Source organism: Mytilus galloprovincialis, chromosome 13 (assembly GCF_965363235.1).
Source record: "Mytilus galloprovincialis chromosome 13, xbMytGall1.hap1.1, whole genome shotgun sequence".
Classification (NCBI taxonomy): domain Eukaryota; kingdom Metazoa; phylum Mollusca; class Bivalvia; order Mytilida; family Mytilidae; genus Mytilus; species Mytilus galloprovincialis.
Window position 1 is genome coordinate 19,326,645 of NC_134850.1, and position 72,089 is coordinate 19,398,733.

The 72,089-nt window shown below is 31.9% G+C and overlaps 2 protein-coding genes and 2 long non-coding RNA genes across 4 annotated transcripts; 1 reads left to right on the forward strand and 3 right to left on the reverse strand.

The window, feature by feature from the left end:
* Positions 1-1,020: 1,020 nt before the first annotated feature.
* On the reverse strand, positions 1,021-19,179 carry LOC143056707 (uncharacterized). The gene is made up of 9 exons (XM_076229851.1): positions 19,072-19,179; positions 18,353-18,493; positions 9,001-9,042; positions 8,533-8,609; positions 6,928-7,005; positions 4,862-5,006; positions 4,123-4,202; positions 3,021-3,132; positions 1,021-1,302 (listed from the first exon to the last, which is right to left on the reverse strand). The coding sequence occupies exons 1-9, from the start codon at positions 19,091-19,093 to the stop codon at positions 1,070-1,072; spliced, it is 930 nt and encodes a 309-aa protein (XP_076085966.1). The 5' UTR covers positions 19,094-19,179; the 3' UTR covers positions 1,021-1,069.
* Positions 19,180-21,891: 2,712 nt separating this feature from the next.
* Positions 21,892-39,583, reverse strand: LOC143056709 (uncharacterized). The gene is made up of 9 exons (XM_076229852.1): positions 39,487-39,583; positions 38,758-38,898; positions 29,844-29,885; positions 29,364-29,440; positions 27,514-27,594; positions 25,519-25,651; positions 24,955-25,034; positions 23,906-24,017; positions 21,892-22,173 (listed from the first exon to the last, which is right to left on the reverse strand). The coding sequence occupies exons 1-9, from the start codon at positions 39,506-39,508 to the stop codon at positions 21,941-21,943; spliced, it is 921 nt and encodes a 306-aa protein (XP_076085967.1). The 5' UTR covers positions 39,509-39,583; the 3' UTR covers positions 21,892-21,940.
* A 7,955-nt stretch (positions 39,584-47,538) lies between these two features.
* Positions 47,539-49,745, forward strand: LOC143057043 (uncharacterized). Its single transcript, XR_012972612.1, has 3 exons — positions 47,539-47,651; positions 48,448-48,645; positions 49,705-49,745. It is a non-coding gene; the product is annotated as an uncharacterized LOC143057043 (long non-coding RNA).
* Positions 49,746-52,898: 3,153 nt separating this feature from the next.
* LOC143056420 (uncharacterized) lies at positions 52,899-55,134 on the reverse strand. Its single transcript, XR_012972329.1, has 2 exons — positions 53,773-55,134; positions 52,899-53,349 (listed from the first exon to the last, which is right to left on the reverse strand). It is a non-coding gene; the product is annotated as an uncharacterized LOC143056420 (long non-coding RNA).
* Positions 55,135-72,089: the final 16,955 nt, after the last annotated feature.

Here is a 72,089-nt window from a genome sequence, read left to right on the forward strand (position 1 = left end):
CACAAAAAGAAACAGCGCATGTGTATCTCAAAGTCACATGCACGAACAAAAAAAAAAGATAAAGTTTGTTCATGTCATTAATATTGTGGTTTGATCGACGATTTCACATTAACACATATTCAAAGATTGTTTTCGTTTTATTTTGCATTTTCTTTATAGAATACTACAGAGATCATCACTGAAATGTATTGTATTCTATGAGTAAACTCCTAGGTTTGGAATGCTTTAGGTATCCTCGTTTTGATTATGTTACTAAATATAAGAATAAAGAAGATGTGGTATGATTGCCAATGAGTCAACTCTTCACAAAAGACCGAATAAAACAGAAATTATCAAACAACTATAAGTCACCGTACGGTTTTCAACAATGAGCAAAGCCCATACCGCATGGTAAGCTATAAAAGGCCCAAAAAATGACAATGTAAAACAATTCAAACTAACGGCATAATTTATACATGTTATATACAAAACATTAACGAACAACAAATATGCGACACATAAACAAACGACAAACAATGAATTACAGGCTCCTGATTTGGGACAGGCACATACATTCAGAATGTGGCGGGGTAAACATATTAGCGGGATCCCAACCCTCCCCTAATCTGGGACAGTGGTTTAACAGTAAAACATAAGAACGAACTATAAAAATCAGTTACAAAAGGCTTATATAGATACGAATGCAAATACTACACAGAGTGGACGTCGCCGGGTACTTGTATATCCCAACAACAAAAAAGACACTTGGTACAGATCTGAGAGTACTCGCAGTTACTGACAGCCAGTTCAAAGCAACTAATAAAAAGGTCATGCATGTAAGACAAATATTTGGTCGAACTTAGACAAAAATCGTATTGCATGACATACAGCGGTAGAATCTGTTTCTCTAAATTTTTGATTTTTTTTTGTTAGCAAAATGTATCCAATTTGTTTTGTCATCCTTTTTGTTGTGTGACGTCATTAAGCCTGATCAACTTATTTGTCAAAGAACGAAGAACTAAGGAAAAAAGAAGAGAAAAATCTTTCTTGATATCCTCGCAATTATCATTACGACGATTATTTAATGTTATTACAAGGGATTAACTTCACATAAAGGAATGTAACTTAGACTGCAATCAACATCGACTTCAAATATAAATGCAGTAATACCCGCAACATAGGTAGCAAATGCACACTTTGAAGTTTTACCACTACTATGTGCTAATTGGGTAAAAGAACGATAATCAATTAAGGCAGAACTGTGCGACCAAATCCAGTGGTGTTGGCTGTCAGAATATACAGCATCTATCCAACAATGCGGATCTGAAGTTAGAAAAAAAAAACCTAAAAATCTGAAAAAATAAACTGAAACATAGTTTTTTAAGCTTTGTGTGTTTAATTTGTTTGATATCGAGAGCACTTTCTTGTTGGCGTCTTTCGTTTGTGTCCTTGCTACATTCATTGATATGTTTGTTTGAATTATTTAGTCAGTTGTGATAAATGTATGTTTACACAGTTTTTTAACACGAAAGCCAAATACCATGAGGCTAACTCTTTAAAGCGGAAACAAAACTTTGAAATACTTTTAAAGGATTTAGTGAAGGATTGAATTAGTCAATGTACAAAACGTGAAATGAACTGTAGATACTGTAGATACTAATTCAGAATAAGGTATGAATATTTTGTTGTTAATATAGAGTATAATAGGACAATGTAGCGGGATCATATCAACATTCATGCTACATATATATTGGGACTTTCCTAAATGCACATTCATGTATCTCATGTATCTCATCGATCTTGAAGTCAAAGGTACCACATACTTCTTTAATATAGGACTCCTACTCCATGTTTATATGCATTTGTCAGTAGGCAATGCTTCAATAATGGTACGGGTTATATCATACCTGTCTGAAATTATTAGTTACATACTTCGCCTTAGATGGGATTGATTTTTGCCCTATCTTTTATGTGCCTTTTGGTTGTATAGCTCCTAACATATTAAGTTCGTATGCATCATGTGTTTTCCTTTTTAGTTGGGATTTGAACGTTCCTGATGACAAGCGGAAACTTTCGCGCAGCTAAAGTAATAACGGGGGTAAGACAATTTCCCTTTTAATGTAGCAAAATGTCAACAAAACATAAAAAAATTACATATCTCCCAGTTGATACAATATTTTATAGAATGCATTTCTTATCATGATTTTTTTTTTTACCCTCATATGAAGCACCGCTTACAGAGAACTGTTGAAATGAGATGCACTTATGTCGTTCTGTCGAAACGTGACAAACATATACTTGCAATTAGTAACTATTAAGTACATGTATTCAAGTATTGTATACCTACTCTACTGGACTATCTGAAAATACCACCAGTTGCTTTTTGGTTTGTGTTATTCAGTTGTTCTTGTTCTTTGGAGTTGTTCTTGACATCCGTTTATCTATTTTTCAATTTTCTTTCTGAACAAGGTATAATCTTTTTTGAATTCGAGTTCATTCTTTGTATTGTGTTTTGTTATCTTATGACTCTTTTATACTTAAATCTATAATTAATAAGCTTGTCGCATACTTTGGATATTTTATATCGTGGGTACCAGTTGGCATGCATAAAGACACACTTTGATGTTTTATGGCGAACTCCGAAACAGCGGTTACGTCCTCTTTACTACGCTACGTTCACTTTAATGATAGTTTAGCGAAGCAACGTCACCACTGTTTCGGAGTTTGGTTTTATGGATATCTAATTGTGTGGTTTTTGTCAAAGTCTGCATACAAGCCTATATAACATGCGTCATTCATTGAACATTTAATTTCGTGGTTCATCTGTACCCAAGAAATCGACGAAAATTGGTATCCGGCTAAAAATAATGAATCAACATTAGTCAAGGCATTTAAATTGTTGCAAGGTTATCTTAATGTTATACAGAAAAGAAAACACAAACTTAATAAATTAATGAATATAGCTATTCATTACATGCATATGACAAGACGTAGATTCGTTATAAATAAATATAAAATAGAGCAATTAGAAAAACTTATACCATGGAGTTCAAAATAAGATGACAGTGGTTTTACTGCTTTTTGTAGTACATGTCCCATCTGATTTTTTGTAGTGAAATCAGCTAAGTGTGCACCGTGACTTCGGCAAAAGTCCTTAAATCAAAAATAAAAGCGAAGAAGATACGGCATTTATTTCAATTTATCAAGTCAAATCACAGTACACTACACGAACAAAATTTTACAATATGAACTAATATTGTTACAGTTAGAGCTTTTAATTAACACCCTTATGCAAAACAAAAAATATACTATGGTGCTCCTATTTGTTCCTCGGGTGAACAATACTTTAACACAAAATAAACAGTATCAACATGGGATAACAAAGCTTTTACAAAAAATAGAAAGACAAATTTGATAATGAAATGTTAACAGTGCTTAAAGTGCTATGTTTAACATGTTTAAGCGTTTGAAATTCGTTTAAAATAAGTTGAAACTTTCGATTAATAAAAGACCAAATGTTCAGAGAAATTCGCCAAAATCCAGAACTTCCGATTATTTAAGTTGAAATAATTTCTGATTTCTGGTCCTTTTAAACCTAAATTGATGGTATTGGATTACCTAATTAGCAGTATTTGCCACAACTTTTTGAAATTGTTGGTCCTCAATGCTCTTCAACTTTGTACTAGTTTGGCTTTACAACTGTTTTGATCTGAGCGTCACTGATGAGCCTTATGTAGACGAAACGCGTGTCTAGCGTATTAAATTATAATCCTGGTACCTTTGATAACTATTGGCTCTGTGCTTTGTTGAATACCGTACGGTGATACATAGTTACGTACTACTATCTCAAAAGGTTAGTGGTGGAGTCATCTTGTCTTATTCTAATGTTTATATCAAATAAAGATATAAGAGAAATGGGGGAACATGATTATTACTTACCTCGTAAAATCTAACATTATTACATTCAAAAAGGTTGATAATCCATACTCAGTGAAAAAGCACAATAATAAATGTGTAAATATCTATCATCCAACCTTTAATCAGAATTCCATTATTTATTTATGCATTTCACTGTCCTGATAATTTATCACGTAATATTGTCATTTATGTATGTTATATACTATGTACTTAAATAACATTTACCTGTGCCTTTGACCATGTCATTGTAGTTAAGTTCACCAAATAACACGACCCACCGACATATTGGAATCCACTTGGACAATCTATATTACACATTTGGAAAATAGTTGAATTAACATATAGTTACTTAACATTATATTATTTCATGAACATGCATATATAAAGGTAAACTTGTCGGAATTATTAGATTGACAAGATAAGGCAAAAATAGTTTACCAGCGTTCGAATCTCATTAATGGATTACTATGACAAATCAAGGACAAATACAATAAGAGTGGACACGATGACATGTCTAGCCTGCTTAACAAACCATTATGCTTTTATGTTCATAGTCCTTGAAATGAAGATTTACTTGTTTTGGAGGTGTCTGTTGTTATTCTGTAGTTTACATGTTTCTTTTTCTTCTTGCTTTGAAAGGTGTGCATACGCTTCGTATTATTACAAATTAAGACATCTGATAGGGTAACATAATTTGTATATATCGGAATACAAACTGTGACATGTTGATTTCACATATTACCTAATAATCTTCAACACGGATCAATAAACAATACAAAAATGTGAAAGTGACAGTAGAAATTATCAAATGAAGATAGAAGTCATTTTTCATACATCGTACTGCCTACAGTGTATAGATTATATCTTTTACTCCTAATATTTAGCGTTTTTAGAAGAAGAAAAAACTGTATCAAAATGTCTTACATAATAATTGTGTTAGAACAACTAATACACATTTACTTACATGGATTTGGCGGTATAGTAGGCATGAGTGTAGTAGGTGGCAGAGGTTGATGATCGTTACATAAATTATTTTTACAACAATACGGAGTAAGGTCAAAAAAACTTGCTGATCGACGTCCAAAGCCACTTCCTATCTTGCTACAAGACTATTTAAACAAACACGAATTATTTATTGGTACAATGAAAGCTCAAGAAATACACTCAGAAACGGGTATTTTCTTATGATCATACAATACAATACAATACAATACAATTCAATGCAATACAATACAATACAATACAATACAATACAATACAATACAATACAATACAATGCAATACAATACAATACAATACAATACAAAACAATACAATACAATAATTTTATTGTCAATCAAGGACGTCCTAAGGGGGTAGTATAATTACAAACAAATTATTACAAATATTATTATTAATTCTTAATGATATATAATGGCAAACATACATATGTTGATTAGGTGAATAAAGTTTCATACTTTACTGCTTTAATTTTGTTTTGTCATTTTATGATTTAATCGTATATTATGGGTACATGTTTTTCACATAGCATCAGATTTGATTTTTTTTTCTAATTTCCTTCCCCTTATTTCATGTATTTTTCTGTGAAAGTGGATCTATGAAAAAACGGACATAAGTTCAATTAGCAGCATACTTGTGATTAGATTTATTTTGATATTAATTATACCCTTTGGGTAGTGCTCCACAATTAATGGAGGAATATACAAGAAACTGAACTGAACAATGTAATGCTGTTGAAGTAATTGACAGTGTATAAAAAAGATGTGTAATTACTTATCCTTATCAATTACGCACAAAATCAAAACAGAGTAAACACTGTCACTAGAATCGTACAAGCTATCGATTAATAATCGATAAATTTGACAATAATCGTGACCATATCGGTTAAATCAGAACATAATGTATCACAGAGATATATGTAAGCAATCTCTTTTAAATCATTACATCGTTACAATTCATTGTGTGAAAACTTATTACAGAAATGAAATATCTCGAAAAGTATTGATAAATCAGTTTCAAGTTTTAATTCCATCAAAATATGAAACGATTAATTGAAATGTATGTTAAATGGTTAAGACGTTAGTTGCTTGTACAAGAATACTAGAAAGGATTGATAAACTGAATTGTGAAAATAGTAAGAAAACAAAATTGCCTTTTATATATCATAACACATCTTTTTTTCTATAGGGCGTATCACAGATGGATTTGCCCTAACAATACTGGTATTTCACCTATATGAGAAACGAAAATGTTTCTGAATGAACACAGATATATAAGAGATACTGATAAGTAGTGATATACTAATTTCAAATCAAATCCAAACTTAACATTAAACGACCAAACAAGATGTCATTGTTTGAATGTAGAGACGTAATTTATTTGTTTTTGTTTAATTGAGATTGTGATACGTAGATGACTGATGTACCCCTATTTGCCAATTTTACCTATTATGTCTGTTTTGTTCACGCATCGGTGTCAATATAATGGAATTTGATGCGACTGTAATACATGTGAAAGGTTGAGCGCTATAAAACCAGATTTAATCCTCCATTTTCTACATAATAAAATGCCTGTACCAAGTTAGGAATATAAAAGTTGATGTCCATTCATTTGATGTGTTTTATTCTTTTATTTTGCTATTTGATAAGACTTTCCGTTTTGGATTTTCCTCGGAGTTCAGTATTTTTGTGATTTTACTTTTTGCTTATATGCACAAAAAAGAAAAGGTTAGAATGATAATTCGATGTACTTTTTATGATTATTCAATCATGACTCATTAGAGAACATGACACTAATTTAAAATAACTTCTATAACATGTATAAGTTAAAAGAATTCAAGCAACTCACAATTAATGCTTTACAAACTGCTATATTCCCCCCAAAAATGTTTTTGTAAACATGGTAAATTTTAGGGTTCAAAATTCTTGCTACATTTTTGTCAAATTAAAAAACAATTCTAAATTTGATGAAAATTAAACGAGACAAATCAAGTTGTTTGGTCCCTCTAAGTTTTCAATGAATTTATTATACCTGTTCCAAAATACATCCCATTTCAATTAAAGGCCAAAATATATGACCACCAGATAATGTCTTCTTAATGGCACAAACCTACAAATAGAAATTATCGACAACTTCATTTGTTCAATAAAAACTATAACATCCATCTAGTAGACAAGCTGTATTGATTTGTTGAAATTTGGCTAATAACTGCTTAACAGTACCATTAAAACGTTTAATCCTGCTGCAATTGTTTTTACATGTCATATGTCAGGAATCTGATGTTCAGTAGTTGTCGTTTGTTTATGCGGTTCATAAGTGTTTCTCGTTTTTCGTGTTTTATATAGATTAGACAGTTGTTTTTCCTGTTTGAATGGTTTTACACTAGTAATTTGTTGGGGCCCTTTATAGCTTGCGTTCGATGTGATGCAAGGTTCCGTTTGAAAACCGGATCTTACCCTATAATGGTGTACTTTTATAGATTGTGACTTAGATGGAGAATTGTCTCATTTGCATTCATACCACCTCTTCCTATATCTATTGACAGTATTTTAATGTATATAAAATTGACAATGGAAATGGGGAATGCGACAAAGAGACAACAGCCCGACCAAAGAACAGAAAACAGCTGAATAGTTGGTTTCTTTTCTTTTTTCAATGTCTTTTGTCATTTTGCATGTTTGTGTGTGTGCTGGTTCTCATGTCTTTTGTCGATTCAAGTTATCAAGCCTTTCGAAATAATATTAAAAAAACGCATAGCAAACAAATGACATACAAAATAAGTATCCTATTAAGCAATAAGAACCGAAAAACAATCACATTTATTCATGAAAAGCACCCATTCCCTTTCCCTCACCAAACATTTTTTGTCATGATAATTTATAGACCTCAATGGGAACATGTGAGAAATAGCACCTCCTCTCAATTTTTTTTTCTTTATGGGTTTGATTTCTGTCTAGGAATCTTCAAACATTATGTTTTAAACATTTGTTATATATCAAAATTTGTTTTCTATTGTTATGACATTCCAATATGAAACTAACTTTCTTTTTTTTTTTTTTGCTAATAATTTGAGACCGTACCCCATGTGCATGTACCAAGTTATTTTTGCGAATGATTCATTTTCGCGACTTTGATCACAAGTAGACAAATTACGCGAAAATAAATCGTCGAAAATATCTAAAATGTGGATATTTCCTTATTAAACTACATCAAGAAAATAAGAAAGTCGCGAAATTTGATAACCGCAAAGTGGACTATTAAGGATTAGACAATAATACACACACTGACCAACCAACCCACCATAAATGAAGCACGTGATATTCAGAAAACTTTTCATCAAGCAATCAACAAGGACATATACATTGTTATATATATTAGACCATTGGTTGTTCTGTTTAAACGGGTTTACACTAGTATTTTTTTTTTGGTGCCCGTTATAGCTTGCTGTTCGGTGTGAGCTAAGGATCTATGTTGAAGACCGTACCTTCAACTATAACGGTTTACTTTTATAAATTGTGACTTGGATGGAGAGTTCTGTCATTGGCATTCATACCACATCCTTATATATCTTTGTATTACATATAAAGGCTATATGGTTATGGTTCTATTCAACTGAAAAAATAGAGATATGCTTACGTATCCAGACTGACATTGTGTAGTTTTCGTGCATAAGTCTTGAGTTGCAAGATGCCTTGAGCACTGGTAGCAGGTCACTGAGAAAGGAAATTGTTTACATTCCAACTTGATATTCAACACGATTTGAAAACTGACTTGTAATACGTAATAATAACCAAACTCGTGTGCTTGTAATACTTGTTTTCAAATACAAATATAGTATAACATGTATAAATCAAACAAATAAACTAGTCCACACAAAACTGCATATATAACCCCTCCCCATTTCATAGCATTTACCATCAATCTACAAATATTCATTAACTTTGTGAACTTGTTGAGACTCAACTGGCCATCAATACCGTAGTTAACAATCTATATATATATACTTTTATGTCAATTCAACCTATCTATATCATCAATTTTTAAGTTGTTCTTTGATCGTGTATATTTAGACATCGATTTCACTAATGAGTAAGAATAACTTACGACTCTCTTGGCTAGCTGTGCCTGGGTTTCTTTTCGCTAAAGCTATAATGAGAAAAACAAGATTGTTTACACTTTCCTCAGTACCTAATAGACAACCCAAACATCTTAATCAATAGAAACTAACAATGTCATGAAAAAAAGAAAACTAACGAAAGGACAAACACGTTTACAACGCAGTCCTTATACAAATTGAACAAGAAATCTGACCGCAACTTAATAATAAAGGAATTCAAGTCTTTTTTTTTGTCTGCAATATTTCACAAATTATTGGTACAGTAGGGAAGTCGAATACAATTTAAATCGTTTTATAACATTTTTAAAAATTAATAGATGTTAGACATTTGTTAAGAATTTGCAGGTTTTATGAGTGGTTCACAGTATATATATATAACAGTATTTCAGTTATTCTAACAAAAAGTTGTATTTCAACAGACAATAAATGTTTACTCATTTTTCGGGTATACAATTGTACTATAACTTATATGTTATTAACAAATTCATTTTATACGTTTATACCTGCCTCATGAATAAAACGAAAAAAAGTAAAAACTGAAGCTGTGTGAAATAGACAATTAGACAAATCTAAACATAAGACAAAAAATAAATATATATATATATATATATATAAGAACATGTCTCTGTGCACGTTTACATTTTAAATGACAGTACAAATTTGGACAAGGCGCTTTCAGTTTATTTTCGATCTATGAGTTTGACTGTTCCTCCGGTATCGTTCGCCCCTCTTTTAATTAACTTGCTGCTCTATGTAATAAAAAAATAAATGAATCAATTAAACTATACACATGGAAAAAAGTATTGAAACACCTTTGATTTTTTAAAACTTGAAAAATCAGCCTCTTTTTTTAATTGAAATATAATAAAATATGTGTATAATATTATTGAAACATAGTTTATGATAACATTGGCATTGAAACGAACAAAAAATGTTTGAAAAAAAAAATGATTTATATAACCACAATTTTAATAACAAAATGATGTGTTATTTGTACAAAAAAATGCATTTTACAACTTTTACTGTAGTCGAACTTTGCAATGTCAGACATTTCAAAATTAATCTTCTGATGACTGTTCACATCATGGTTGATCGTTATACGCCAAAGAATTAGTACTTTGTGCGCAGCCTCCATTCAAACGGATAACCGCATCTAAACGTCTTCTGATTGCTTCCATAAATCGACTAATTTGTTATTAAGGTAGCAGCAACCTTTTCTGATGAAGGACATTGTTTATGTCATGATGTGTTTGAACTGGGTTGTCCTTTCGCGCACTTTCCGCCAAATAGTGTCCAAAATATGCTCGATATGGTTCAAATTCGGGCTACGATCGGGCCAAGGAAGATGAACCGAATTCCATTTGAACATTGGATCTTCCTCCACGATGCTAATTTCCAACTTTGGCGAGCTCTGCACTACATTGGATACAGAAAACTGTGTGTCTGTTCGTTAGCAAAGGTCTCCGAAATGGTCTTATCGCACGATAACCAGTAGCGATGAGTCGATCTCGAACAGTTCTTGTTAAAAGCTTCCTGGATGGCCACCACTCTCTTTTTAAGATTGTCTTGTATGCAATTGGTTTCCTTCTGACCAACCTTCATTATGCTTGATTTCTCGGAAGGTCTTAACAGCGTTTATTGCCTGATTTTTATTCTCAAAACGACTTATAGTGGAATGGTGATGACCAAAAATACGTTCAGTTGTTACAACAACACCCCTGCTTCTGTTATGCTGATAATATGCCATCTTGTAGCAGTTAAAAGTTGTCAAGGACCCATTACAAGGTGTCAATCACATAACTTAAAAAACTTGGTTATTTTTAGTGTTGAAAACAATGAGGATAAAAACAGCTGTTTTTCTGTTTACGGGTACAGTAGCTGCATGTGCAGATAAAAACTCATCGAGTCGATATTTATTGATTAAACTCAGGTGATACATAAATAATGTTTAATTACTTCTATTTTACCAAATTATATCACAAAAAAATAAAGAGTGTTTTTTAAGTTCAATTTCAATTAGGTGTTGCAATACTTTTTTCCATGTGTATATTTAAGAGACATACATCAAATCAAACAGCATTTAAAAAAAAAACGTCTGGATTTATCTGAATCTGAAATGCTTACGGTTGCATAACTGTTAATATTGACAATGCAATTTTCCATAAATACTCCTTTTATGGCTAAAACTTTACCACTTTTACTATGAAGTTTTGAAAAAAATCTTATCCTAGAATTGAAAGTTCATATGCACCACTATTTTTTTTATAGGTCAAAATATAGGGCTATGCGGTATATTTTCAACGTTTATATGACCTGAACTTCTAAGAGTTTAAACTAACACTAATTTTCTTAATTACCCCTACCTCGAATGAAAGGTTATCACAGATTTCAATGTAAACAATATGCACATGTATATTTACTGTTAACATTCCCAAGTTATGTCTCTGTGAGATGGAACACAGAGAGCATAACTGGGAACAAGTATGTAAACAAAACTATTTTTCTATGAATATTCAAGATCTCCCCAAAAGAAGCGTGTTTTGAGAAACAGCTGTATTTACAAAGTGCAACCTATACAAACATTTATTCAAATAGAAAACTCTTTAAAATCAGTTTTTCTCACATTAATACTCATTTATCAGCATTATAGCCTTAAAGAAATCACTGCATATACTCTAAGTTTTTCTTTACTGTACATTTTATACCCCCTCCTCAGTTTTAAATTTTTAACGAATTTGAAAACAAGACTTTAATTATTGCCAGCTTACCTTATTTGCATATTTTCTGATAAAAAATGCCTAGAACCTGTTTAAAACTGTTTTGATAACATATATTGTATTCTATAAATGCAATGTTTAGCAGAAAATCATTACAACATTCAATATTATATAAACTATCCAATTCAGCCTCTGTCTCCAGTCCACATCTTACTGTATGCCTATTTGTCAATTAAAGTACACATTTTCTGCCTCAAATGGTCAATTTAGAATTCTTGTCACAACAGTGTCATCTGTAACCATATATCTGACACAATTTAGCTAATATATATACTAGAATAGTTCAAACAAAGCCATATTTGCAATAACTGTATGTATGCAGATACAAGTCTGAGATATAAATTCACTTAAAATTTTATAGAGATGACTGCTAACATCTTATTTTTGCAAAACTTCGAAGCATAGTTATTGTTTTCTATATCAAGATCTTTAAAATCATAAAATCATACCATTTACAATTTAAAGTATTTGTTTTATGACCCTTGGGTAGGCAATTTCTCTGTTTTTTGCCCCTGGGGCCTCCAATTTCCTAAATCATTCTGCTGTGTCTAGCAATTTGGAATATTTAGTACATATTCAGGATAGAACACACTATTGTCAGGTTTTTTTTGTTTATCTAGCTTGTATTTATTATGCCGTCGAGATAAAAAAAAAACTGATTTAGGTGTTGCGGCTTATTTTGGATTATCGAAAGGACACAAACACCCCATAAATAATATTCAGGACAGATCTATGAGTTTCAATGACTGCGAAGAGTAAATATAAGCACTTCTTAGTAATTTAGCTTACAAATATGCAAATATAATGAATTCATTTTGTGTATCCAGGACTTGAAGTAAACTATGCATACTGTAAACTGTGAATTTATGCTGAGTCATCATATTTAAGGCCCAGGATTCTTTCAATCTTCATTAAATATTTATAAAACTTCATATTTGAGAATAAAATTGTGTATGCATATATAAATCATTATGATATAACTTTACTATAAATATAGAGTAAACCTTTTCACTGAAAATAAGCCAATTTAATGCCTATTATTATCTGAAAAACACTAACATAAACCCTCACACACAAGAGACAACATTTTTATTGAGTGCTTTTGAGTGAAATATTGTTGAAATACTATTTTTTTTTTGAAGGGTGTTAATGTGTATAAATTAACAATTTGGTATACATGTACATGTATAATGTCCCATATACAGTTGAGGAAAATATATCCCAACCATTTATCATTGCAATAACATGATGTAAATTTCACTTGTATGTTTAATGATTAAGTATATTTTTTTCACCTGTTTTCCCTGCGTCTTTTGCCTTTTTATGGATATATTTTTTTCTGCGTAGGAAGGGGCTTTTCCATTAATAAGGGATCATTCGAGGACATAGCAGCCATACTGATTACAGGAGGCAAATTTGGTTAAATTATATCATAACTTACCACAATAACTTTTAATGTGTATTCCACTCTTCCATATTTTATTTCCATCAATGACATACTTAGACACATGAACTACTGCAACTTTTCAAAGGTTATTTTTGCCAGATCAACGAAAAACAGTGCAGTAATTGATTTTTTTAATACTTACGATAATTTCAAAACTAGATCAAATTTTGTAAAAGCAAAGTAAATAGTATATAAATTCAGCAGAGACATGAAAACTGCAACATTTTTATGACAAAATACAGAAATCTACAGATACCATCATATGACATATTCAAAAACCATCTCCCTAAACTTCAAAATTATGTAACAAACAGCAAATATTTTGTGCCTAATGGCAAAGCTGGTGAAAAAATGAGGTTTACTGATAACTTCTCTGTATTTAATTGGCTTAAACTTTCAGAAAATGAAAAGAAAGCCACAAATTGCAAGATTGCTCCACCTGTTTGACCACCCACGGCAGCATATCATCTCTGTATTAGACATATTCTCACGCTTCATTATTAGTACAGCCATGTAAAGACCTTTTAAACAACATCAATGAGACTATTGTGTCACCGTCTTCATCAATGGGGGGAGACAGTTCAAAATGGTATTAAAGATTTAGAACCAATTATTTAAACCCAATATAACATTAATTTTGAGAAAACGTTAGCAGAAGTTATGAACATGTCACCTAGAGAATCGGCCGTTGAAGAAAAAACAAAATTATGACATTAATTCGAGAGACAACCCAACAAATAGCGGAATCAATGACGATTTTGTGACGACCGGGCAAAAATCAAAGTTAAATCATTATTCTTTCATTTAAAAAAGAAATTAGCCGTGTATTAAATGGGTGCATTAAAGTCCTTAACTAGACGTCTTTTTCAAATATTACACTCGCCTATACACCAAATAATTTAAACTTTGTGCTAACGGCATTAAGAGATTTAAACATAATCACAATAAATCAACATTACCAGTGAAGTAAACGTATGAAAATGAAGCCAAACAATATTATAAAATCTATACAATTACTTATAACAACCAAGGACTTCTAAATATCCCTCAATTTGCTGACCAGACTCAAATCGATGCGCTGGTAACATGAATAACTATGGGTTTTGTTGGAAAATATTTTAGCACATATCTAAAATCCTTTGTTAATTGTTTTCTTAAATTAAAATTTTAACAATGTTTAAGGTCTAGAACAAAATAAATTTTAATTTCTAGTTTAAATACATCATGTATAAATGTATTTGTACCTACTTCATTTATTTCATAAATATTTTGAACAAGCACTGTTAAAGTCTATAAAATGTGGAAATTCTGCAAGTTGTATATATACTCAGTAATTTTGGAAATTGGAAAATTGTAATAATAGAATTTCTATATAACTTATGACTAGAAAATGTTTTTAATTTTTAATTTTTTTTTTTGCAGGCTCAAAGAATACCGAACAAGTATCGTATACACATACCAGAACTAAAGATATAGAGGAACTGAGGATATGAGTAATATTTGATGGAATACCATATACTTTTCAACTGAGATTTTTCAGCGGAGATGGACTAGCACGACAGTTTTAGACTGGTCAGCAGAGAGGGGGAAATTGTTCTTACTTATTCGGTGTTCATAGTTAAGAACACATTAATTTGGAATGCTGTTTTAAGCGAACACCTTCTGATTTGGAAGACCGCAGGGCAGTATTTTTGAAAGGGGAAAGTCTGGTCAAAATAAAACAAGGAAATATCAACCCATTCCAAAATTTAAGTAAAGACGAATTAATTGAAGAACTCGAATGTAGAGGTATTGATACTTTAGGCTTTAGACTAGAGCAAGACTTCAGGAAGAAATGTCAGATTTGCTGCATGCAATATCTCGCCCACCTGCCGTTCTCCTACATTATCCAGAAAAACAAATCCTTGACAGAGAGTAACGTCAGCTGTTATGAGGTACTCTCGTGTGAGCTACTACATTACATTTCAAATATAGTTCAAAACATAATACAAGAATTGTCACATGAACTAGAGTTGGAAAAATTTTGTAACAACACCATCGCAGACAAAACCAAATTAAGGGATCGGACGTACGTCTTTAGGCCATTAAACTTTCAAAGTTCATAGAAAATTTACAATTGGATGGAAAAAATATCGTCAGATATTTCACAACTTATTAATTCTATAGTAGAAATAATTAATATTGCTAACAGCTCCCAGACAAATTTTACGGTTGTATAATCAAACTTTTCTGTTCGCTGTTTTGTCTAAATCCATCATAGGAATTCCAGTAAAGATGACACAGATAAAATTTTACGGCTGTCATTTCCATAGCTTGGTTGTGCATTTGCAAACGATTTATAGTTATAATTACGAAATCTATCCTTGCCGAGCAGGAAAACGAACTTTTGAATCACTAAGACGTCTCGCGAAAGGTACAACAAACCGAAAACCTGGTTGGATCGTTGACAACACCATTTTAAGATTTAACAGCCAACAAACGGAAAACCGTATATGCTCCTTCTCTAAACAGAACAGCAACTAGACTGTATGGGAAAACAAGGAGATGATGTATGACTACAAATGAGGCAAATAAGACGATTCTGTCATGTGACTTCTATCACCACTTGGCAAAAATGTATGCATAGAAATTTTCTACACATGTTGATCAAACGGGTGAACAGGTTTTATTTTATGCTGCACAAAATATATAGGAAATTGAAATCTGAAAGGATGGTCCCCCCTTTCAGTCATACGATAATGTACTTACGGAATATTAATTAATTCTATACATGTACTACCCTACAGAATGACGATTATGAAAGTGCTAGAAACTTTTAAGAGAGCAGGGATACAGGCGCGCCTTTTGTCTGGTAAATGACGTCATAAAGGCGTGCGAAATTGACGATCTTTTCCGGTGAAAGACATGATTCCAGAAATGACCTATAATAAGAAAAACCCATCATTTCCAAGAAGACAATTTCAATACTTAATGGATGGGCGGTGCCCCAGAGATTCTATTACATCACCCTTGGAGTGGTTTATTTTAGCAGTAATGATTACTTACAGCAAGACTTTTGGCTGAGAAAAATGTCAGGGCTTTTCTTTTCATATATATACATGTACATGTACAAGTAATTGAAATTATAATGACCTTTGGTTAATGTTTATACATTTTTGATAGTTTTCCACACGTATTTAATCTGCAGGACAGTTTGCAACTAGTCCGATGCCCTAGACTATAGTAAAGTTTCATTCGGACTAGTAAATTTTGGAAAACCCGTGCTCAGACACACAACAAAATTACATGTGGGAATACTGGTCTTCTTACTCCTTACTATTCGGACAATTTTTTAGTGCACTGCTTATTCCAGGGGAACATCTAATAACCGTGTACATAGCAGACTATATGGAAATGATAGTTATTTACTGGTTAGAAAAAAGTATGCATGCATTGCTTTACAGTCAACAATATACTTGTTCAAGTCATGTGGCAATATCACATATCGTTTTCTGTCACAGGCACTTGTTTTCTGTAAATGGGGAGGGGTTTCTATCCACGTGCTCACTCGTACGAAATTTGGTGATTTTTCGTACAAGTGTGGATAGTAACCCCCCTTTGACAGAAACAAGCGCACGTTTACTAAACATCACATAACACTGGTATCATCGCCTTCGCCATCGAAGTCTGGAACTAATGCCGCAAGGGGGTCTCTCAAATACTTCACGCTTAATAATACTACTTATTCAATTAGAATTAATCATATCTAGGGGACATTTTGTCGCCGGATGATTAATCTTGCGACAGCATGGCATTTCACTCGTGGTTGCCCGTTAAAATTGACATTCTGCGATTAATTCTATGTAAATACGAGTATTTATCGCTTGAATTACAACTTACCTATTGAAAACGATCATTCTTGCTATCAACACTGACTATGCTGCCAAATAAACTACAAAAGCACATTTCACGTTTTTACACGACAATTCCTTTCTGTTGAAAAACAAGACAGGTGCTCGATTCATTCATACTGCAAGCATCTTTACGACACCGACAAAATTTTATTGGTCGTTTGATAAAAGTAAGCGCGGCCTATTCCGCGATACAGCTAAATTTTAATAAACCTTACGTAAATCTTTGAATATGAGGTTAAATATCAGTCACTACAATATACATGCATCATATTTCAATAGTTTTATTAACAGTTGGGCGTCTAAATAAGTGCTACTAACAAATGTAGCCTTGCGACGCTGAGGTTTATCTGATGACGTAATGAATAATAGTGAGGAACATAGAGTTATCAGCGCTTGGTAAAAAATCCGGGAAAGAAATAGAAAAACTGCCTAAACGTACCCGCGTGTATCTACAATAACTCACAAACCCATAAATATTCTGAACTGAACCAGCTGCATTTTAAAAATAACCTAAACATGGCTTAATTCACCTAATGTCAACTCTGCGTGTTTAAACCATGGTTTCCTAAAATTTCTTAATTCGTGAACGGAAGATTCATGACAATTTCATTACAAATTATATCAGAATCGAAACTGATACTACTGTGTTGAAGAGACCATTGAAAGAACATTTCTTTTTGTCGCCTTTTTATTTCGTCCAGATACCAATAATGATAATATAAAAAATGTAAACTGTTTTACGAATAATGGAATTGGCAGCTAAATATCATAATTACCCATTTTATTCTAACGAAATTTTCAGATAATTTTTCAGATTCAGCTGTTTCTTTTAAATAATATTAAATATGCTTTTTTATATTGTATTGTGACAATCATAGCACATATGCAATGTATCGCGTCAATACAAGGAAATAATTATATTACGAATACCAAATGGAGTATTCGTTCAAATCGATTTTACGGATTAATCTTCACTCCATACAATAAAAAAATCAACAATTGAAAGCCAAGGGTGTCAAAAGGAGGTGTGATTTGATTGCCAACTTATTCTAATATTCATAACAAACTCAAAACATTATGGCTGTAACTCTGAGTCAACCTTTTAACGTATTTCAAGGAAACATTTACATGGCTTGATATGCTATGATGATATTCCAAACCTACGACCTGATTTGTTTTACATAAACGATTAAACAAATTTGGTGATATATTGGAAACTTACGACAATTTCCACAATGCCTCTTACACTGTTTTGACATATATGGTTCACTGCACATGCCAGGTCTGATGAGTTTAACCCTTTCACAGGCTGTAGTATCTACATCTTCACATATTTCTGCCGTTGTTACACAAATTGCTAATGCTATTGAAATGAAAAATACTTTTACCAAACAAATTCTACAAGTATATCCCATTTCACAATATGAATGACAATTCTGATAAGAACTGAAGAAAAGAATTGCTCATGCCTACCAACATATGTATCATTTTTGTTTATTTTGATGTATAAATGAAAGATACACCCACCATCAGCCCGATGTTTCCGTTCTTTTCTAGTATGTGTTGAGCGACTGAAATATCTTGACAAATTATGAATTGTAATTGAAGATTATTTTTAACATACTAGTATTGAATTTATCTGAAACAATAATTAGCATTATCCTGACTGTTTAAAAGGGAATGCGTTATTATCCAGAACACGCGAGATTTGTCCCGTTTATTTCAAATATTGTTCACATTGTAAGTGGTGGGATTGGTATGTTGTATACTGTTGTTTGTCTGTCCGACTGTTTTTATGAATTATAAAAAAAATGTGAATGCTCGTTTTGTTACTAAATGCTAAGATGATCTACCGCACTTTTTTCCTCCGTGTTTTTTTTTTCTCCACATCTGTATCGATCGTACGAAAGGTATCATAATATATAACATTAAACTATTTACCAAGAAGAATAATTTTACACATAATCCACGTTCAAGTTATAATTCTTGTTCTATATAATAAACCATTTGAACCTTTCCGTGCTATATATGTTACCTTATCTAATTATGTGACACGATTTGTTTCTCCAGAGTACAGGTCTACATTTATGATGTATGTATGCTGTATAATTGTAACAAATACTTCATTTAACTAGTTCCCAGACAGCTTGACTACTATTTGTAAATATGACCATACCTGGACGTCTTCTATAAACAGCAGATTATCTTTTATAAAAGAGGAGTTTCTTTTTGTTGTAAGGTTATATTAATACACAAAATCATCAAGTGTTTTGGACGCTAATTCCAATCTCGCCAGTCATAATAACTTTAAAAGAAGAATGATTTAAATTTGCTACAAATGTCATCTAAGTCATACAAGTGAGCGGTTTAGCTAGTTATAAAACCAGGTTTAATCCACAATTTTCTGCATGAATATGCCTGTACCAAGTCAGGAATACAACAGTTGTTATCCATTAGTTCGATATGTTTGAGCTTTTGATATGACATTTAAGGAATGACTGTCATATTTTTTCTGTCTATGAAGAAATAACATTAAAAATTTGGTGCACACTGCAAAACGCGCGGAGCGGATTATTTAACAGTGTGCACCACATTTTTTATGTTATTTCGAATAGACAGAAAAAAATATGACAGTCATTTCTTATAATTAAATTCTAAATTCCATTTTAAACCGTAAAAAAACATGAAAAAACGTTGATGACGTCACGGTCACATGACAAAATTATGTCTAAGGGCCCATAACAAAATAACGTCAGCCAATCAGAAGACGCGCTACATCCAAAATTAAATTATTTGTTTAGGGACTTTTCGTTTTGAATTTCCCTAGGATTTCATCATTTTTGCAATTTTGCTTTTTGAAAGTTATTTCACCATGACAGTCGGATAACCGGTGGAAACACGTGAACTATAGCATGACATAGAGGAACAGATGAAACACTGACAACAACAACAAAAGCAAACGACAACATACATAGAAGCTGACTGTAGATTACAACCACCAAAGTCCTGACTTAATACAGGACATCTTAAGACAAAACCTGATTTAATGGCTACCCAAATATCAGCTAATATGGCAATGATATAAATCTACATTTCAACTTGATTTATATATTATTATTTCTATAGGTATACATGTTTCAAATATGCGTTGAAATGATTTAATAATGAGTAAACAATATATCTTTATATATGCAAATAGTTAAAGCTTACAGGAAGACACATATTATTTTTAATAAGCGATATTCATACCAATTTTAAAAGTTATTGATACGATTGACAATCATATGCTGATAAATACGTCCGCTTAATTTGTTACCCTTACACACATCACTATGATTTGGTTACCGACAGATGAATTATTTCTGTAAAACCTCCACTTAACAAGCTATCTGTACATTTTGTGATAACCGAGAATACCGTGAATGATCATCAAATGTAACATCATATTGTATCACACAATATAGAGAAAGAAATAGATGTTATATACTTAACAACACCATATAACAACAACATATTGAGCGATTCTGTTTGCTATTTGTATGTCTGTGAATTAATTTCAACGAATATTTTTTTCAGGTTTATTTTTACGCCATGGACACCTTTAACAACTGATTTCCATTATTGAAAATATCGCATTAAATGTCATTGAGTTGCACCAACAAAAATACGCAGAGAAAGAGTATGCCGTATCTAATCACAAAAAGAAACAGCGCATGTGTATCTCAAAGTTACATGCATGAACAAAAAACAGATAAAGTTTGTTCATGGCATTAATATTGTGGTTTGATCGACGATTTCACATAAACAAATATTCAAAGATTGTTTTCGTTTTATTTTGCATTTCCTTTATAGAATACTACAGAGATCATCATTGAAATGTATTGTATTCTATGGGTAAACTCATAGGTTTGGAATGCTTTAAGTATCCTCGTTTTGATTATGTTACTAAATATAACAAAAAAGAAGATGTGGTATGATTGCCGATGAGACAACTCTTCACAATAGACCGAATAAAACAGAAATTAACAAACAACTATAAGTCACCGTACGGTTTTCAACAATGACCAAAGCCCATACCGCATGGTAAGCTATAAAAGGCCCAAAATGACAATGTAAAACAATTCAAACTAACGGCATAATTTATACATGTTCATGATGTTATATACAAAACAATAACGAACAACAAATATGTGACACATAAACAAACGACAAAAAATTACAGGCTCCTGATTTGAGACAGGCACATAAATTCAGAATGTGGCCGGGTAAACATATTAGCGGGATTCCAACCCTCCCCTAATCTGGGACAGTGGTTTAACAGTAAAACATAAGAACGAACTATAAAAATCAGTTACAAAAGGCATTTATAGATACGAATGCAAATACTACACAGAGTGGACGTCGCCGGGTACTTGTATATCACAACAACAAAAAAGACACTTAGTACAGATCTGAGAGTACTCGCAGTTACTGACAGCCAGTTCAAAGCCACTAACAACTAACAAAAAGATCATGCATCTAAGACTAATATTTGGTCGAACTAAGACAAAAATCGTATTGCATGACATACAGCGGTAGAATCTGTTTCTCTAAATTTTTGATTTTTTTTGTTACATGTAGCAAAATGTATCCAATTTGTTTTGTCATCTTTTTTGTTGTGTGACGTCATTAAGCCTGATCAACTTATTTGTCAAAGAACGAAATGATTATGTCGAAAAAAGTATAATTTGGTCAAGAACTAAGGAAAAAAGAAGAGAAAAATCATTCTTGATATCATCGCAATTATCATTACGACGATTATTTAATGTTATTACAAGGGATTAACTTCACATAAAGGAATGTAACTTCGACTGCAATCAACATCGATTTCAAATATCAATGGAGTAATACCCGCAGCATAGGTAGCAAATGCACACTTTGAAGTTTTACCATCACTATGTGCTAATTGGGTAAAAGAACGATAATCAATTAAGGCAGAACTGTGCGACCAAATCCAGTGGTGTTGGCTGTCAGAATATACAGCATCTATCCAACAATGCGGATCTGAAGTTGGGAAAAAAAACATAAAAATCTGTAAAAATAAACTGAAACATAGTTTTTTAAGCTTTGTGTGTTTAATTTGTTTGATATCGAGAACACTTTCTTGTTGTCGTCTGTCGTTTGTGTCTTTGCTACATTCATTGATATGTTTGTTTGAATTATTTAGTCAGTTGTGATAGATGTATGTTTACACAGTTTTTTAACACGAAAGCCAAATACCATGAGGCTAACTCTTTAAAGCGGAAACAAAACTTTGAAATACTTTTGAAGGATTTAGTGAAGGATTGAATTAGTCAATGTACAAAACGTGAAATGAACTGTAGATACTGTAGATACTAATTCAGAATAAGGTATGAATATTTTGTTGTTAATATAGAGTATAATAGGACAATGTAGCGGGATCATATCAACATTCATGCTACATATATATTGGGACTTTCCTAAATGCACATTCATGTATCTCATCGATCTTGAAGTCAAGGGTATCACATACTTCTTCAATAGAGCACTCCTACTCCATGTTTATATGCATCTGTCAGTAGGCAATGCTTCAATAATGATACGGGTTATATCATACCTGTCTGAAATTATTAGTTACATACTTCGCCTTAGATGGGATTTATTTTTGCCCTATCTTTTATGTGCCTTTTGGTTGTATAGCTCCTAACATATTAAGTTCGTATGCATCATGTGTTTTCCTTTTTAGGTGGGATTTGAACGTTCCTGATGAAGTAATATCCAACTACATTGTATCTCACCATGTTTACAAGCGGAAACTTTCGCGCAGCTAAAGTAATAACGGGGGTATGAAATAATTGCATGACAATTTTCCTTCTTATCTAGCAAAATGTCAGCAATGCATACAAAAAGATTACATATCTCCAAGTTGATACAATATTTTATAGAATGCACTTCTTATCATGATTTTTTTTACCCTCATATGAAGCGCCGCTTACAAAATTGAACAAATATATACTTGCAATTAGTAACTAATAAGTACATGTATTCAAGTATTGTATACCTACTCTACTAAACTATCTGAAAATACCACCAGTTGATTTGTGGTTTGTGTTATTCAGTTGTTCTTGTTCTTTGGAGTTGTTCATGACATCTGTTTATCTATTTTTTCAGGTCTCTTTCTGATCAAAGTATAATCTTTTTTTGAATTCGAGTTCATTCTTTGTATTGTGATTTGTTATCTTATGACTCTTATATACTTAAATTTATAATTAATAAGCTTGTCGCATACTTTGAATATTTTATATCGTGGGTACCAGTTGTCATGCATAAAGACAGACTTTGATGTTTTATGGATATCTAATTGTGTGGTTTTTGTCAAAGTCTGCAGACAAGCCTATAGAACATGCGTCATTCATTGAACATTTAATTTCGTGGTTCAACTGTACCCAATAAATCGACGAAAATTGATATCCGACTAAAAATAATGAATCAACAGTAGTTAAGACATTTAAATTGTTGCAAGGTTATCTTAATGTTATACAGAAGTGGGAGGACAGGGGGTACCATTCACCTTTCTCCCACCCTTTCTCCTTTATCCTACCCCCTTTCTCCCTGTCTCCCTTACCCCTGTCCTCCCCATCTTATCTTAATGTTATACAGAAAAGAAAACACAAACTTATTAAATTAATGAATGTAGCTATTCATTACATGCATATGACAAGACGTAGATTCGTTATAAATAAATATAAAATAGAGCAATTAGAAAAACTTATACCAAAGTATTTAAAATGAGATGACAGTGGTATTACTGCTTTTTGTATTACAGGTCCCATCTGATATCTTGTAGTGAAATCAGCTAAGTGTGCACCGTGACTTCGGCAAAAGTCCTTAAATTAAAAATAAAAGCGAAGAAGGTACGGCATTTATTTCAATTTATCATTTACAATATGAACTAAAATATTGTTACAGTTAGAGCTTATAATTAACACCCTTATACAAAAAAGAAATATACTATGGTGTTCCTATTTGTTCCTCAGCTGAACAATACTTTAACACAAAATAAACAGTATCAACGTGGGATAACAAAGCTTTTACAAAAAGTAGAAAGACAAGTCTGATAATAAAATGTTAAAAGTGCTTAAAGTGCTAAATTCGTTTAAAATAAGTTGAAACTTTCGATTAATAAAAGACCAATTGTTCAGAGAAAATCGCCAAAAATCCAGAACTTCCGATTATTTAAGTTGAAATAATTTCTGATTTCTGGTCCTTTTAAACCTAAATTTGTGGTATTGGATTACCTAATTAGCAGTATTTGTCACAACTTTTTGAAATTGTTGGTCCTCAATGCTCTTCAACTTTGTACTTGTTTGGCTTTACAACTTTTTTGATCTGAGCATCACTGATGAGCCTTATGTAGACGAAACGCGTGTCTAGCATATTGAATTATAATCCTGGTACCTTTGATAACTATTGGCTCTGTGCTTTGTTGAATACCGGACGGTGATACATAGTTACTTACTACTATCTCAAAAGGTTAGTGGGGGAGTCATCTTGTCTTATTCTAATGTTTATATCAAATAAAGATATAAGAGAAATGGGGGAACATGATTATTACTTACCTCGTAAAATCTAACATTATTACATTCAAAAAGGTTGATAAACCATACTCAGTGAAAAAGCACAATAATAAATGTGTAAATATCTATCATCCAACCTTTAATCAGAATTCCATTATTTTTTTTATGCATTTCACTGTCTTGATAATTTATCACGTAATATTGTCATTTATGCATGTTATATACTATGTACTTAAGTGACATTTACCTGTGCCTTTGACCATGTCATTGCAGTTAAGTTCACCAAATAACACGACCCACTGACATATTGGAATCCACTTGGACAATCTGTATAACACATTTGGAAAATAGTTGTATTAACATAGTTACTTAACATGCCTATATAAAGGTAAACTTGTCGGAATTATTAGAGTGACAAGATAAGGCAAAAGTAGTTTACCAGCGTTCGAATCTCATTAATGGATTACGATGACAAATCTTTTTCTTCTTGCTTTGAAAGGTGTGAATACGCATTGTATTATTAAAAATTAAGACATCTGATAGGGTAACATAATTTGTATATATCGGAATACAAACTGTGACATGCTGATTTCACATAATACCTAATAATCTTCAACACGGATCAATAATGTGAAAGTGACAGTAGAAATTATCAAATGAAGATAGAAGTAATTTTTCATACATCGTACTGCCTACAGTGTATAGATTAAATCTTTTACTCCTAATACTTTGCGTTTTTAAAAGAAAAAAAACTGTATCAAAATGTCTTACATAATAATTGTGTTAGAACAACTAATAGACTTTTACTTACATGGATTCGGCGGTATAGTAGGCATGCGTGTAGTAGGTGGCAGAGGTTGATGATCGTTACATAAATTATTTTTACAACAATACGGAGTAAATGCTGATCGACGTCCAAAGCCACTTCCTATCTTGCTACAAGACTATTTAAACAAACTTGAATTATTTATTGATACAATGAAATCTCAAGAAATACACTCAGAAAGGGGTATTTTCTTATGATCATACAATGCAATACAATACAATACTATACAATACAATATAATACAATACAATAAAATAATTTTATTGTCAATCAAGGACGCCCTAAGCGGGTAGTATAATTACTAACAAATTATTACAATGATTATTATTAATTCTTAATGATATATAATGACAAACATACATAATTATGTTGATTAGGTGAATAAAGTTTCATACTTTACTGCTTTAATTTTGTTTTGTCATTTTATGATTTAATCGTATATTATGGGTACATGTTTTTAATATAACATCAGATTTGATTTTTTTCGAATTTCCTTCCCCTTATTTCATGTATTTTTCTGTGAAAGTGGATCTATGAAAAAAACGGACATAATTTCAATTAGCAGCATACATGTACTTGTGATTAGATTTATTTTGATATTAATTATTTGGGTAGTGCTCCACAATTAATGGAGGAATATACAAGAAACTGTACTGAACAATGTAATGCTATTTAAGTAATTGACAGTGTATAAAAAAATGTGTAATTACTTATCCTTATCAATTACGCACAAAAGCAAAACAGAGTAAACACTGTCACTATAATCGTACAAGCTATCGATTAATAATCGAGAAATTAGACAATAATCGTGACCATATCGGTTAAATCAGAACATAATGTATCACAGATATATATATGTAAGCAATCTCTTTATAATCATTAAATCGTTACAATTCTTTGTGTGAAAACTGATTACAGAAATGAAATATCTCGAAAAGTATTGATCAATCAATTTCAAGTTTTAATTCCATCAAAATATGAAACGATTAATTGAAATGTCATTGTTAAATGGTTAAGACGTTAGTTGCTTGTACAATCATACTAGAAAGGATTGAAGAACTGAAATGAGAAAATAGTTAGAAAACAAAATTGCCTTTTATATATCATAACACATTTTTTTTTTCTATAGCATGTATAGGGCGTATCACAGATGGATTTGCCCTAACAATACTGGTATTTCACATATTTGAAACGAAAATATTTCTGAGTGAACACAGAAATAAAACATATTGAAGTAGTGATATACTAATTTCAAATCAAATCCAAACTTAACATTAAACGACCAAACAAGATGTCATTGTTTGAATGTAGAGACGTAATTTGTTTGTTTTTGTTCTAATTGAGATTGTGACACGTTGATGACTGATGTACTCCTATTTGCCAATTTTAATTATTATGTCTGTTTTGTTCACGCATCGGTGTCAATATAATGGAATTTGATGCGACTGTAATACATGTGAGAGGTTAAGCGCTATACAACCAGATTTAATCCACCATTTTCTACATAATAAAATGCCTGTACCAAGTTAGGAATATGAAAGTTGATGTTCATTCCTTTGTTTTATTCTTTTATTTTGCTACTTGATAAGGGACTTTCCGTTTTTAATTTTCCTCGGAGTTCAGTATTTTTGTGATTTTACTTTTTGCTTATATGCGCAAAAAAGAAAAGGTTAGAATGATAATTCGATGTACTTTTTATGAGTATTCAATCATGACTCATCAGTGAACATGACACTAATTTAAAACAGAGTTAACTCAGATGAAAGTTTAAATCACCTTCTATAAGTTAAAAGAATTCAAGCAACTCAAAATTAATGCGCTACAAACTGATATATTCCCCAAAAAAATGATTTTGTAAACATGGTAAATTTAAGGGTTAAAATTTCTTGCTCTATTTTTGTCAATTCTAAATGTGATGAAAATCAAACGAGACAAATCAAGTGGTTGGGTCCCTCTAAGTTTTCAATGAATTTATTATACCTGTTCCAACATACATCCCATTTCAAATAAAGTCCAAAATATATGACCACCAGATACTGTTGTCTTCTTAATGGAACAAACCTACAAATAGAAATTATCGACAACTTCATTTGTTCAATAAAAAATGTAACATCCATCTAGTATACAAGTTGTATTGATTTGTTGAAATTTGGCTAATAACTGCTTAACAGCACCATTAAAACGTTTATTCCTGCTGCAATTGTTTGTACATGTCCTATGTTCAGTAGTTGTCGTTTGTTTATGCGGTTCATAAGTGTTTCTCGTTTCTAGTGTTTTATATAGATTAGACCGTTGTTTTTCCCGTTTGAATGGTTTTACACTAGTAATTTTCTGGGCCCTTTATAGCTTGCGGTTCGGTGTGATCCTAGGTTCCGTTTGAAGACCTGATCTTACCCTATAATGTTGTACTTTTATCGATTGTGACTTAATTGGAGAGTTGTCTCATTTGCACTCATACCACCTCTTCCTATATCTATTGACAGTATATTTATGTATATAAAATTGAGAATGGAAATGGGGAATTTGACAAAGAGACAACAGCCCGACCAAAGAACAGAAAACAGCTGAATAGTTGGTTTCTTTTCGTCTTTCAATGTCTTTTGTCATTTTGCATGTTTGTTTGTGAGCTGGTTCTCATGTCTTGTGTCGATTTAAGTTATCAAGCCTTTCGAAATAATATTAAAGTAAAACGCATAGCAAACAAATGACATACAAAATAAGTATCCTATTAAGCAATAGAAACCGAAAAACAATCACATTTATACATGAGAAGCACCCATTCTCTTTCCCTCACCAAACATGTTTTGTCATGATCATTTATAGACCTCAATGGGAACATGTAAGAAATAGCACCTCCTCTCAAAATTATTCTTTTTTTTTCTTTATGGATTTGATTTTTGTCTAGGAATCTTCAAAAATTATGTTTTAAACATTTGTGATATATCAAAATTTGTTTTCTATTTTTATGACATTCCAATATGAAACTAACTTTTCTTTTTTTTTCTTTTTTGCTAATAATTTGACACCGTACCCATGTACCAACTTATTTTCGCGAGTGATTCATTTTCGCGACTTCCGCAAGTAGACAAATTACGCGAAAATAAATCGTCGAAAATATTTGAAATGTGTATATTTCCTTATTAAACTACATCAAGGAAATAAGAAAGTCGCGAAATTTGATAACCACAATGTGGACTAGAACGGGTTAAACGCGAAATAAAGTGTCCGCAAAAATAAGTTGGTTTTCAGTATTTAATTCAGGACGTGGTCTATGACGAGTCTCTATTGTGTATGAAGGTATTAATTTTACACATTTCTCTGATTACAAAATGTTCAATAAAAACTTTTCTCTGGACATTAAGCAATTATTTAATGGTTTAATCAAACTGAAATATGCATATCTTCACGTTATGGAAACTGTCAATAAATCTATCAATAAATCATGCATTAAATCAAACAATCAATTAATCAATACACATACCGACCAACCAACCCACCATAAATGAAGCACGTGATATTCAGAAAACTTTTTATCAACCAATCAACAAGGACATATACATTGCTATATAGATTAGACCATTGGTTGTTCCGTTTAAATGGTTTTACACTAGTATTTTGTTGGTGCCCTTTATAGCTTGCTGTTCGGTGTGAGCCAAGGCTCCACGTTGAAGACCGTACCTTCATCTATAATGGTTTTCTTTTATAAATTGTGACTTGGATGGAGATTTCTCTCATTGGCACTCATATCATATCCTTCTATATTTTGTATTACATATAAAGGCTATATGAGTTATGGTTCTATTCAACTGAAAAAATAGAGATATGCTTACGTATCCAGACTGACATTGTGTAGTTTTCGTGCAGGCACCTTTATACGGAATATGCGATGGGCACTGGTAGCAGGTCACTGAGAAAGGAAAGTGTCTACATTCCAACTTGATATTCAACACGATTTGAAAACTGACTTGTAATACGTAATAATCACCAAACTCATGTGCTTGTAATAATTGTTTTCAAACACAAATGTAGTTTAAATCAAACAAATAAACTAGTCCACACAAAACTGCATATATAACCCCTCCCCATTTCAAAGCATTTACCATGAATCTACAAATATTCATTAACTTTGTGAACTTGTTGAGACTCAACTGGCCATCAATACTGTATTTAACAATCTATACATATAATAGATGTTGGCCTCTTTTTGTACTTTTGTGTCAATTCAACCTATCTTTATCATCAATTTTTAAGTTGTACTTTGATCGTGTATATCTAGACATCGATTTCACTAATTAGTAAGAATAACTTACGATTCCCTTGGCTAGCTGTGCCTGGGTTTCTTTTCGCTAAAGCTATAATGAGAAAAACAAGATTGTGTATACTTGGTTTCTTTAGACTTCGCTTATGTTTATTTGGTTGGCTATTTTATTACAACAATAAAAATAATGCATAAATCAGAACCTAATGGACAACCCAAACATCTTAATCAATAGAAACTAACAATGTCATGAAAAAAAGAAGAAAACTAACGAAAGGACAAACACGCTTACAACGCAGATTTACAAATTGAATACGCAACATTACCTAAACTTAATAATAAAGGAATTCGAGTCTTTTTTTGTCGGCAAATATTTCACAAATTATTTAGGGTAGTCGCATATAATTTAAATCATTCTCTAACATTTAAAAAAAATAATAGATGTTAGACATTTGTTAAAAATGTGCAGGTTTTGTGAATGGTACACAGTATCACTACAAACTGCTCAGAGTCTAAATTGACCAGTTTTTGTGCTCGACCTGTAATATCGAGCACACAGTTTACTCGACTAGTCTCGACATTGTCTCGACTGTAATTAACTGTACTTAAGTGTACTCGACTAGTCTCGACATTGTCTCGACTGTAATTAACTGTACTTAAATGTACTCGACTAGGTCTCGACTTTACTTAATTAGTCTGATTCAGTACTTGATGATCTTTGTGTAGTCTGAAATGGTCTTGACCAATGCTCGACCTGTCTTGACTAGTCTCGACCTGTCTCGACCCAGTCTCAACCAGTCTCGACCTGTCTCGACTAGTCTTGACCTTCAAATTTAGTTTTGACTGGTATAATTCAGCCCATCTAACTAAATTAAATATTGATCTTACAAAATTCAACCTTATAAGGTAGTTTGATTTATTGCAGTGAAATGAAAGAATTTAATTTTACAATAGGTTAAAGTAAAAATTATTATATACATTCAGATAGGCATCTTTAATTTTTTTATAATTTTTTCAAACCAACTTGGATTTTCATCAAACTATGCAGCTATCTTAGATATATATTAAGCTTACTGAATCCCATGTCATTTAATTTGTTGTTGGATTGCTGTAAAATTTAAGAATTCAAGTAATCTTGGTAAAAAAAAGCTAGGATTTGCAATTCGGACAAAATAGAGATAGTACACTTTAATATTTTAATAACTTTTTCAAATCAACTTGGATTTTCATGAAACTATGCAGCTATCTTAGATATATATTAAGCTTAATGAATCCCAGGTCATCTTGTTTTTTTGTTTTATTGCTGTCAAATTTAAGAATTAAATTAACCTAGGTAAAAAAAAGCTATAATTTGCAGTTCGAACAAAATAGAGATAATACACTTTAATTTTTTTAACTTTTTCAAATCAACTTGGATTTTCATTAAACTATGCAGCTATCTTAGATATATATCAAGCTTACTGAATCACAGGTCATTTTGTTTTTTGTTGTGTTGCTGTCAAATTTAAGAATTTGATTAACCTAGATAAAAAAAAGCTAGGATTTGCAGTTTGGACAAAATAGTGATAGTACACTTTAATTTTTTTCATAACTTTTTTCAAATCACCTTAGATTTTCATCAAACGATACAACTATCTTTGAAATATATTGATCATACTGAATCATAGGTTGTTATTTAGTTTTGCATATTTCTGTCAAATTTAAGAATTTAATTTATCTAGGTCAAAAAGCTACGATATTAGAAATATATATTTCCTCATAATTTGGGAAAAAGTATATATAAAATAGTTATATAATTCCTTTGATGTTTTATTCCTTTTTGATATATATTATATAAATATATCAAAAAGGGATGAAACATTAATTTCTATTAAAGTAGTTCTTCTGATTTGTGGTGATTTATAAAGCAATACCTTCTGCTTGGGGCAAACTTATTAACAAGATCACATCTACCAGAGAGTTTTAAATTCTAAATAACATTTATTCAAAGTTGCAACATCCTGTTAAATCTAAATCACAAGGCTTTTTTTAATTCACTAGAAAAGTAATACACGAGTTAAAGAAAAGTAGAGCTTTCTTTTTACCTGTAAAACTTAGGATTTTCAGTTTTGAAAAAATCAGATAGATACCTATAATTTAAATATTTAAATTTGACAGTAATACACTAAATTACCAAATGACCTGTTTTTTGTAAGAGTAATATATAATAAAGATATATAGCTGTAGAATTGAATGAAAATTCAAGTTGCTTTGAGATAATCTAAAGTGTTCTATCTGAATATTGTTTGAACTGCAAATTCTAGCCCTTTTTTACCTACATCAATTTAATGCTTAAATTTGACAGTAAGCTTAATATATATCTAAGATAGCTGCATAGTTTCATGAAAATCCAAGTTGATTTGAAAAAAGTTATTAGAAAAATTAAAGTGTACTATCTCTATTTTGTCCGAATTGCAAATCCTAGCTTTTTTTTACCAAGATTACGTTAATTCTTAAATTTGAAAGCAATACAACAAAAACAAAATGACCTGGGATTCAGTAAGCTTAATATATATCTAAGATAGCTGCATAGTTTGATGAAAATCCAAGTTGATTTGAAAAAGTTTAAAAAAAAATTAAAGATGCCTATCTGAATTTATATGATAATTTTTACTTTTACCTATTGTAAAATTAAGTTCTTTCATTTCACAGCAATACATCAAACTACCTAATAAGGTTGAATTTTGTAAGATCAATATTTAGTTTAGTTAGAAGGGCTGAATTACACCAGTCAAAACTAAATTTGAAGGTAAAGACTAGTCGAGACAGGTCGAGACTGGTTGAGACTGAGTCGAGACTAGTCAAGACAGGTCGAGACAGGTCGAACCTTGGTCAAGACCATTTCAGACTACACAAAGATCATCAAGTTCTGAATCAGACTAATTAAGTCGAGACATGTCGAGTACACTTAAGTACAGTTAAGTACAGTCGAGACAATGTCGAGTCTAGTCGAGTAAAATGTGTGCTCGATTTTACAGGTCGAGCACAAAAACTGGTCAATTCAAACTCTGAGCAATTTGTAGTGTATATATAACAGTATTTCAGTTATCTTAACAAAAAGTTGTATTTCAACAGACAATAAATGTTTACTAATTTTTCGGGTATACAATTGTACTATAACGTGTTATATGTATAACGTATATGTTATTAACAAATTTATTTTATACGTTAATAACTGCCTCATGAATAAAACGAAAAAAAAGTAAAAACTGAAGTAAAAATTTGGCCATGGCGTTATTAGTTTATTTTCTATCTATGAGTTTGACTGTTCCTCCGGTATCGTTCGCCCCTCTTTTAAACAACTTGCTGCTCTATGTTTTAAAAATTAATGAATCAATTAAACTATTTATGAGACATACATCTAATGAAACAGCATTAAAAAAAACGTCTTTATTTTATACGTTGATAACTGCCTCATGAATAAAACGAAAAAAAGTAAAAACTGACGCTGTGTGAAATAGACAATTAGACAAATCTAAACATAAGACAAAAAATAAATATATATATATATATATATAAGAACATGTCTCTGTGCACGTTTACATTTTAAATGACAGTACCAATTTGGCCATGGCGTTATTAGTTTATTTTCTATCTATGAGTTTGACTGTTCCTCCGGTATCGTTCGCCCCTCTTTTAAAAAACTTGCTGCTCTATGTTTTAAAAATTAATGAATCAATTAAATTATTGATGAAACATACATCTAATGAAAGAACATTAAAAAAAACGTCTGGATTTATCTGAATCTGAAATGCTTAAAGATAAAAATTTGAAAGCATTTTTTTCTCTACGAACTATTTTTTTTTAATGATGGATTTATGCTTATGTAGAAGTTCAGATTTAACGATTTGATCATTTTTCAGACATTTTTCTTTATTCGTACAGTTCCCCCTAAATTAACATTAAACGACCAGACAAGATGTCATTGTTTGAATGAAGAGACGTAATTTGTTTATACGCACAAAAAAAGGTAAGAATGATAATTTGACGTACTTTTTATGATTACTCAATCATGTCTCAAAGGAGTTTTTGCTCTCGAAGCAATTTTTTTTTTAAATGGATTTATGCTCATGTAAAAGTGCAGATTTATCAATTTGATCATTGTTCAGACATTTTTCTCAATTCCTAAAGCCCCCCCCCCCCCCACCCCTTCCAAATGAACATTAAACGACCAAAATGTCTAACATCAATTAATGCAAGTCATCAATATTATGACACTGGTAACATTTGGAAGCTATGATAAAAAAAATGAAATTATCATACAGGTTAAGGTTTCCGATCAGTTCATAAATTGATACTAATACCTTATTTATTGTGTGCATATCATAATTGCCCATTTTTAGTCCTGTCGATTTGTGCAGATTTTTGTCAAAATTGCTCAAACTGTGGTAAAAGCATGGAATTTGGCATAGTAGTAGTATATGCCATGAGCAACATTTTAAGCTACGGACCCACTCTAAAAGTCGAAATTGGCACAGGAGGCGGCCATTTTTAAAATGGAGGACGTTTGATCTCTATAAATTAATAAAAAAAAAAATACGAAAATAATATCAGAGAAGATATTGACATGAAATCTAGTAAATAGAATGACAGTGCTGATAACAATAATTATTGTCTTTTTGAACAAAATTTTTGAAAATGTTACCCATATTGAATAGCGGCCATCTTGAAAAATCTTTTTTTTTTAAGCCAAAATAGGTTAAGCTTCAAAGTCATAATTCGATGAAAATAAATATGCAATATATGTACATTGTTGAAAATATAAAAATATATTTGTATGAGCTATAGAAACAGGACGAAAAGCGATTACCCCAAGTTTCCCTTTTGTTTTGTAGAGGGTACAAATAAATGTATATTTTCCGACAATTTACATTTAGTGTTTTTATCCTGAAGTTCACACCCAACACTTGAAATTTTAGTTCATAAAATATGATTCATTGTTCGCTAAGGTTCAAAAGTAATCGACATAGTTAAAACAGAAATTATCCTAAAATGAACTATTACGCTAAAAGCAATATTCATCCTACCGCATCTTCAACATATAATCACAGGATAATTTTAGTTTACAAGTACAAATAAAGCTAACAAGTATTTGAATACCTATCATTTATCAAAGTTGACTGATTACAGGATAGTTCGTTTGTTGATATTTATCATCTGAATCAACTTTCAAAAACTGTGCAGACATAATGAGTTTCATATCATACAAAAAAAAAGATTTCAAAAAAAAATTAAATGTACAAGTTGTGTCAAGCCAAACAATAGCTGTCTCTGTATATCATATTCTATCACATTGTCCTCCACATTTACAAATAGTAGTACAACTCAATACTGCCTTTACACATTTACATGTCTTTGGTAACCGTGTTTAGCTAAGTGCTTGCTGCAGAAAGGTTCCTATATAGTCATATGATATATTCATCATAGATGACAAGGACTTGCCACTGTGGACTTCAGATATTGATGTTTTGGTAGCCACCATGAATGATGCCCAGTTTGAAAACATGGATTTTCAATATATCATTATTCGCTATTTTGATTAATTCACTGTTTGCATTTATACTTTTTTTGCTTATTTATATTGGATACTGACCAAGTGGTCAGATCACGCATGCACATGTTTACGAAATAAAGGTATCAGTATCGGAATTTCTGTTACTTACACGTTTTCCTAAGTAACTTTTTACAACAGAAATTACATATATTTAATATAATTTATGACCAAAAGTTGTTGTTGGAAAGGATAAAAATTTTAGATTTCGAAAATACTTGAGCTAAATATCAAAAGAACTTAATGGACAAATAGACTGGAAGGAATGTGTGAAACGACAAGAGAGTATGTGAGAGGGTTTGCAATGCCAAGCAGATACAAACAGAATAGACATAGACATGTTAGCTAGTAATCAGTTCTTTAAGCATACAAAGATGTTGGGTCTTGAATTGTTTTTTCTTTCGCTAAATTTGAAACAGTTGCATGAAGGCTATGGATCTCCAGAAGCACTCCAGAATCACAAGGCAAAACAAATGTTCAGATCTCAAAATATTTCATCAGTAAAAGTGAAAACATACTTCTGATGTTGAAGATAAGTTGCCAAAAAAGTTGAGAAAAAAATAAGAAACCAGACATTGTAAAGTGGCACTGGATCAACAAAATTAATTACTGCAGTGTATTTTTTCTGTGGTGATGTATCTGAAGATCTCCATGATGCATTGGCATTTTAAATCCACAAAACTTGTGAACGACTGTGCACCTGTACTAGAAGACAATGTTCTCGTAGACAAAGTAAGTGCTGGAGATGTCAAATCACTAAAATCCTGCTTAATGATTGATAAAACTGGACAGCATAGTCAATAGGCAAGATAAAAGATACAGAAAGAAAGCCAGGAATCTTTTATCCTTGGAGTTGTGTTTTCCAAAACAATAAAATACATTGACGGCACACGGTCAGGGACAGATATTGAACCAATCTCCAAGCTTGCAGATCACGCTTGAGTGAACAGTAAACGCCTTGAACAACATGAAGTTATCATGGAAGGAAGAACGGATACAACGCATTTAAAAAAAATTGAAATGTAGCTGCGATAGGATATCTGTAAGCATACACGCAAGATAAATTAGTTCTCTTGATTTTTAACGAAGGTATTCATGAAGCTCTGAGAAAGACCTCATTATAAAAGGGTAAAAATGAAGGCATCACCATAGCCATAGCTGGCAAAATATATATGATTGATAGTAACAATTGTTTTTCAGAGACACTCAATAACAGCTGTCAACACGAATCAGTTCAACAGACATAAGTTTCCTTAGGAGGAATGGTACATGATGGCCAAACATCGAGACGAAGACGAGTAATGTCGTTGAATGGCAGACAACACTTACCATTTCTCATCTTGTTCAAGTTTTCAACACGTCGTCGACAGGATACAACTGCAACTTATTAGTCCTCAGATAGAGGGTAACATGTCTCAGTATTTGTGGAACTGATTCATTTTGACAGCCTACATTGAATGTCCCCGTAAACCTTTTTATAATAGCAAGCCAGACTCAATCAAACTATTTTAGTTACTTTGCCTATGATAATGCCTTCACCATCACGACTTTAAGACATGACCCTAATTTTTCAGAAGGGTTGTATTAATAATTTCTTCCATGACAACTCATATTTATTAAAGAAGTTTCCTGTACAATTTAACGATATCAGCAATTTAAAATATTAAAACAATATCTGTTCCAGAATGTGAGCCGACACTATTTTTTACCATTTGGCGAGCCCCATTTCATGGATAACAGATTCCTAACTTTCTTTCTGTGTATTTGAATTCTGTCTTACTAGCATTGCATTGTCGTGCAGTTCTAACAAACATTTTGTATAATATCTGCTCCTGAAATATATATCTCCAGCACTGAGGTTACAAGAACAATGGTTAGTAGTTTATGTGACAGTCACGTACTCTATTGTAGATCATAACTGTGGATGCTTCATGATGATAGTTAGATACCTCATAGAAAAAACTACCTGCAATCATTGTTCTTGTTGATTCATCACAACTGTGTCTGGTTATTTAACTGGTATTTTCAATCAGTGACTCATCTTGAACTTTTTTCGTTTTACCTGACAAAATATATTTTGGTATAAAGATTTGTTTTGACAGGATTAGTACCTTTTGCCTAGGGATTCTGGAGTGTTGATCCTAATATATGGCCTTGATTAACTTGGAACAGTTGTATGCTTACAAAAAAAATGACTGATTACCAGCTCAAATGTCTGCTCTTTTTGTATTTGCTTGGCATTGAAAATCCTCACGTGGCCTCTCTTGGCATTTCAGAATTCTTTCTAGGCTATTTGATAATTAGATTTTTCAGCTTCAGTGATTTCAATACCTACATATGTTTCCTTTTCGTCATAGAGTGGTCATAACTTGTATATATGCACTATTTTGTGGTAAAAAGTAACTAAGCCTAACATGCTAAACTGCAAGTAAAAGAATTTATGTATTTCTTTAGTTACATTATTTTTTTCAACATATGCATGCCTTATTTGAGCACTTGGTGAATACCCTGTATAACTAGCAACAGTCATAAATAAATAATTCGCATGACTAGTTGTAAATGCATAAAAAAACTAATAATAAATTCAAATAACAATTTAGGATAGCGAACAATGATTTATTGGAAATTTACGTCTTCAAAATGGCCACCATTCAAGATGGACACTCATACTCCAATAGTCCTCAGTTGATAGTCTTTGTCATTAGTTATGAATATACGAAAGGTTATCAAAGTATGTAAAGTAATAGTTTTTTCATATTTTTTTTAATAATATTTATTAATTTTTGGAGGCAATTTCAAAATAGCCGCCAAAAGCCGCCATTTTAATTTTCTGAACTGGGTCCATAGCTGTAAATGTTAGTTATGACCTCAACTAACACTCTGCAAAGTTTGAAGCTTTTACCACTATTGTTTCACTAATCGACTGGACTATTTATTCTAACGAAATTTTCAGATAATTTTTCAGATTCAGCTGTTTCTTTTAAATAATATTAAATGTGCTTTTTATATTGTATTGTGACAATCACAGCACATATACAATGTATTACGTGAATAATACAAGGAAATAATCATATTACGAATACCAAATGGCGTATTCGTTCAAATCGATTTTACGGATTAAGCTTTACTCCATACAATAAAAAAAATCAACAGTTGAAAGCCAAGGGTGTCAAAGGGAGGTGTGCTGTGATTACCAACTTAGTCTAATATTCATAACAGACGCAAAACATTATGGCTGTAACTCTGAGTCAACCTTTTACTGTATTTTAAGGAAACATTTACATGGCTTGAGATGCTATAATGATATTCCAAACCAACGACCTGATTTGTTCTACATAAACGATAAAACAAATATGGTGATATATTGGAAACTTACGACAATTTCCACAATGCCTCTTACACTGTTTTGACATATATGGTTCACTGCACATGCCAGGTCGGATGAGTTTAACCCTTTCACATGCTGTAGTATCTACATCTTCACATATTTCTGCCGTTGTTACACAAATTGCTATTGCTATTGACATGAAAAATAATTTTACCAAACAAATTATACAAGTATATCTTATTTCACAATATGAATAAATGGATATTTGTGGGAAATGCCAATTCTGATAAGAACTGAAGAAAACAATTGCAACATGGGTATCATTTTTCTTTATTTTGATGTATAAATTAAAGATACACCCACCATCAGCCCGATGTTTCCGTTCTTTTCTAGTATGTGTTGAGCGACTGAAATATCTTGACAAATTATGAATTGTAATTGAAGACTATTTTAAACATACTAGTATTGAATTTATCTGAAACATTATTTACAGTTATCCTGACTGTTAAAAAGGGATTGCGTTATTATCCAGAACACGCGAGATCTGTCCCGTTTATTTCAAATATTGTTCACTTTGCAAGTGGTGGAATTGGTATGTTGTATACTGTTGTTTGTCTATTCGACTGTTTTTATAAATTATGAAAAATAATGTGAATGCTCGTATTGTTACTAAGGGTTAAGATGATATACCGCACTTTTTTCCTCCGTGTTTTTTTTTCTTCACATCTGTATCGATCGTACGAAAGGTATCATAGTATATAACATTAAACTATTTACCAAGAAGAATAATTTTACACATAATCCACGTTCAAGTTATAATTTCTCTTCTACAATGTTCTATATAATAAATCATTTGAACCTTTCCGTGCTATATATGTTACCTTATCTAATTATGTGACACGATTTGTTTCTCCAGATAACAGGTCTACATTTATGATAGACAATGTTGTATACTTTAACTAATACTTCATTTAACTAGTTCCCCGACATCTTGAATACTATTTGTAAATACATTGTATGACCATACCTAGACGTCTTCTATAAAACAGCAGATTATCTTTTATATAAGAGGGGCTTCTTTTTGTTGTAAGGTTGTATTAATACACAAAATTATCAAGTGTTTTGGACGCTAATTCCAATCTCTCCATATTTTTTAAGAATGATTTAAATTTGCTACAAATGCCATCTACGTCATACAAGTGAGCGGTTTAACTAGCTATAAAACCAGGTTTAATCAACAATTTTCTGCATGAATAGGCCTGTAACAAGTCAGGAATACGACAATTGTTATCCATTAGTTCGATGTGTTTGAGCTTTTGATATGACATTTAAATTTTACTTTTTAAAAGTTATTTCACCAGGGAACCTAAAATTTATCTAAGGAAATCCACATTTCCCTAAGGACAAATGGAATGAAATAGGTGGTTTAATCTGTTCTATAAATTGTTAAAGAGTTGGGTTTTTTTAAGTTCTAATAAGAATAAACATTAATCGGAAACTGTTGATTTGTTCAAACATTTGTGATTCAGCAAATCAAAATGGATGCCTTTCGAACGTGTGTTATAAGTCCACTTCAAGGTACGAAAGTTATAAATCATATATTTCTAGCGGGACGGCTACAGTGCAGGCGATTTGGTGTCACGATATCTCAGTAACATGGGTTCGAATCCCGGCGAGGGAAGAACAACAAATTTGCGAAAGCAAATTTACAGATCTAACAATGTTGGGTTGATGTTTAGACGAGTTATATACATAATGTACACAGTCATGTATCACCATCATTGCTGGTGATCCGATGGATAAATCTGTTGTAGAGTTGTCACTGACTCAGACGTACTTATAAACATATTTATTTTCTGTGACTGTATCTTACATTAATTTGTAGGCTCCTTTACTATAGATAATTGAGCTGATCTGTAACAATAACATCTCTATGCCTTATATATCATGTACTTTAGTACGACGCTAGATTAAAACTGGCGAGGAAAGGTAACACAGGGCCACCGAAAGCTTTATTATGTGAAGCCCAGGTGGTCGTGTGGTCTAGCGGGACGGCTACAGTGCAGGCGAATTGGTGTCACGATTTCTCAGTAGCATGGGTTCGAATCCCGGCGAGGGAAGAACAAAAAAATTGCAAAAGCAAATTTACAAATCTAACATTGTTGGGTTGGTGTTTAGACGAGTTGTATATATATATATATATAGATATAGGGAGATGTGGTATTATTGCCAATGAGACAACTCTCCATCCAAGTAACAGTTTATAAAAGTAAACCATCATAGATCAACATAAGGCCTTAACATGGAGCCTTGGCTGATACCGAAAACAGCAAGCTATAAAGGGCCCTAAAAATCACTAGTGTAAAACCATTCAAACGGGAAAAACAACGGTTTAATCTGTATAAAAACGAGACGAGAAACACGTATGAACTACATAACAAACGACAACTACTGTACATCAGATTCCTGATTTAGGCAGGTGCAATTTTGTACCATACAAAATATAGATCAGGTATCTATTTTACGCTTAACTGTTTCAGTTCATCGACATTACATTTGTCGCGAAAAAAAAGTTTATTCCAACAGATATCCATGTTCAACTTGGTATTTTGGCAATATATAACTATATATAACCTTTTATTATCATTGATGTACAAAAACGCTAATTAAGTTGACAGACTGCGTTTTTACGTTTTAAACTTACTTTCAGCACAAGGAAAAGGAACATTTGTTCAAAAAGGCATAAATAGTCATGAATGACAAACTTTCATTTGTTAATGTCTTCTAAAATTATAAAGTTAACGCAGAGTAAACGCGTTTACTGTATGTGTCCGTTTAGAAGCGTGGTCGTTTCTAGTGCAGCATGTATTAAACTCGCAGCAAGCTCCAAGCAACGTCTTGCAAATTTGAAGTTCTACTTTCCTTTGAACTTAATTACGATTATACATTTGGGGAAAACAACAATTACCGATAACATTAGTGTAAAATTAACATGTTGACATATTTGTATGCTTGTTATATGAGATACTGTGGATTCATTTATTTTCGTGGGTATAACTTTTTTTTGGATTGAGGAAAACTTGCATTTTCGTGGATATTTAATTTCATGTGTTTGCTTATCTCTGCAGAAAATGATTATAGAGAATTTGTAACTGTTTGAACATTTGAATTCACGTGTCTCCTATACCCACAAAACCTACGGACATGGGTAAATAACGAATAATAATGATTCCATACCATACTTCCGAGAGGTCTGCTTTTCCATTTTATTATCTTCCGGTATATTTGAAAAAGAAGAGCGACAGATACCAAAGGAACATCCAAACTCATAAGTCGAAAACAAACTAACCATGGAAAAAATCGAATAAAGACAAGATAAGAAATAACTGGACACAAAGCATATTATTATAGGATTAAACACATTTTTTCTAGAGGTTATTGATGTGTAAACCGGGGCGGTTAACTCACAAACTGAATAAAAGTCCGAAGGACTTTTATGTCAAGTTTGTGAGTTAGAGACCAGGTTTACACATCAATAACCTCTAGAAAAAATGTGTTTAATCCTTATAATTCTTCAGCCAAACATACGCGATTATTAATTTACATTATTACTATGATGGCTACTATATGTACCATCAGAAGCACAATGACATGTCGTAACTAAGGAGTACGCCGCCATCTTGACTTTCTAAAAAACTTAAATGTTCGATAAATGTAACAGAATGTAAAATGAACTAGCACCTACCTCAAAAACTTCATTTTAATTAGATATTTTACGAATTTGAAGCGTACAAGTAACGAAATAATCTCCCGTCTGAAAGTTTTCAATCGTATTACGTCGTGTTTTGCCATGACGTAAATTCGCCAAATCATTCGTGAAATTTCCCGGAATTTTATTTAAATTTTATTTTTATACATTTTCGAAGCTTTAGTGCATTTATTTTATTTCATTTTTTTTTTGTTATATATGCATTAGAACAGAAAAAACTGTTATGCAATTGTTTTATAATCTCAACTTGATGAAATCCGAGTATCCCTGCAATAATGTGAATCGCGCATGAATAGATTACAAAAGTAGTTTCGGAAACATGGTTTATTGAAGTGTAAACCAAGAGAAAAATTCTACTTGACCAATCCAATTCAATTATTTATAGATATGCAAATGATATAAGAATTATTAGAAACTAATAAATGGTATCATAAATTATAAACCTATTTATCAAATGACAAATATATACAAAAGTTATATACCTCATTTTTTGTCAATACTACCCAAGACAGAGATAGTCGTATTGTCACAAAGTTTAGTAATTTAAGGCTTTTAATTCATTTCCACCTTGTAAGTGCGTGCTTTCACCTTTAAACTAGTTTGATTCAAACACCACTGGTGTCTTTTAAAGACGAAACCGGAGTCTTGCTTTAAAGGGGCCTCGGTGGCCAAGTAGGCTAAAGAGTCGAAATACTGTACCACTGGCCAGTTAACACTGATGTAGTGTTTTTCAGCCTTTCCGTCAATTGGTTGATCATAATTAAGGCCTTACAAACAGTGAAAATTATAATTATTATCTTTAAAAAAGACAAATTAGTTCACGAAACATATTTATCTACACAACCATACAGTGTTGAATTAAACTACAAAGAGACGTAAACCATATTTACATATGCTTTAAAATTCGTACTTGTCGAGTTCCACGTGCTCACTCAATTGCGACGATAAATCGCAGTAGAGGTTTCAGGTTGATGACATTATTATTTATACTTAGGAATATTGTAATGATTAAAAGATTGTCATACATTTAAGGAGAAATGAATAATGTCCCCATACATTTGATATGCCAAACGCTTTTTTCGTCTGCAAACGACTCATCAGTGAATCTTGAATGAAAACATATAAAAAATGCAAAATAAATTAAAAAAGTGGAGAATATTGATGACCCAAAATTCTATAAGGTTTTCTAAATACAACATGTAATTATGGAAATAAAGATGTCAATAATTATTCAGAAATTTAAAGTTTGTTAAACAGTTAATGTTATGACCATATGAATGACAATCCATTTAAAAATAATTATATGAGGTTCTTTTTTTTTATACTTTTAAATGTAACAGAAGAGTCGTATTACTCGAATTCTCTAAAAGAAAGACAATGAAGATCATGGCTAAAATATTTCTCAGATATCTGATCTACAATGTTACCCAGTTTTGAAGAGCTAAATTGTCAGCGCGTTATCCCTACAATGGCTTCTATTTTTACAATTAAAAAAAATAAACTGGTGTAATGGGGAGATAATTTTGAAAAAGAATAACTAATAAATATGCACAAAGAAACATAATGTATCAGTTTCATAACCACCTGTGTTCTACGTTATGGTAAGTTGATTCCGTCGTGTAATTGTTATACCGATTTGCGACCATTTGTTTGCATACTGTTTACCCAACGTTTATGTAGAACGCATTATTGAGTGCAATGAACCGTGTATACTTGCTGAAATGAATCTTTCTACGGCAAAGCATAGCAACTCCATTTCATTTTAATATCATCTTACATCAAGTGACATTTTTATAGTCGTCAGAAAATGAGGAAAGAGTACTAATGAGACATCTCTCCATCCTTGGCCGTGTTAACACCAAACGCAATATACAGTAAACATGTTTTCAATTAGTTTAATGTAATATACACTGGTTTCACATTCAATTTGTTCACATCTATACACCTGGTTTAGTTACCTTGCACACGTTGTGTTCACACTAATAAACTATATGTCATTTAAATGTTCATTACATCACTGGTGTTAAACTGATAACCGTAACTGGAATTACGACGATCCCAATATGGCGACGGCAGAAATAGGTAAAATCTTTTCAGTCATTTTTCCCAAATGTAGCATGTTTTTGTCAATAGTTACTCAGCTTCAAGGTTTTTCTTTACCATTACATCATGTTTGAATCGTAACGGTGCACTAAAAATTGTCTAAGCGCTTAAAAAATTGCCGTGGAAAATCGTAATTTCGGTAATACAAAATGAGAAGATAATTGTAATTGGATAGTGTTTGATTGATATTGACACTAAAAACTGTTTAAAATATCTAATAGCATATGATAAAAATATGGTGATGAATTAATCACGGAAACGTTATTAGTGAAAAGCATGGTCCAAGGCATAGTGAAAGGCAGTATATAATAATTAAACTGATTGACATTAGTTTAAATCTACCGCAAGCAAAATATATTTTTAATGGCACTAAACGGGCTCCGTACATTTTCCAGACAACCACATTGGAATTTTAATCATTATACGCTGCATAAGTGAAAAGCATGGTCTAAGGCATAGTAAAAGGCAGTATGTATTATAACTTGAAATCAACATGCCTGTATCGCCATTATAGTTATCAATCAATTGGGTAGCCTGACATTATGACTATTTATTAAAGCAAATAAATATAATTGTTATCTGTATATTGACTTACATATTTGATTTAATGAGACCCTTTAATCAGTTCGGCTTGGGTAACAGACTTAATTTTAAAGTACGTTTTGACAACAATTTGATTTGATTTTCCCTGTAGGATTTGGTAAGTTTTGTACTGAATATCGAATATGAATTTTTAAGGCTATTTGTGTATTACTTAAATCCGATCTCTCCAGTCACACTAATTTACGAAGAAGAATGAATTTGCCTAACATGTCCTCAAAGTCATACCAATAAGAAGTTACAACAACACTGAACTCCGATGAAAAATTCAAAACGATTAGTTCCTCATCAAATCGCAAAATCAAAAGCTCAAACACATCAAACGAAAGGACGACAACTGTCCTATTCCGGACTTGTCACAGGCGTTTTCTTATGTTGAATGTGGTGGATTAAACCTCACACTAGTATGAAAGTCGTATAACATGCTATTATATTGACAACAATGTATAAACAAAACAAACAAACATAATAGGTATAAATGTCAACAAATTGGGGTACAGCAGTCAATGTTGTCTTATTCTCTTGATCACTAAAAAAACCCAGATATATAAACAAACATTTATCATGACACAATAACATATAGCTTATTCCAGCAAATGCCAATGTTGGTAAGGTTGCAATACATAAATATACGTTAAAGTTCATATATTTAATGTACAAATACGCTAAATACGTTGACAGACTGCGTTTATATATTTTAAAGTTACTTTTAGAACAATGAATAGAATGATTTGTTAAATGAGGCATTTTTGGTCCTGAATGGAATAAGTATTTGTTTATGTCTTCAAAAATATCAAGTTGACGCAAAATATTAGTTGTATGTTTTCGTTTAGTGGCGAGCATGTTTCGAGTTCAGAATATCGTGTATTAAACTCGCGACAAGCTATAAGCAACATACTACAAATTTGTTTTGATATATATTTTTATTATGTCATAGAATAATGTTCAATCAGTCTGTGACACAATAATAAATTTTTATTATTTATGTATTCCTACTTTCCTAAAAACGTGCGTGTCAGACGTACCGTAAAAAAAGGAATTATCTGTCACTTCTTATTTGGAGTATTATGCCCGGATGGAGTTACACCGCGGACTGTAAACTTTTATGAATATAAATACGGCTCAGCGGGTCATTTTATTTAAAAGCAAGATTTATAATTAAAAAAAACATTTACATAGTGTAACAATTGTATGCTGAGATATGTATATGCATAGTATATGGGTCATTCCCAAAAGCGCCATAACTGTTCGATATCATGTGCAAAAAAATGAAAGCGACATCTTGCGAAACCATAAAACAGTGCATGAAACAAATTTGATTTAAGAAGAAAAAAATAATAGAACAAATTCAAAAGGTCTACCAACAGAGTAGTGGAAAGATTTAATTAAAAAAAAAAACCGCAAAATAGAGTACGAAGGTGGATAACCCCAAATTTAAAAACAGGTTAGCCAAATACATAAATTAAATCTTCCTGAGATAAAAAAAAAATTAAAACAAATCCTTAGTATTTTCATAATCGAAAGTTTGTTAAACATTCAATTTTTGATTATTACCAAAACAATGACAATCCATTTCAACGTTATTACTCGATTTTTTTTTAAAAGATAGTCATTAATTATATGTATATATTACCAAGATGTATGACCTAACTCACATACATTACATTTTAATTTAAAATGGAGTTACTTTTCTTTGCGAGGGATATTTGATTTCAACAATTATACACGGTTCATTACACTACCTTATACGTTCTACACAAACGTTAAGTAAACATTATGTAAACAAGTCCGTATTAAAATTAGACGACGGACTCATTCTACCATAACATAGAGCCCCGGGGTAGCTATGAACTTGTCATGTTATTTTTATTTTTACATTGTTAATTATAATGACATATCAATGTCACATAATTTTACCGTCCCTCTAACGTAAGTGAATCATTTATTTATTTTCCGTAAATGATGAAAACAATTGGTTGTAGAATTTATTATTTAAATGATTTCTATGCAGTAGTTGTCTCAAGATTTATCATGTTTTGTTCGTTATGGCATTCGGTATTATTAATTCATCTTTACACATTTATGAAACAAATTATAAATGCCACACAAACAAGCTGTCGATTTTATTGTATGACATATGTTATTTATGCGTTTAAGTTTTCTTATGTATCTACGCAACAGGTTTACGCCGTTAAGTGTTCAAACGCTTCATTTTGTTTTCAATTCCAATTTTATTTTTGTATTATACTGAAAATTATGAGATGAGATGGGTTAAACATTTGTACACGACATTTTGGTTTAACTGAACTATTTTTAAAAGTAGTGTCGAAAATCTATTTATAGAGGATTTTGTCATTCAACGTAATAAATGTGTTGAAGTTTGATAAAAATACTTCCTTGTTGAAATTTCCTTTTCCTACTGCAAAACAGATTTGTGATTAAGGGATTACACAAAAGCATACCTATTAAGGTAATTTAGAATATACATGTTACTGTAGTCCCGTTATAAGTCTGGGCAGTATGGGCTTTGCTCATTGTTGAAAGCCTTACGGTGACCTGTAATTGTTAATGTCTGTGTCAGTTTGGTCTTTTGTTGATAGTTGTCTCATTGGCAATTATACCACATCTTCTTTTTTATATTCACGTTATCAGTTGTGGTTATCTTATTCCTGATTGTATATGATGCTAGATATCCTGCATATTGTCAAACATACGTCAAAAACAACCTAACAATCCCAAGGTAAAATAAAAACCAGTCAAACACAAACAACAATGTTCGTACAAAACACAGCAGCTTTATTCGAATGTCCCCTTTTACCCGCCTGCACTCTCTCTCTAACAACAACAAATAACCAAATCAAATGTATGGTGACATAAAGTTGTTAATTTTGGTGTCGTTTGGTCTCTTATGGGGAATTGTATCATTGGCAATTAACTACATTTTCTGGGTTTTTTTTACACAACCATAGGAACAATTAAATTGAAAATTGAAATCTGTAAAAAATCTGTGAAAGCATTTTATGCGTTACAATGTATGTGAAAGTCTTACACAGTCAAAACAGTAACCTTTTTATAGAACTGTTTTAAAGCGAGAATCATTATCTGCCAGAAAAAAAGAAAACTAATGCATTTCAGTGAGAACGTTTCTAAATCTTTTAGTTATCTTAAAAAAAGATGCAAATACTTAAGAACATTATTTAATTTAATCTGTCTAACGCAGATCACATGATTCGTGTGTTACTTAGCTGTACTTTTTCGTATTGTAGCAGTGGTGAAATTTCATATCACAGCATCCAGAATGGAAGATACATATATGAGAATGTTATCCTTAGTCGGAAAGTTTGGGGACAAGAAATTCACAGATGCTCTTGAGTTGCATGTTTCGAGTCCAGATAAGTCCAAAGAATTGTACAAGAAAAAGAAAGAATTAAAGGATTTCCTTCAGCAGATTGATCAAATTCAAGGTTAGATATAATATAAAAATGTTATAAAACACGACGGGTACAACATGGGAATCAAGATCTGCTTACCCGTCTAGAGCACCTTAGATTACCCCCAGTTGTTACTTGTGTTTGCCTGAAAGGTTTGCCTAGCTACAAAAAATAGGTTCAATCCATAATTTTCTACATTAGAAAATGCCTGTACCAAGTCAGGAATATGACAGTTTTCCTCGGAGTTCAGTATTTTTGCGATTTTACTTTTTTCATCATTTTTTCTTTCTACGTTGTGTTTTATGTACTTTATTTGTCTTTTTCTTTTTTAGCCATGTCGCTTTCCATTTATTTTCATGACCCTCCATATCTTTCGCTCTTCTCTTATAAATAGTATGCCGTACATTGGGTTATTTTGGTTTTAGTTTTATTTTGTTTTATTTGATGCCTCCAATGAAAGTGCTAAAATTAAACCAACGAAAATGCAGCAATACTTAAAATTGAAACGCCAAAATCGCGTACTACAATATTTAAGTGTGAATTGTTGAGGAAAAACGTTTTTACATGTATATGTTCGGTTTATGTCCTACAATGCTAAAATTGCAAAGTGTTTTAGCAAAGTTTTCATGAGTTAATCAGTATTCTTTTTTTCTCGCAAAAATTGAAAATGACTGAGCTGGCCAAATTTTAGATTTTTCAATAACTTTAAATCGTTTATTTACATTGGTGCTAAAAATATAACATGGCCTATCAAAATGCCTTTGAAATATGTTTCTATTACCCAGTTTCACAATCATAGGTATTGATTTTTAAAACAAGTGTATAATAAAACAATTAAATATGTCTGCTGGTGTTCACGATACTTTTTACGGTACCCAAACTGGTCATATTCAATATACCATAAACAAACATATTATTGTGAATTTCAATGATGTTTGGCAGATGATGTGTCGTACTTTTAATCTTGTTCTTTTTGAAATTTGTATTTGTGTTTATGACCGATCTTAAAGTTTAAGCTTATTTCAATTCATATTAAGAATAATTAATAATTATAGTTTTCTACATGCTTTCCATATTCTCTTTACATTACAGAAAGATTTAAGCTTGTCAATTTCTACGACTATGCTTGTGGTAAAGTATGTTTGCTGTTGCATAAATGTTTTGAGTCTATAGGTGTTAGTAATAAGGTTGCCTACGGTGTATTCGAATGCGCAGGACTTAAGAATGCTCATGTTTGGTTGTATGTTGGAGATCATTTAGTGGATAACACATACGTTAGTTTGACAATGGAAGATTTTGTTGCAGTGAAAATGGCAATGAAATATATGGAAACCGATCCAGATACCGTCACGGATCTTTTTCTTGGCGACGAAGACACTCGAAAAGTAGGCATTGCCGACCACTCTACCAAAGCTTTCAAATGGGAATTACTAAATCCAGATAAAATAGTTATCAAAAGTACCAGGATTATAATTTTATACGCCAGACGCGCGTTTCGTCTACATAAGACTCATCAGTGACGCTCAGATCGAAATAGTTAAAAAGCCAAATAAATACAAAGTTGAAGAGCATTGCAATTATGAAAAATAAAATTCGGTTCAAGCACTACTTTGTTGTCATGAAGGAATTTATGGCTCAGAGATATAAAGTACAAATTGATATTTCACCAGAAGCTTATGAAGCATGTTGGAACTGCAATGAAAAGTCCGATAAATTATTGAAGTGTGTAAAATGTAAAGTCGCCTTGTATTGTCGTAGAGAATGTCAGAAACTAGATTGGAAAAACATACATAAATTGATTTGTTTACCACCGAATACATTTTAGAACAGCCTTCGATTCTAGATTTTAACATGGATCTATTCAAAACATTTTTTATGTCATTATTACATCATATACATTGTCCTCTACGGCTACAGGTCACATTGCATACCGCTTAAAGATAGAGGAACTTGTGATACATTTTGTTTTTCTTTTCTATAACAAATAGAACCTTAAAAAATGTTTGTAATAGACGTGCATGCAATAGATCAACATATAATATGTAATCGAACAAATGGATGAGATTTAATTTTTTTTCTAGTATCCTTAGATTATCATATTTAAAAAAAATTCTAATTGAATAAGCACAAGTAATTACTCTATGTTTATTAAACTAACATAGGAATGTCTCATAGACATGAAACAGTGTCCAGCTGTTTAAATCAGTAGCTTATGGCGCTTGCACAAAAACATCGTCCGTTTTTTTTTGTTTTTTTTTTTCTTAAGTTTTTTTTTTAAATTTTATAACCATGAGAATATTGAAAATGGCAAATGTTGACATGTTAGTGCATTTAAATGACTGATATGTGTGAAAATTTAGGACAAAGATAAACAATTGATATTAAATATCACACCTGAAAGAAAAATTTGACATTCATTTATTTCTTTATCTGTAATCTGGAACATAACAGATAATTGTGTAACTATTTTACAAAAAATTCAAATAAGTAAAATTCGTACGCTTTGGAAGTACACGGAAACACTGTTGTATTTACACTTCTAGCAAATGAGATACCGAATTTACGTCACGATCTATAACCATTTGTCGTTAATTTTTTTTATATAAATAAGGCCTTTAGTTTTCTCGTTTGAACTGTTTTACATTGTCATATCGAGGCCTTTTATAGCTGACTATGCGGTATGGGCTTTGCTCTTTGTTGAAGGCAGTACGATGACCTATAGTTGTTAATGTCATTTTAGTCTTTTGTGTACAGTTGTATTTGACATTGGCAATCATACCACATCTTCTTTTTTATATACACATGACGAATATAGCTATAGGAGCCGGAATATTTTTTTTTCTCGGCAGTTATTTCTTTCTAGGCAACCACAGCCATGTAACATCATAAGTTTCATTTATTATACTGAATATCATTATGTTAGATCGTATTGTTTCCCTTTAAAATGTTAGATCACAACAAAGATATCTAGTTGTTTTGATTGGTTTTCCTGTACGAAGAGGTTGACTGTGCATGCATATTCAGTTGTTCATGTCAGTTATTGTTTTCGGTGTATTCTAATATAAAGGTATAAAAATTTCAACGAAAGGTGTATCTTTATAATATATGATTTTAAAAGTAGGCGTGATTTTTTTTCTTTGAACATATATTACATGCATACTTGATATGTAATCATGTTTCTCTATGTGTGCTGGGCCTGCACCAATAACATATACTTTGATTTGTTTTCGTCATCATAATGTTCATTTGTTCTCGTGATCAACTTCCGATTAAAATGTTTACTTATATCAAACGGAAGTTATACAATTCATGATATTAGTTGTGTGTTAAATTTTACCATTGTCGTTTCAACAATAAAGGTCTTCAGTTGTATATTTTTGGTCTGTATTTGAAGTTTTATTTTCCCAGCCTGATCTGCTATGATTTCAAATTAAGCTCTTACATTTGAATTTGATAAGGACAACTGTATAAAATAATACCATGCAGCTAGTTTTCTGTATAAAAAGTGATGAGAATCGTTGATCTTTTTGATGTAGGAAATTTGGGAACAATATTTTTTAAATAAGCTTTGAAAGAATAAAATGTCTAAGTCAATATGTGTTCTTTTCAATAACTGCACTTTGAATGTTCATAATCAGATGATAGTTATTAATAATTGCAACAGAAACTGTAAACTGCATATATCGGGGGGGGGGGGGGTGTATTTTTTTCCTGAACCTCTTTGGACTAAATTTTCGTAAATATGTATTCCGGTGACGTATACATCCAGTAAAACTATAAAGGCTTTCATATGGATACTCTTTGCAGACATCGTGTAACCTTGCTACATGTACGGAATCGACTAGTTTCATATCATTGTCAATTTACTCCAGGTTTTAAAAAAAATATCGACAGGTTGTCAAATCAATGGTAGGACATTAGGTACTGCATCATGTCAGAACAACTAAAATAAGTGCTAGACCTAAATCGCTGCAATTTTGGAAGAATCAAATGTTTTTCTATTATTTTGTCAAGTATAGAAACATACAACTGTTACAATACATTTTTACCCCAAATTGCACGGATTGTCAGCTTGAGTGTACTTGTTTAAGTTGATCTGACTTGGTTAAGTACAACCATGTTCTACAACAGATTAGGTAGTCTGTCAAAAAATTATACATAAAGTCGAAAGTAATATGAATACTTGACTCGGCATACAATCTGCGGGTCAATCACAGATGATGACATCAGCAGGCAAAACTCTTAGCTGTTAGGATGAATACATGTAATCCGCAATCAATAAAAAATTGTAATCAAGTATTTTAAGCAAATAGAATAAATACTAGTGTGTACAACTGTAGGCACAGTTTGGCAACAACTACTTTACTTTTACCACTGAAAGGCATGACTCTGCATTTATCTTAACATTTGTCCCAGGCATAACGTATATGGTATCACCAATATCCAATTCAATGGCAAAGCTTCCAGATACTGAACGGTCAGCAATATCTTTGGAATACATGTTTTGTATAAATAGCATGTTTATTGTGTTCTTCTTGATATCATAGAAACTATAAGGAGATATGCCACGCATTAAAACCATTATGATATAAAGTCCAGGTTTTTCGCAAATAAAAACTCCCGTTGATAGCAATCCAGCCGTATTTGAAATTCCTGCACTTGTTCTTATGATGTTGTATTTTATAACTTGAGTGTGGTTGTAACTAACTGCTGTTGTGCTACAAGCTGTAACCATTACTTCAAATAAAACAAAAAACAAACAATAAATTAATTATATACGACAAACCATGATCATAGTGTAACTCCGCCATATTTAGTATGTGTTTGATAAATGTCAGGAAACATGGAATTCTGTGTCCGTTTGTTGCTGTCTATAGTTTTAGTTTTTAGGATGTGTTTACTAACGATAACAAATCGTCTTTTTAATTTGTACATATATCATTTGTTTTATAATACGTTATGTAGAAGCCTGTTTACTGCTTACTATAAGGTATGGGGTTTTGTTCATTGAAGAACGACCACGATTTTTAAATTTAATGTAATTGTATCATTCCGCACCTTCTTATTTTTGAGTATGTGTAATTGTGTAAATAGACGAGTTTTCTAGATAAGGCAATATTAGCGTTTATCTTGAATTACATGTACTATTATTGTACCTACCCCTTTGATTTACATTATTTATTTTGGAAAACAGTCCGCTATATGTCACATTATTTCGAAGTTCTAATTGGTGCAGGTATGTATTTGTATGATTTTGTCCATCTTCCAATTTCTTCAAACTGTTTTCCGTAGTACTGTATCTTTCTTTAGCAATACTTTCTGACTGATTCATATTATTTTGAATTTGGCTGATGGACAATGTATTGTTTGTAACGTAATGTTCTGTTGTTTGTGTTTTCGTATATAAAGCTAACAAGTCCTGACTTCTAGACTGACTAATGCTTTCCAACTGTTGGAACTTTGAGATTAAGATCAGCACTTCTTTTTGTAGAGAGTTAAAGGTCTGAAGTTGAGTTTCATTCCACAGATTGCTAAAGTCAACTATTTCCTGTTGCAGTTGATTTAAACTTTGATCTGTTTTGTTACAGGTATCGTAAAACTGGCTTAGACTCTTATCTGTTTGATTTTGTCGGTCTTCCAATTTCTTCAAACTTTTTTCCGTCGTATCGAGTTTTTCTTTCGAAATGAGTTCTGAGATGTTCATGTATTTATGAATTTGACCTATTGATAATGTATTGTTCGTAACATAGTTTGCTGTTGTTTGTGTACTCCTGTATAACGCTAAAAAATCCTGACTTCTAGCTTGACTACTGGTTTCCAATTGGCTTGTTTTCAAATTTAAGGTTTGCACTTCATTTGTCAGAGAGTTCAATGTCTGGAGTTTGTTTACCGTCTTCAGATTACGTAAGTCACCGACTTCCTGTTGCAGTTCATTAAGTCGCTGATCTGTTTCGTTACAGGCATGGTATAACGCATTGTTTTTTGTTTCCAGGGCACTTAACTTCAGTTCAATATCCAAGGTTCTTTTAAATAGTGGCTGAATTGCCTCGCTATCCGCTGGACATGAACATGTATTGTTAATCGGTGAGGCAGTTATCTGTTCCACCGACGATATTCTACTTTCAAGCTGTTTTATGTAGCTTTCCATTTGAGACATTTTGCTATCCTGATTAACAGAACCTTGGCGTTTTTCAAGTTCGGCTACCTTTTGTTCTAGTTGATATCGATGTTGTTTTTCGTCCGACAAAAGTTCTATCAGAGTCAGGAAATGTTGATCGGTTATAACAGAACCACCAATAAGTTTGGAAGAAGGAGTACTTTCATCCAAAAGGAAACCGCGAGTGAACAAGCTTTTGTACATAATAAGCACACTCAAAATAAACCAGCGGGTTACTTTCATTTTTGTTTAAGAACCAACAGTCTCTGAATAATTAAATTTTAAATATCAAATCCGTCAGTTGAATGATGTTCATACATAACTTGATAAACATAAACGTTATCATAAAAGTTTATCTTGCAATTTACTTTTATCATAGTGTGGTAATTATTCACACTGAAACTATGCAGATGTCCTATATATTGATTCGATTTTTTCATTATCATTGTTAAATACACATGGTTTGTAATTGTATAGGCTAACTTTATTATGTATAGTGTTTTCAAAATTCAATATAATTAAATGAATTACAATTTCTTTTTCAACTGTATAGTTACATTCATGATTACACCACTTTCTAAACTGATTAAGGATTAATTTGGCAAGTTAACATGATAACATCTGATTATGATAATTTTTTGAAATAACCCATTTCAGTGATGTTTATTAATGAAAGCTCATAAAAATTATTACAATAATATTTTGTTGTATATAATCACATGTATGTCGATATTAAATATTTCAATATTTTTAAAGACACAAAACTTCTGTAAAAAGTTATATATTTATTGATCTGAATAATAAAAAAATTCTGGCATGAGATATTCATCTTATTTATAAGGTATTGACCATGAACATAAGTTTAGATTTTTTAATCAGAACGTAATCAGGATTCAAAGGTACGGAGTGTATATCTCCCAATTGATACGATTTTCCCGGGCTTGTATGTCCTATCATGATTTCCTTGTCAGAGGGTTGCTGCACACTTGGAAGCTATTAAAGCAAGAGTTTCAAATGGTGAAGTTGAAATCATCCCTTTGTAAAGTTTACGGACGTCATTACGAGTTGATTCACCGTTACGGAATAACTGTTTCACAGATGATATGGGATATGTTCCTTATGTCGTTACTACAATCTCCTTCCATTTTCACTAATATGACCTACCGAAGTAAATTATTTATCAGGTTTTAATATCATGAACAACACGATGGATACCACATGTTGAGCAGGATCTGCTTACTCTTCCGGAGCACCTGAGATCACCCCCAGGTTTTGGAGGGGTTCGTGTTGCTAAGTTTTCTTCAGTTTTCTAGAATGTGCGTTGTGTTTTATTATTTGTCTGTTTGTCATTTTCTTTTTTAGCCGTGGCGTTGTCAGTTTATTGTCAATTTATGAGTTTGACTGTTACTCGGGTATATTTTACCCTTCTTCAGACGAATATTCATGGAACCACATTACATGATACGTTATATTTACCGTTACGCACACATGGATGAATGTATTTTTTTACAATCCAGGTTAAGCTAAGATGCCCCTAGAATGTCTTAAGATCCTTCATCACTGGATAAAACTATTCATTTTACTTGCGATCTTCTATTGATGAGTATTATCCGATGATAAGGGATACTTAAATGGCGGATTGGTAAAAGTCTTTTAAATGAAACATTGGTATTTGTATAGGAAAATTCTTAAATTTAAAATTTGATCATACGTGAAAGTTTTAAATAAGATTTAATTATCAAGAGCTAGAAATCGTAAAATTGAAAAAAAATAAGGTCCTAAATACGTAACCTTTTAACATTTTGACCGATGAGATTTGACCTTTCGTAAGGGGCATAACACTTTTGTTTCTGAAAAAGACAAATCAGCTTTAACTCTTGAACCAAAAGTCCTAGACCTGTGGTCTTTTATGATGGCATAATGGACCAATGACCTTGAAAAATGAAAAATAAGCACAGTATGTTGGCCACAAACATTCAGAAACTGTAAGTTGTAGCTGCTAGCATCTTCACCAATCATCATAAATTCATGTGTATTCGAAAAATTTTCAAGGTCAAATTTGCAAGTTGACATTGATCGTCGACCTAACACCTTGTTATGGAATAATATCAGCAACCTTAATACTTATAGACGTGTTAAAGATTGGAAAGTGTTTGGGCCATTAATGCACATTTTTTTTGGTTACATTTGACCGAAGATATTTGACCTTTCTGTAAGGGGCATTATCCCTGTGTTGGGTTTATGAAAAGACAAAATCAGCTTTCACTATAAAACCAATAGTCCTAGACCGATGGGGTCTTCAGCAATGATATTGGAGACTAATATATTGTCTTGACATTGTTTGAATTAAAGCTGTTGACTGCATATACACTGGTTGTATATTATTTATTTTTTTCCTGAACCTCTCTTGACTTAATTTACGTAAATATGTAGAATTGTCGTAATCCAGCTGTGACGTACATGTATACAGCCAATAGAACAAAACTTTAAGTTTGTACATGGGAATTTTTCGAAGGTCTCGTGTAACCTGATGTTTTGATTACTTTCTATATTTACGGGGTTGCTAACATAATAGATTATTATTAATATAACAGATTATCATTAACATAATAGATTATCATTTTTAACATAATAGATAATCATTTCATCGTCTGTTGACACAAGAAGTTTTTCTTCTACAAGTTACCAAATATATGGTAGAACTTTTTAGTGCTGAGTCATTCAAAAGCAATTAAAATAGGTCAAACTATACTTATAAATGGATGCAATTTGGGAAGGGTTTACTATTTTCCGAGGATTTTGTCATGTATAGAAGCATACAACTGTTACAATATATCTTTTTCCCCAAATTGAATCGATTGTAATAGTTGAATTTACTCCTTAAACTAATCTAACTTGGCCAAGTACAAGAATTCGCTACCACAGATTAGGTAACCTGTCAACAATATATATGTAGGACTCAAATCTATGGTGGGTTCCAAATCTATGGCAGATTCCTAATCTTTGGCAAATGTGATGACATTTCATCCCTAATCTATGGCAGATTTTTTACAGTTCTAATCTATGGTAAGTTTTGTAATTTCCTAATCTATGGCGGCTTTTTGTTGTTTTCAAATCTGAGACAAATTATGTGGAAATGGACTTTTCTTAAACAAGTGGAAATGTAAGACCACAAGAGCATGTCTATAAACATTCCATAATGGTCAACAACATTTTGATGGCAACCATTAAATTCACTTATTGTCAGAAGTGAATAATACCAAAATCATTATAGACTTCAGAATGAAAATAATGTGTCACAGAAAAAAAGCATTTCCTAATCTGTGCATTGTACCTGTTTAATCCATTGATTAAATTAACTAGTAATTGAAGTCACTTAACAAACTAGAAAGCACTTTTAATAAAAAGAGTTAAACAGTTGGACTTTTAAAATAATATTGTTACAATCTGTGAGCCCCGTGTTACATATCTTTTTTTGATTGACATTCTAGAAATTAAAAAAAAATATAGTGATGGTGTTTAATTCAATGGGTTCTGTCATCGTTAGCGGCGGCGGCGACGACGACGACACAACACAGCGTTATTTAATTGTGACGCAATTGAAAAATCTGCCATAGATTAGGAGAAAACAAAAATGTGCCGTAGATTTGATTTGTTTGACGTTTGTCACGTCACATTTGCCATATATTATGAATCTGCTATATATTTGGAACCCGCCATAGATTTTAGTCCTACATATATACCTGGTTTTTGGTAGGTACATGTAAAATTTTACTACACATGAAATCCTAGGATCAATCACAAATGTTGACATCTACAAGCATGGCTCTTACATGTCTTAGCTTTTAGTGTTCATATTTGTTAATCCACATTAAAAAAAGTTACATTTAAACAAAATTGATAATGACAGACAAACTAAATACTAAAACTATTTCATAATACATGTGCACTTGTGTGAAGGATAATGATACTTTTCCATATTTTTGAACCTACATATCTACTACTATGATTTTATTCAAGTATTTCAAGATAAAAGAATGCATACAGGTACAAGTATAAAAGCGAAGATGAGCTACAACTACTTTACTTTTACAACTGATAGGCATGACGAGCTTTTTAGCCTAAAGTTTGCGACAGGTACAAAATATATGGTATCACCGCTTTCTAACTCAACAGGCAAGCTACCGGACACTGAACGACCGATCACAGTAATAGCATGAATGTTTTCCATTAGAAGTATGTTTAAGTTGATCTTCTTGATCGAATAGGAACCTTCCACTGAATCGGTACGCATTGACGCCATAACGATATAAAGTCCCGATTTTTCGCAAATAAAAATTCCAGAGAATAACAATCCAAAAGAATCTACAATTCCTTTACTTTCTATTATATTGTTGTATTTTACAGTTTGTCCTTTCGTGTAATACACGGTTGTTCCGGTACAAACTGTCACAATAACTGCAAATGAAAACAAGAAATAAATTCTAGATAAGAATACAGATTATTGTTTATCTGATGCCTGTTATCCTAAATACTAGTACTACTGTGGTTTCATTATTATTCGTTGGATACCAATTTCCATGGATTTCGTTGGAACAGTTAAACCACGAAATTTAATGTTCAATTAATGACAAATTGTATGCAGACCTCAGCAAAACCACGAAATTAAAGATCCACGAACATACAAAATGTCCTTTATCCGTAAAAAACTGGCACCCAGTAAAATAAAGGAATCCACACTACCGCATTGGGATACAAGAGGCTATCGTGATATTTTATTATAGCTAAAATGTAGGTGTCAATAATTTGTTTTCATATGTTTCATTTCTGTTAGTATGTTCATTGTATCATTTTGGTTTCCGTTCATTAATGGGTGTTATGGACCTGATGTTGAGATAGTTTAAATATTATTTATGTTATTTACGATATTATTTGTGTTGTAACTTAATCTTAAGAATATACGACATACCATTGAAAAATTTAAACTCCGCAACAATAAGTATGTGTCTGTCTGATGTCAGAAACCTTAATTTTGTTATGTTGGTTGTTGTCTATAATATTTGTTTTTTGTTTGTTGATGTGTGCATACATCTTTTTTTAATTGTTTTATATTTTGTTATATGTCAAAGCCTGTTTATGCTTGTTTGGGTTTAGCGCCCTGATGAAAACTGAACGATGGCAATTGCTAACTTCTACATTTTACGTAATTTTATCTATGTTGGATAGACACCAGTAAATGTTATTAGTCCTTTGTTGATTAATGTATCATTGTCCTTTTGCTTAGTTTTTTTTATACCGTTTCTGACATTATACCTCGTATGAACTAAGATTTACTGTGTGTATTACTGTGTGTTTTTATTTTTTCTACATTTGTTTGAGACAAAACATGTAAAACCATGTCGCAGGTTTGCTCCTGTTCTAAGTCAAAAGCATCTAACATTTGTTAGTCCTTTTTTTTTTTTGTTATAGTTCATTTGTGTGTTTTAGGGCAAAGAAAGACGTCCATGCTTTATGAACTAGTATACATGTTTATTTTGTGGCAAGCTAAAGCCAACCTCCGGTTGTATTATATTATCGCTGTGTTGAAGTCTTTTGGTGGCCCTGAACTGTTTTCTGCTCTTTGGTCTGATTGTTGTCTCTTTGACATATTCCGCATTTCCATTCTCAATTGCAATGTCCTTTTTGCAATGATACTGCATCTTCTTATTGTATAAGTATATAATCGATTGTACTGGACATTGCAATATTAGCATTTATCTTAAATTACATCTATTGATAATTTACATACCTTTTTCGCTTTCGTTGCATATTTTAGAATGCCGTTCATCATAAGTCACATTATTTCGATGTGTTAATTGGCTGATATATTTATAAGTACGATTTTGTCTATCTTCCAATTTCTTCAAACTGTTTTCTTTAGTACTGTATCTTTCTTTAGCAATATTTTCAGACCGGTTTATATTGTTTTGAATTTGGCTGATGGACAATGTAATGTTTGTAACGTAATTTTCTGTTGTTTGTGTTTTCATGTATAAAGCTAATAAGTCCTGACTTCTAGCCTGACTAATGCTTTCCAACTTTTGGAACTTTGAGATAAAGGTTTGCACTTCTTTTTGTAGAGAGTTAAAGGTCTGAATTTAAGTTTCATTCCACAGATTGCGAAAGTCAAATATTTCCTGTTGTAGTTGATTTAAACGTTTGTTACAGGTATCGTAAAACTGGCTTAAACTCTTATCTGTTTGATTTTGTCGGTCTTCCATTTCTTCAAACTCTTTTTCGTCGTATTACGATTTAACTTCTCAATGGTTTCCGAAATGTTCATGTAATACTGAATTTTACGTATGGACAATGTATTGGTGGTAACGTAGTTTGCTGTTGTGTGTAAACTCCTGTTAAAAGCTAAAATATCCTGACTTCTAGCATGACTACTGCTTTCTAATTGATTTGTTGTGGCGTTTATGGTTAGCAACTCATTTTTGAAAGAATACTTTGATTCTAGGGCAATATACTTCAGTTCAATGTCCATGGTTCTTTTAGATAGTTTTTCGATCACCTTGCTTTCCGCTAGACAAGTACATGTATTGTTAACTGGTGATGTAGTTTGCTGTTCCACTGACGATATTCTATTTTCAAGTTGTTTTATGTAGTTTTCCATTTGAGAAATTTTACTATCCTGATCAACAAAAGCTTGCTGTTTTTCTAGTGCGACAGCTTTTTGTTCTAGTAGATATCGATGTTGTTTTTCGTCGGCTATAAGTCCAATTAGAGACAGGAATTGTTTCTTGGTCATAACCGATCCACCGCTTAAATGTGGACCAATGCTACTTTTGTCTAGAAGGAAACCTTCAGTGATCAAGCTGGAGTACATAATTAGCACAACACACATATACCAGCAGTTGACGTTCATTTTTGTTTCATGAACCTACAGTTTGCGAATACTTTTAGTTTAGATAGCCAACTACGTTGTTTTGATTATATGAATAACTTGATAAAAATAAACGTACTGTTCAGAGCTCTGCGTACTGATAAAAACATATCTTCTAATTTACTTTTATCACCCCGTTGTTATGTTATCCATAGAAAATTATTTTAAAGTAAAACTGTGCAAATACATTTATCTTTTCAATGACTACATAGTGTCCTATTTATCTAAATGAATGCGTAAATATCAGTTTATTTTATTTTCAATGGGAGGATAATCATCAATATATATAACGTTTTCAAGTTTGAATTCAAATTCCGTTTATGTGTTCAAGAGTTATTTTAAAAATGGTCATATATTTTAACGTAGTAATTCAATCGCATCTTTGGAAATATCGTGTGTTTCCATTTATACATAATCTGACTCGAGCTAGTGTCATTAAGTGCCGTGCGTTATCATACTGGTAATGTATACTGAATCTGTTCAAATACATTTATCTTTTGTTGACCATATATACGGTGTTCTATTGATTGAAATAAATTTGATGTTATACTATATTTATATAAATCGATTTATAAATAAGTTTAAAAACATTATATTCACATATATCCATAAGTCACATATGATCTGTTATTGTAGAAGCTAATTTTTATTATATATTACGTTTTCCAATTTGTTTTTGTGTTCAAAAGTCATGGACAAATTATATTTTTTTGACTTGTTGGTTCGAATGTCCCTTTGGTATCTTTAACTTCTATTTTTAGTATCAAAAGAAGATGTGGTATGATTGCGAATGAGACAACTATCCATAAAAGACCAAAATGACACAGACATTAACAACTATATATAGGTCACCGTACGGCCTTCAACAATGAGCAAAGCCCATACCGCATAGTCAGCTATAATAGGCCCCGATAAGACAATGTAAAACAATTCAAACGAGAAAACTAACTAGACTTGTTTCAAAACACGCATGTTGAAATAGAAAATTAACTTCCCATTCTAAACGCGTAAAAATTTAACCACCCGAAAAAAATAATTGTTTGTGAATTCGAATTTGTTTTTTCAAAATATTTGCAGAAAAGTATTCAAATTAAAAAGACGTGAACAAGTACAGTTCATCGAAACGTATACCGTACTTATGGTATGATACACTATACAAGGACACAGTATAACATTATTAATATTCTCGTTATCAACAAGCAACTGCAAAGCATGATTTTTGTTTGGTTTGGGAATTACACAAATGTTAGTCGTACAAATAATATATTGAATTGCTAAGCATGGACTGGATGGTATTAACTGATCGCAAAACTAGACAAAAATTGACGCTTCATATACAAAAGACAAATTTAACACTTGGTCGAGATTCTTTATCGCGTGGAACTCACTATTATTTGTTCTAAATTTTAGTGACCGTCCATGGAACCCTTTTCTTAGGAAAAGAGCAACCGCTTAATATTGTAGCCAAACAAAATCCATGCATTGGGATAAATGCTCAATACATGTTATACTCTTTTGAGTAGTAAATGGCTTACTTCATCATGAATTAGGAATGAATAATAATTTTTACCGTCTTTAAAAGAAATATTAACAAAACAGAGAACTCTAATAAAATTCCAAAAGGGCGAGTCTGACAAAATCTATCTTAAGACTATATCAGCCAACAGAAGGATGGAAAACAACTGCCATATTTTTAATAAGGTACAGACATTTTCCAGATTTTATAGCTAGCTTAATGCGTATGAGAGTTGCTTATATAAGGTAAAACCCAATTAATGTTGATAACATTGTAAGTCGACGTGCAAATTACTTGCTGTTTAAACAATTCAAAGAATTCAATTATAAATTTCTTCGGAAAACATCGAAAGAAAAGTGATCTGATGTTGACATTTCTCATATTTCCATGTAATTAACTTCGTTTCGACAATAATTGTCAGCATAAGTTGTTTGAGTGAAAATTATCTTATTACCAGAAATCATGATATTCTTAATCAAAAGAAATTCTTAAAAAAAAAACAACAACAAAAGAAAGTAATTTACAGAAAAAATGAACTTCCAACGAAAGTTTAATTGTCTACTGTATGATTGTTTACAGATTCAGCTGGAAATAACAGGAAATTGCGGAAAGATTTGGTCCAATCAGTATTAACACGTGTTAAACATTCATCACGAATATATGACTATTGTAAAACATAGCATTTTAACTGGATATTTCTATTACGCCTTAAATGTTTCATAGTGGGTTTATACGAAGAAATGGAACAGTGTATTGTATGATAAAACAGGAAAGTAAATGATTGTAATTCAAAGAATCAAAAAACTAGGGGAAAAAAACACTGTTCAGTACTTCATTTACGAATAAACAGTTGGAACGACAAATTTCCACTGAAATAACAATAATTTTACAGTAGTTGTGTCGAATTACTTCAATTTTACGAAATGATTGCAAATTAAAGTTTGAAAATCAATGGGGAATGTATCCGAAAATGACACAAGCCTGCATGTTGCTGGTAAAAATATGTTTAAAATCTACACTTTAGCAATTTTAGCAACAATTGTACTTCTGATATCAGTTTTGAACATAGTATGTATTGTTGTGTTATTAAAATCTCCGGAGTTAAAGAAAAGCAGATTTCATTGCCTAACACTAGGATTAACTGTAGGAGATTTTTTGACCACGATTCTTGTTGTGGTACTTTTAGCAAACAACTGCTTAGAAACCATTGGATTACACGTACCTTATCTATGTATGATTCTTTCATCGTTAGTATACTGTTCAATAGTGTTTTCTCTCTTTCAAATACTGTTTATATGCATCGAAAGATATTTTGCCACGACCGTTACAGCTGACATAACGTCAAAATTACCGAAACGATTAATGCAGAAGAAAGTTATGGTTCTGATTTTTTTATTACCCCTTTTTTTCAAAATATTCATCAACGCATTTGAACTACAAGAAGATTGTGTGGATAGTTTTCATTCTTCAATGTACATCTATCTCACAGAAATACCGATTATTATATGTCTTATTGTTATTGTTTGTTTGTATATAAACATTATTGCACGTCTACGGAGGCATTTGGTGCGAGTGTCATCCGCAGATGGAGTATTAACAGAATTTCATTACACACAAAGAATCAAACGACTTAAAATTAATATTTTTACATTAGGATTTCTGCTAATTGTTTTAGTTATCGGATTGGTTCCTCGATCAATAGTTGCACTTATCGGAAATCAGGGAAAGGGGAATTATGCGAATACAACTTGGATCTTGTCACCATTGTTAAACCCCATAATATATATTCTACGTTTTACAGAATTTAGAGAAAGGATAAAGAAAACATGCTGCTCTTATAAAGCAACAGCAAATATTGACTCTCAATTATAGTGGTTTGCTCACGGTTGTACGACCAAGAAAACAAATACAGCAAAAGAATTCCTTCACTACTGTGGAAAGTCCAATGGTATAAAACACCATTACAACAGATAGAGACAAAATACTAGACCTTTAGAAAACAAGTATCGGGATTGTTATGCATAACATTATGTTTAGAACAAAAATAAGACTCATAAAGGTTCAATGTGGCTACAGGTTAGAAGCGCCATGTTTTCATAGTGGCAGATTTACTTGAAAAGAAAAGAAAAAAGGTTACAAAAGAAATTGCCATATAGGCATTACGTATGAGGCAATAGTAAATTACTGATGTTCAACTTTCTTCAAAGTTAATAACAATATGAAATTTCCTAAACACCAAACGTGGTTGAATTAAAATTCACCGTACTATATATCATACTCCAAATAATCAAAGCCTTTGATATCTGAGGACCTGATATCACCCCCAATTTTCGGTGGGACTCGTATTGTTTAATCTTTAGTTTTCTATGTTGTGTCCTGTGTACTATTATTTGTCTGTTTGTCTATTTCTTTTCAGCAAAGGTATTGTCAGTTTATTTTCGATCTATGAGTTTGTCTGTACCTCTGGTATCGTTCGCCCCTCTTATATATAAAAGATGTTGACCATTGTGTCCAAATCTGTCAATTATCATATGTGGATCAAATATAAGAGATAATTAGTATTTACCATAACAAGCTAAATTATAAAATCACTGATTTCCAAGGAAAATTCAAAACGGAAAGTCACCTACTCAAACCTTCACGTTTAAGCATTTGCCTGTTCAATGTAGGAAAATGTAATTCAATAGTTGTCTTTGTTTGCAGTCTGAATTCAGCGCTTTTTTTTTTAAAGTTTCAGTAAAAATTATGTATTTCATTTTATCTATAGATTTGTTTCTCATTTCTATTATCCCATGTTACCATATTTTACATGTAGTTTAATCTGGCCTAACAATAACCCTAAGGTGAAAAATAAACCTTTTTTTAAAACAAAAGAAGATTGGTTTGAAAATGGTATTAGATTTATAAATGATATTGTAAATATTAATATAGATTCAATCATTTAATCTTAGCTACAGACAATTTTTTTCATAAAATTTAGATTTAATATGATAATCCAAATTGCACATTTTGTAATGGAGAAATTCAAACATTAAAACATTATTTTGTTTATTGTGAACATCAACAGACACTATTAGAAAAAAAAATGACAATAGATTTCTCACCAAAAAAATCAAAATTAATGTTTCGAAAAAAAAAATCATATCACTTTTTATTAGTTATACATTTAAAAGAACAACTACCGAACACTGATTTTAAGTAGTATTGCACTTAATTTTGAATACTGAATTACTCCGTTGTATGTCAATTTATTCATTGTAATAAATTGAGGTTGTCTCGCTTTACCTATATTGTTTTGCCTCACTTCTTACTTTCACATTGACGTATATTCCGCATGCATACTACTTTCATTAAGATCATTTCAGTAGCGAATAATTTTTGGACAACGCCTAAGGTTTCTAATATGCTATTGATAGAGCCGTTTTTAATTATTGTTACTACAGTAATAATATTGAATAAACTCTGAACGGTCTCAAATTGACGTCTGTTCATCAAATAGACGTCCAAATCTGACGTCACAATAAAATATTCCAAATCGATGGTAGTTGTCTTCTGGATTTGCCCCAATGACGTCAAATCTTTATTAAATGGCAGATGTATTTAGTTTTTAAAGTATAAGAGATTATCTTTACAGGGTAGATTTGATATGATTGTCAAAGGGACAACTATCCACTTGAGCCCAAAGAGGTGGATGTTAACTAGCAATCACAGGCAACCGGACGGCTTTCAACAATGATAAAAAACAATCCCGTAAAGTCGACTATAATAGGTCGTCTAAGAAAAATATGAACAATTAAAATGTCAATTGTTCTTGAACAATTGAGAGGTCTTTCCTTTTCGAAATGTAAAGTACATGTTCCAATAGGCGTAGAATGCCTTGAAAAGCTCTCAAACACACACAAAACCGTTAAAAAATTACAAGACCAACAAATAAGATAATTTGGACATGACCTTGACTTTTGACCTTGTAACCTTTGTGAAGGTCATTGGTCCACAATGTCATTGTAAAAGACCCCATGGGTCTAGGACTTTTCGTTCAAGAGTTAAAGCTAATTTTACCTTTTCAGAAACCGTTAACGAGCGTTATGCCCCTTAAGAATATGTCAAATCCTTTTGAACAGAATGTAAAAAAAGTTGTGCATCTTTCCCCTAAACATTTTCACTGTTTACTCTTTCTGTAAGATTAACCGTTTTTGAGATATTGACTAAAAAGTTGAAAGGTCAAAGGTCATGGTCAACCTTAAAAACATTTAAAACACACTAAAAATCCTTAAAATAAGGTCAAAACACATAATTCGCTATCTGGGACATGACCTTTACCTTTGACCTTGTGACCTTTGTCAAGGTCATTAGTCCCCAATCTCATTGCTGGAGACCCAATGGGTCAAGGACCTTTGGTTATATAGTAAAAGCTGATTTTTTTCTTTTCAGAAACCTAAATCAGGGGTTATGCCCCTTCCAGGAAGGTCAAATCTCTTCGGTAAAATGTAACAAAGTTGCGCATTAATGACCCAAACATTTTCCACTATTCAAAACTTCTGTGAGTATAATGGTTTCTGAGATTATCCCATAACAAGGTGTTAGGTCAAAGATCAAGGTCAACATACACAATAGACCTTGAAGTCACATGCATTGATGATGAATGGTGAAGATCCTACGTGTCTACGACTTACGGTTTCTGAGTTTTGGTGACCAACCGACACCGGTTAATTTTCATAGGGGCATAACCCTACCAATGAGTCGTTGAATCCTTTTGACCCAAATGTGACGAAGAACCAGGGTCTTGTCCTGAACAAATTTCAACCTTCGTTATTTTTTTTTACCTATTACGGTTTCGGTGTTGGAACGATAACAAGGTTTTTGAGTTTCGGAGGGATTACTCCGAACGGACAAAATATTTCGACTCACAGGGTGAGTTCTGGATAGATATTCATGACACCGATACAAAGTGTGAACATGAAAGCGACACGTCTTGCGGTTATGGAGGCTAACTTCGTCAAAGTTTGGCAGAAAAAGAATAATAATAATAATTAAAATGTCTATTGTTCTTGAACAATTGAGAGGTCTTTTCTTTTCGTAATGTAAAATACATGTTCCAATAGTCGTAGAATGCATTGAAAAGCTCTCAAACACACATAAATCCGTTAAAATATGTCAAAAACAACAAATTCGCTTTTTAGGACAAGACCTTGACTTTTGACCTTGTGACCTTTGTAAAGGTCATTGGTCCACGATGTCGTTATAAAAGAACCTATGGGTCTAGGAACTTTGGTTTAAGAGTTAAAATCAGAACACTTAAATTACCATTTATTAACTTAAAATAAGTTATTTCTAAGTTTAAACAACACTTGGAACAATTTAGACCCATAAAGCCAAGCAATATTGATATAAAGCCATGTCTACGGACAAGACATGTGTCTGAGGACAAGATAGTCTGACATTTCTTTTTCAAATTCTTCCTCTATTAAAAGATGGTAGAAAAAAATGTTAGGAATGTTTTCATATCTACAAAAGTGTAGGAACAATACAACATTAATGTTATTACACTTCCAGTTTACTAGGGAAGGCATGTCTACGGACAAGACATTTTTTCACTTTATTTGTTTATCCAACTTTGATGGCATATATCTCCAGCTAGGGTATTGCAATTTTGATTTATGAGTAGTTTTTTGATAACTTATATACTAGAAGAGAAACAAAACACATAATAGCATAAATTTGATTTTTTTTTCTCTTTTATCACTACAGGAATAAAACAACTAATTAATTGTCCACTTGCTTTCTATGTTAAATTCCTTGATTTCAAGCTTTCATAGCTCTTTTGTTTTAAGTTCAAATGAAGTGACACTCATTCCATGTCAAAACATTACCTTCTGGTAACCCATGCTGGAAAAATCTTTATACCTTTAATTGCATATAAGGACGCACTGGTTCCCCGAAGTTCGAAAGTACTAAAACAGGTACTTCAGATCTGAGAATCAGGCAATCATTTTTCTTTTTCATACAACTTTTTATCTCACCTCGCCCGTCGTCCGTCATCGTTACCTTTACAAAAATCTTCTCTTCTGAAACTACTGGGCCAAATTAAACTAAACTTTGCCACAATCATCATTAAGGGGATTTAGTTTAAAAAATGTGTCCGGTGACCCGGACAACCAACCAAGATGGCCGCAATGGCTTAAAAATAGAACATAGGGGTAAAATGCAGTTTTTGGCTTATAACTCAAACACCAAAGCATTTAAAGCAAATCTTACATGGGTAAAATTGTTTATCAGGTCAAGAGCTATTTGCCCTGAAATTTTCAGATGAATCGGACTACCCGTTGTTGGGTTGCTGCCCCTGAATCGGTAATTTTAAAGAAATTTTGCTGTTTTTGGTTATTATCTTGAATATTACTATAGATAGATATAAACTACAAACAGCAATAATTTTCAGCAAAGTAAGATTTACAAATAGGTCAACATGACTGAAATGGTCAGTTGACCCCTTTAGGAGTTATTGCCCTTTATAGTCAATCTTTAACCATTTTTCGTAAATCTTAGTTATCTTTTACAAAAATCTTCTCCTCTGAAACTAATGGACCAAATTAATCCAAACTTGGCCCTAATCATCTTTGAGGTACATAGTTATAAATTTGGCCGGTGACCCGGCCATCAAATCAAGCTGGCCGCCACGGCTAAAAATAGAACATAGGTGTAAAATGCAGTTTTTGGCTTATAACTCAAAAACCAAAGCATTTAGAGCAAATCTGAATAGTGGTAAAATTGTAAATTAGGTCAAGATCTATCTGCTCTGAAATTTTCAGATTATCGGACAACCCTTTGTTGGGTTGCTGCCCTGAATTGGTAATTTTAAGGAAATTTTGCTGTTTTTGGTTATTATCTTGAATATTATTATAGATAGAGATAGACTGTAAACAGCAATAATATTCAGCAAAGTAAGATTTACAAATAAGTTAACATGACCGAAATGGTCAATTGACCCCCTAAGGAGTTATTGTCCTTTATAGTCAATTTTTAACAATTTTCATAAAATTTGTAAATTTTTATTAACATTTTCCACTGAAACTACTGGGGAAAGTTCATTATAGATAGAGATAATTGTAAGCAGCAAGACTGTTTAGTAAAGTAATATGTAAAAGCACACCACCATCACCAAAGCACAATTTTGTCATGAATCCATCTGCTTCCTTTGTTTAATATTCACATAGACCAAGGTGGGCGACACATGCTCTTTAGAGCCTCTAGTTTGGCTATTATCTTGAATATTGTTATAGATGGAGATAAAATGCAAACAGCAATAAGGTTCAGCAAATTAAGATCTACAAATAAGTAAAGATGACTAAAATGGTCAGTTGACCCTTAAGGAGTTATTGCACTTTATAGTCATTTTTCACCCTTTCTAATTTTTTCTAATCTTTTACAAAAATCTTCTCCTCTCAAACTAATGGTCCAAATTTAACCATACTTGGTCATAATCATCATTTGAGTATCTAGTTTAGAAATTGTGTGCGGTGACCCTGCCAACCAACCAAGATGGCCGCCATGGCTAAAAATAGAACATAGTGGTAAAATGTAGATTTTGGCTTATAACTCTGAAACCAAACCATTAAGAGCAATTCAGACATGCGGTTAAATTGTTTTGCAAGTTAAGATCTATCTGCCCTGAAATTTTCTGATGAATCCGACAACTGGTTGTAGGGTTGCTGCCCCTGAACTGGAAATTTTTTAGGAAATTTTGCTGTTTTTGGTTATTATCTTGAATATTATTAAAGATAAAGATAAACAGCAATAATGTTCAGCAAAGTAAGATCCACAAATAAGTCAACATCACCAAAAAGGTCAATTGACCCCTTAAGGAGTTATTGCCCTTTATAGTCAATTTTTAATAATTTTGCAAATTTTGTAAATTTTTGTAAATTTTAACAAAATATTTTCCTCTGTAACTAATGGACCAAGTTCATTATAAATTGAGATAATTGTAAGAAGCAAGAATGTTCAGTAAAGTCAGATCTACAAACACATCACCAACACCAAAACACAGTTTTGTCGTCAATCCATCTGTGTCCTTTGTTTAATATGCACATAGACCAAGGTGAGCGACACAGGCTCTTAAAAGCCTCTAGTTTATTATTCTATATAATCATTCAACAAAGGTTCTACAATGATACACAGTCATTCGTCTTTCATTTGATACCAAAATTGCCAAAATATTTTCCAAATTAAAAAAGTTACAGCTAAGTGTAGGAACTATTTTGTTTTAAATATGTACTACTGTCTTGTATGTTCTTTCAGACCGGGCCCGAATTAGTGTTCTATACCTATAACAGCACTTTTGCTCAAAAAACGGAATTTCAATGCATAGGTCATGTCTCAAAATCAATTCTGAGTATGTTTTAAAAATTTCACTTGTTAATGTTGAACGGTTACTGAAAAAAACTGAAAAAACTAAGACCCTTATTTCTGCTCAATCTCATAACAAAAGTCTTTAAAATTGGGTAGTTCACCAAACACTTTGATCATCAAAATTAAAGAACTAAAAAGGTTTAAAGTGTATTGTTCTCTTGTTTTTTCCTCACTGTATACCTTAACTAATCTTACTAGTCAATAAATTTCTAAAAAATATTTCATTTAAATTTAAATTAAATTGATTTTAATTTGAAATTTTGGTTAAAAAATGTTAAATTTGCAGAATGTATGCCAATTTAATTGCTAATCAACTATTTTTGTTTAAAAAGTTAAATGGAAAGAATAATTTTTCTTGCGATTAGAATACCATATGTCACTTTAAATCCAATTAATAATCAGCTCTCAGAATGTATCTGCCTCATCAGGTATAAATTCTAAACCACGAATCAGAACAGCGGTAGGGGTCTTAT

Excerpts from the sequence above, each read along its gene's own strand:
- LOC143056707 (XM_076229851.1), bottom strand. The coding sequence starts at position 19,093 with ATGTGTAAAATTATTCTTCTTG. Across the intron at positions 7,006-8,532 it reads CACAATGTCAGTCTGGATAC|GTTTGTGCCATTAAGAAGAC; the intron begins GTAAGCATATCT and ends TTCTATTTGTAG. Across the intron at positions 5,007-6,927 it reads TGGGATGTATTTTGGAACAG|TCTTGTAGCAAGATAGGAAG; the intron begins GTATAATAAATT and ends TTGTTTAAATAG.
- LOC143056709 (XM_076229852.1), bottom strand. The coding sequence starts at position 39,508 with ATGTGTAAAATTATTCTTCTTG. Across the intron at positions 38,899-39,486 it reads GTGTAAAATTATTCTTCTTG|CAATAGCAATTTGTGTAACA; the intron begins GTAAATAGTTTA and ends TCATGTCAATAG. Across the intron at positions 27,595-29,363 it reads CACAATGTCAGTCTGGATAC|GTTTGTTCCATTAAGAAGAC; the intron begins GTAAGCATATCT and ends TTCTATTTGTAG.